At 40.2% G+C, this 55,545-nt stretch overlaps 2 protein-coding genes across 4 annotated transcripts in view; both read left to right on the plus strand.

Moving 5' to 3' along the window:
* The window catches only part of LOC132850733 (uncharacterized), a 6,545-nt gene extending 6,065 nt beyond the window's left edge, over positions 1 to 480 (plus strand). The window contains exon 5 of the mRNA XM_060877395.1: positions 1 to 480. This exon is cut by the window's left edge and continues 1,199 nt beyond it. The gene's annotated coding sequence lies outside the window, so the exon portion shown is untranslated.
* A 3,543-nt stretch (positions 481 to 4,023) lies between these two features.
* zgc:113337 (uncharacterized protein LOC503741 homolog) lies at positions 4,024 to 37,321 on the plus strand. Of its 3 annotated transcripts, none has more exons than XM_060877062.1 (8): positions 4,024 to 4,211; positions 5,032 to 5,102; positions 5,909 to 5,984; positions 6,072 to 6,392; positions 7,532 to 7,861; positions 19,833 to 20,117; positions 23,033 to 23,134; positions 35,311 to 37,321. In XM_060877062.1, the coding sequence occupies exons 2-8, from the start codon at positions 5,085 to 5,087 to the stop codon at positions 35,313 to 35,315; spliced, it is 1,137 nt and encodes a 378-aa protein (XP_060733045.1). In that variant the 5' UTR covers positions 4,024 to 4,211; positions 5,032 to 5,084; the 3' UTR covers positions 35,316 to 37,321. The 3 variants fall into 3 exon arrangements, with proteins under 3 accessions (XP_060733045.1, XP_060733044.1, XP_060733046.1); XM_060877061.1 differs by lacking the exon at positions 35,311 to 37,321 and adding an exon at positions 23,529 to 23,595; XM_060877063.1 differs by lacking the exons at positions 5,032 to 5,102; positions 35,311 to 37,321 and adding an exon at positions 23,529 to 23,595.
* The last annotated feature ends 18,224 nt before the right edge of the window (positions 37,322 to 55,545 follow it).

Here is a 55,545-nt window from a genome sequence, read left to right on the forward strand (position 1 = left end):
ATGAGGTGACTGATAACTTATAGATTATTTTTAGATCCACTGAAAATAATCTGTTCTTTCCTTAGAATTCCCTAAAGTATGCCAAATAAGGCAGATAGCATTTTGGAAAGGATTACTTTGAACTGAGAAAATAAGAATGCAATGACTAAATGATTAAAAGGTTTGTGTGGCAGTGCAAGGAACTACTGGGACAATTCACTGCCAGTTCACCAGAGGGGGAACTGGCAGGTATATTGCTAATCCTTGTTCAGGGTCATGTGATTCTGTCATGTGTTATGCCACCTGTTCGTAGTTATCGCTAATGTGTTGCCTTATATATACCTGTCCTTTTGTGTCTGTCTGTCTTTGTTGAGTTATTGTCTACTGTCGTGTTTGGTCTGCCAGGCTGTGTTTTGAGTATTCTTGCATCGCTTTGGTTGTCATGTTTCATGTAGGGTTTTGTTTGTTATGTTCTGTAATTAAACAAGGACATGGTTTCAATACTGTGCACGGGTCTAAGTTGCTGCAACTTCCTTAACCCTCTGAAGTCTGAGGGTATTTTTAGGGCCTGGAGAAGTTCTGTCATACCCTGACATTTGTGCTTTTTTCATTCATTCATTCATTCATCTTCTACCGCTTATCCGAACTACCTCGGGGTCATCTCAGGCGTCATCGGGCATCAAGGCAGGATACACCCTGGACGGAGCGCCAACCCATCGCAGGGCACACACACACCCATTCACTCACGCAATCACACACTAGGGACAATTTTCCAGAGATGCCAATCAACCTACCATGCATGTCTTTGGACCGGGGGAGGAAACCCCCGAGAACATGCAAACTCCACACACTCAAGGTGGAGGCGGGAATCGAACCCCCGACCCTGGAGGTGTGAGGCGAACGTGCTAACCACTAAGCCACCGTGCCCCCTGTGCTTTTTTTAGTTGCTTATAAAGTCTAATATCACTGTAATCAGCACAAACTGGACTACAATAATGTGAGCAGCATGTATGTACATGATTGTGTTTTTGAGAAAACAAGGTTTATGCGTGGTTAGTGAAAAATGAAATATTTTAAATCACTTGAATAAGGCCATAAAACACACACACAAACACATGGATCTTGTAGCCTAGAGTTTTTGGTTCAAAATTATGTGAAAATCATCTTGTTTACTTGTTCACAGAAAACAATATATTGATTTCAATTTTCTAAGACACTTTTTGTTTGTAAAGGGCATATGCGAGTAGGCATCAGCTATCATGAATATTAATGTAATTCACACCTTAGAAAACAAAGGCCCGCATAATGAGCTGCATAATGAGCTTTTCAGGCAGGTATGTGACAGAGAGGAGTTACAAGAAAGAATGTGAGGACAAAATAAATGTGTATATTTTTTAACACCGAAGACACAATCAGGGCAAAACTGTGCAACAACAAAAAAAAAAGTGTCAGCAGGAAGAGTGCAAGATAAAAAAGGGTTAAAGTGACATGCAGCCAGTGGCAAAGGGAAAAAAGGGAAGCCAAATTGCAAATTGCACAATCAGCAAAAAAAACCCTAAAATGAGCACAACTTCAGGAAACAAAAGCTGAAGCTTTGGGAATGGTGCACATGTTTTATGTAGTTTTAGACATATTAAGACCTTTTTCACAGACAGCCTGTTTTAGAAACTCTAGGGCCTAGAGTCTAGGCATTACAAAAACATTCCTGTGGTACTTAGGGGGAAACGATCATACCATTTACACCCACATTGACTGGTAACCAACACACCCACGCACAGAGAGGTGGAATTTCTCTTAACTGTTCTCAATTTCTCAAATGTGTACCAAAAAAACACCATGTGCACAACTTTCAACTCAAGATCAGTGGTTGTACTGGCTTATACTAAATCTATGGAACTTCCTTGATGAAAATATAAGTTAAAAGTTTGTTAGAAATATTTTACAAGATGCAAGTGAAAAGCTTTATGCTGAATTATATATTGCTTGAAAAAATAATAGTTACTGCTAAGGTTCAAATCATATGTTTGTAAGAATCTTTCTAATAAAATGTTTGCAAAAGTAGAATTCACTGTAAAGACTCATTAAACTAACCATTTCTGTGAGGGTTTTCATTCATCCAGGTCATGTTGGTGGAAAGTTTGTAGTGAATTGCCATACACTGTGTACTATGTTCTTACCTAATTCTACTGTATTACAATCTTAAAGCAATTTAGTCAGTTGTTTGAAGGCACTGCAGGTAATTTCCCAGCATGTATCTGTGTGTGATTCATAAAAAGGTTAAATAAAGCATACACTGCACCCACACATTGTCGTGAAGGTGGGTGTTTTATAAAAAAAAAAAAAAAGTGCGATACATGCATCCCTACCATGTCAGTACCTCCTACCTCTACCAGGGGGAAGTGTCATTCAACTGGATCATAGGGTGAGTGTTTTTTCTGGAATTAGGCACTGTTTTGTAAAATTTAGCTTGTACTAAATTCAATGTACTCAACATTTTCATTTTGAACAGCAATATACTCATGCAGCCATTTTTTTTATATTTGCAGAGCTCTCTCTCACACACATACAGTACACAACAATCATAACATTATGACCACTGACAGGTAAAGGATTTGTTGGGACTGAACACCTGCTGGGACTGATGGACCATACTGTACCCTGGAGCCTATCAGGAAATGGTTAAGGAATGGTTGTTGATTTTAAGAGAGCACAGAGCGACCACTCTCCAGTTAATCGATGGATCCTCTGTAGAGATCATCAAGAGCACCAAATTTCTTGGTGTTCATCTGGTGGAGAACTTCACCTGGGCACTCAACCCCAGCTCCATCACCAAGAAAGCCGATCAGCATCTCTACTTCCTACGAAGGCTGAGAAAAGCACATCTCTCTCCCCCATCCTGACTACATTTCAAGAGGGACCATTGAGAGCACCATGAGCAGCTGCATCACTGTCTGATTTGGGAACCGCATCGTCTTGGATCGCAAGACCCTGCAGATGATAGTGAGGACAGCTGAGACGATCATTGGCGTCACTCTCCCTCTATCACAGTCATTTACACCACATGTGAAAAAATTTATTTATTCTTGAGCTATTTTCATATATAATGCTACTCTTTTATCAGTATAATAATTTATTAACAAAATATTTAACATTTAGTTAGTGTGAAATAATTACATAATATATATATATATATATATATATATATATATATATATATATATATATATATATATATATATATATATAGGGGGCACGGTGGCTTAGTGGTTAGCACGTTCACCTCACACCTCCAGGGTTGGGGGTTTGATTCCCGCCTCCGCCTTGTGTGTGTGGAGTTTGCATGTTCTCCCCGTGCCTCGGGGGTTTCCTCCGGGTACTCCGGTTTCCTCCCCCGGTCCAAAGACATGCATGGTAGGTTGATTGGCATCTCTGGAAAAATTGTCCGTAGTGTGTGATTGCTTGAGTGAATGAGAGTGTGTGTGTGTGCCCTGCGATGGGTTGGCACTCTGTTCAGGGTGTATCCTGCCTTGATGCCCAATGGCGCCTCAGATAGGTACAGGCTCTCCGTGACCCGAGGTAGTTCGGATAAGCGGTAGAAAATGAATGAATAAATAAATGTATTCTGTGAAATATATATATATAATCATATAGTAGTCCTCAAACATATAATCACCACCAGGGGGCACTATTACACAATAGTAATCAGTGTTAATAGTTCTAGTGATGGATAAACATCAATTTATATGTTTTATTTTTGTTATATTATTATTAATAGCCTAAGTGAGGCGGTTGATAGTAGTATTAATAGTAGTAGCATCTGCAGGAGGCACACGATTTATTTTATCTCCACTTTATCCCTTACAATTCCATGTGATTTCAATCTCTAATTAATCTCTAATTATCTTATTTTATGATAGCTCCACCCCAGTAATTGTAACAACCTGTTACAAGCTTGCCTCGTATCCTTTATGGATTCTGTGAAATATTTCTATTCCAGTGTTTTTTCCCTCCAGCTCATGAATAAACAAAGCTTTGTTCTTGGTATAGGACAAAAAGGGGCTGTACCTGATGATACAGTAAAACAAGTTGTAATGGAGTGGAGTGACACTGGAATGATTTCTCTGCCTGATCTCTGACTGTGGTTTGGGACAGAACCAAACTACAGGGATTTTCTCCGGACTGAACGTTTTTCACACTGAGCAGATTTTCAACCTCGATGTAAAGAATTTCAGGTATTTATCTTCTATAATCTTCTAATATGTTTGTCTTTAGATTCACAGATTTATCAGATTCAAGACATTTTATGTTAAATATCTACTTAATATGGGTTGTGTTTATATAGATCCTGTGAAATCACAGTGATTTACATTAAACACTGCAAGAAGAATTCCCTTGAGATTATATTGCAATATCCACTAAAGATGTTTCTCTAATATGAACAAAATATTCTAGATAATATATGTAATCTATATATAATCCATGCAATCTCTTACATAAATATTTTATAATTAAAATTAAATGCATATCTCTACACCTACAAAATACTCATCACATATGTAGTGTTAGAAAGTCTAGACTTCCATTTTAGTTATTTAATTCATTTTGTCGTCTTTTATACGAAAATATTCTGTTATAATGTTCCACTTAGAACCTTTAGGGCTACTTTGAACAAAAAGTAGAATATTACTGTAAATATACTACTACTACTACTACTACTACTACTAATAATAATAATAATAATAATAATAATAATTGTTTTATTGATTTATTTCAAAGCATTTTGTTTGTTTGCTTATTTATAAATTCAAATGTACTTTTATAGCGATTTTAAAATAAAGCAATAAAATGAAGTTAATTCATTACTGACTTTTCGAAGGAAATTATTTCTGTATATTTTTGTTTGGTTATTCATATTTATCCAGTTTTTGTTTTTTCATTCATTTAACTAAAATCACTTAAAGTGATTCCCTCAGAAATCCTGAAACACACTGCTTATTTATTTTAAGTATTTTTTTTTTTTTTTCAAGTAAAACTTCATTCCATTCCTTACAGGGTCTTTGGCTCTGCAGTCATGAGGATCTCTTGAAATGAAGCTCAACTGATTCATGACCTCAGGCTGGAATGTTAGTGTGTGTCTCATCAAATTAAAATGACTATGACAATGAACGTAAAAATTGGGATTATAAAGCATTTTAACATTATCTGTACAATGGACATTAAAGTTCACAATAAAACAAACATTTTTTAGTATAGGTGTTCACTTAAGTTCAATGTTCAGTTTAAGTGTTTTACTCACATTGTTTTTTTAAAAACAAAATTTGTCAGAAGCAGTTTTTAAAGAGTTAAGATCAATCTATTCTTCTTCTTCTTATTATTATTATTATTATTATTATTATTATTATTATTATTAATAGTAGGTTTAGGTTTGGGTTTGCGACTGGGATTAGGATGAGGATTAGGATTGAGTTTGGGATTGGGATTAGGATGATGAGGAGGACAGGGATAAGGATGAGGATTAGGATTGTAATGAGGCTGAGGATAGGGATAAGGATGAGGATTGAGATTGGGATTAGGATGATGAGGAGGATATGGATAAGGATAAGCATTAGGAATAGGTTTGAGATTGGGATTAGGATTATGAGGAGGATAGGGATAAGGACGAGGATTAGGATTTGGTTTGAGATTGGGATTGGGATTAGGATGATGAGGAGAATAGCGATAAGGATGAGGATTAGGATTGGGTTTGAGATTGGGATTGGGATTAGGATTATGAGGAGGATAGGGACAAGGATGAGGATTAGGAATGGGTTTGAGATTGGGATTCGGATGATGAGGGTTACTTATTATAAAATACACTAAAATACATTTTGTGTGTAATCGAAAAGTAAATATCAGCAAATTTCCTTTTGTCCCTATATGATCATTTCAGGTTAAGATGTTTGAGGCAACACTGACAAGATGCTTGCAGCTCTGCATCTCCCTGGCCATCGTGTCCAGCATTAATGGTACATGATGGAGAAAAGAAACATGTATTTGCCATTTCAAGGATTATTGTGCATGCGTATGATTACCTGATTATGCCTGTCTCTCAGGCAGGGTGATGGCTCCTCCACGGGTCGAGGCAGGATTGGATAAACCATTCACCCTGAGCTGCATGCTATCCAAGTCTAGAGCTGAGCAGGTGAAACAGGTACGCTGGCTGGATATGAAGAACCAAACACTCATTTCATACGTGCCAGGACAGCCGGAGACTGTAAGTGGCCAGCACCATGTGGAGCTGGGTGAAGGCCCGAAGGACTACAGCAAGGTACTAATCAAACGTGTCAGCTCCCGAGATGAAGGCTGCTACACCTGCATCTTCGACGTTTATCCCACAGGGTCAAAGGAAGGACAGACATGTCTCACGGTCACTGGTGAGTTTGGAGTACCGCAAATTGTTCAAAATTATTCCCATAATATTCCAGGCTACAAACTCTTGCACTAATCCAGACATGAGATTTTGTTCTGTGTACACTGTAGATTTCAGAGAAATCTTGTCTTTTAAACAAAACTTAGACTCGTATCTTGAGGTGAATGAATGTTTTTGTGTAAGTATTTTAGAGTCATAATAGATTTCAGATTTTCTGAGGTTGTGGAATGTTGGCCATACTTTCTACAAGATGTAAACCTGAGAGCATTTTATTCCTTAGTAAAGAAATTTGTCTCTGTCCAGTTCAGATGTTTGATGTTGAAGGTAGAAGTGTGTGTGAGGCTTTATTTTCACCAGAGGTTTCAATTGATATTTTGGTTATTTTCGGACTTTGCTTGAATTGAAAAGTTGCTGAGGTTGTTGTTGTTTTGTTGTCATGTGTTATATAATCAAAGCATTTTCTAATTAAAGATGTCTGTCTTTAACATCGAACTGAGCAAACTATGGAGTCCATCCAAGAGATTTTACATGAAAAATATTTAGATCAGCCAAACTGTCATCAGTCCTCATCCTCTTTCACGTCCAACACGGTCAGTCACAGGACTCACATGCCTTGGAGTAAAGCCACAACATAACATCAGCTTGCCTCTCACCCGGACATACAGGTGGTGTGGAGGAGATCCACATATGGCTATGATGATGATGAGGATCAATCTCAACTCATCAAACTCATTTTCTGACTAATCATTTTCATTTAGCAAGCTACAGAAGCTCTAATGTTTTTCCCAGACTTTTGTAATTTGGAATTAAACTGCATTTTATAAAAGAACTTCATTCCTCAGAGCTTGGATGACTGTATCCTGCTCAGTGCTTTTATTCAAACACCTGAACTTTGTTTTTTGTTTTGTTTTATAATGAGATGTATTTGATTATAAACTGTAGAGTATCTGTGGGTGGGTTAATGAGGGTGTGTCTATGCAAATTATTGTGTGTTTTATGTAAATTAGATGTTAAAGATTGTAAACTCTGGACATGTTTGGTTGGTATCAGTTTCCTACAGTGAAATGTTCTGAAACATTGGAGTGTCCCACCTGAGTCTTTGTAAACATCTGCCCATCTGTCTGTCTGTCTGTCTGTTTCTAGCCTCAGTGGTCCCTGGTGGGAATAAGACAGTGGTCAGAGGTAAGCAGGTGTCTCTGTCCTGTCTCTATGGCCTGCCTGAGAAGGTGAAGCAGATTCTGTGGCAGAAAGTGGCAGAACGTGGCATGATTCAGGAAGTGGCATCTTTTGCCAAACGCAGCGATCCTTTGATAGAGGAGAAATATGCAGACCGTATAAGTCTCACTCACACTCTATCAGACTCCCAGCTCACCTTTTATCCTGTGAAGACAGAGGATGAGGGCTGCTACACCTGCCAGTTCCACACCTATCCAGAGGGCATCAAGACCGCCACCTCTTGCCTCACCGTGTTTGGTACGTCACTCGTTATCCTTGTAAGGTAAAATCTGATGGAGATTATCAGCTTCTGTGTGCTGGGTTGAAAACAAGAATAAATGAAGCTGATTCTTGCTTGGTCTTGAGTAAACTGTATAGTGGAACATCACTGTAAAATAATTTACATCTCATGTAGAATAATAAACCTTGGCTAAGTCTTGGCTAAGATATCCTAGCAATGTCTGCTAACTTTAACAGCATTTTAGAACTAGGATCACATTAGGAATACTCAGCTCCTGTACTTGGGAACTTTCATATTTATATAGCACTTTGATACCCTGCAATTCAGCTACATAAACTCTTTAGAAAATAAGACGGGGAAAAAACAGCATGAAGGAAAAATCACTAAGTAGAGAAATAGCAATGAGAGTTTAATTAAAATTAAATTAAATTAAATTAAAATTATTTTTTTTTTAATTAATTTAAAAATTAAAGAACAATAATCAAGTTTGGGAAGATGCAGATCAGACACAGTAGCAGAAAAATAAAAAAATCAACATACAAAATAATAATAATAATAATAATAATAATAATAATAATAATAATAATAATAATAATAATATAAAGTAATTGAAATGGCAAGAGAAAATAGATGTATAATAGAATAAATTCTAAACGTTATCATAATATAATAGTAATAATAATGAAAGGTAAATATATAATATCATTTGAATACATTTAAATAACTCAAAATAACTAAACACACAGCCATTAATGTATAAAAAGCTGGCCACAAAAGTGAGTACACCCCTAAGTGAAAATGTCCAAATTTGGACCAATTAGCCATTTTATCTCCCCGTTGTCATGTGACTTGTTAGTGTTACAAGGTCTCAGGTGTGATTCAGGAGCAAATGTTTTAAATTTGGTGTTATCACTCTCATCCTCTCATACTGGTCACTGGAAGTTCAACATGGCACCTCATGGAAAAGAACTCTCTGAGGAACTATAAAAAAGAATTGTTGCTCTATGTAAAGATGCTGTAGGCTATAAGAAGATTGCCAAGACGATGAAATAGAGCTGCAGGATGGTGGCCAAGACCATACAGCGGTCGACCAAAGAAATTGAGTGCATGTGGTCAGCATCATAGCCCAAGGTTTTGTTTGATAAATAGACGTATGAATGCTGCCAGCATTGCTGCAGAGGTTGAAGGGGTGGAGGGCCAGTCTGTTAGTGCTCAGACCATAAGACGCACACTGCATTAAATTGGTCTGCATGGTTGTCGTCCCAGAAGGAGGCCTCTTCTAAAGATGATGCACAAGAAAGCCCGCAAACAGTTGGCTGAAGACAAGCAGACTAAGGACATGGATTACTGGAACCATGTCCTGTGGTGTGATGAAACCAAGATAAACTTATTTGGTTCAGATGGTGTCAAGGGTGTCAAGGGTGTGTGGCTGCAACCAGATGAGGAATACAAAGACAAGTGTGTCTTGCCTACTGTCAAGCATGGTGGTGGGAGTGTCATGGTCTGGGGCTGCATGAGTGCTGCCGGCACTGGGGAGCTACAGTTTATTGAGGGAACCATGAATGCCAACATGTACTGTGACATGCTGAAGCAGAGTATGATCAGCTCCCTTTGGAGGGGCAGAATTCCAACATGATAACGACCCCAAACACCAAGACGACCACTGCCTAAAGAAGCTGAGGGTAAAGGTGATGGACTGGCCAACCATGTCTCCAGACCTTAAACCTATTGAGCATCTGTGGGGCATCCTCAAACAGAATGTGGAGGAGCGCAAGGTCTCTAAAATCTTCCAGCTTAGTGATGTTGTCATGGAGGAGTGAAGGAGGACTCCAGTGGCAACCTATGATGCTCTGGTGAACTCCATGCCCGAGGGTTAAGGCAGTGCTGGAAAATAATGGTGGCCACACAAAATATCGACACTTTAGGCCCAATTTGGACATTTTCACTTAGGGGTGTACTCACTTTTGTGGCCAGCGGTTTAGACATTAATGGCTGTGTTGAGTTATTTTCAGGGGACAGCAGTATATATATATATATATATATATACTATATATATATATATATATATATATATATATATATACACTGTATATATACTATATATATATATATATATATACTGAACAAAATTATAAACGCAACACTTTTGTTTTTGCCCCCATTTTTCATGAGCTGAACTCAAAAAGCCTATTTCTCTCAAATATTGTTAACAAATCTGTCTAAATCTGTGTTAGTGAGCACTTCTCCTTTGCTGAGATAATCCATCTACCTCACAGGTGTGGTGTATCATGATGCTGATTAGACAGCATGATTACTGCACAGGTGTGCCTTGGGCTGGCTACAATAAAAGGTGACTCTCAAATGTGTAGTTTTACTGTATTGGGCAGTCAGGGGTGGTCCGAAAAGCAGTCAGTCCTTCGCATAGAGTTGATCAGGTTGTTGATTGTGGTGTGAAGTATCCAGCAACTGTGAGAAGTTACTGGATAATGGCAGGAACCGGAACATGCTGTCGTATATACTGTATGCTGATTCAGAGCATCCCAAACATGCTCAATGGGTGACATGTCCGGTGAGTTTGCTGGCCTGGGATGTTTTCAGCTTCCAGGAATTGTGTACAGATCCTTGCAACATGGGGCCGTGCATTATAATTCTGCAACATGAGGTGATGGTTGTGGATGAATGGCACAACAATGGGCCTCAGGATCTCATCACGGTATTTCTGTGCATTCAAAATGCCATCAATAAAATGCACAGGTGTTCGTTGTCTATAACATACACCTGCCCATACCATAACCCCACTCGATCCACAACATTGACATCAGCAAACCGCTCACCCGCGTAATGGCATACAGGCCATCTGCCTTGTACAGTGAAAACCAGGATTCATCCATGATGAGAACACCTCTCCAAAGTGCCAGACACCATCGAATGTGAGCATTTGTCCACTCAAGTTGGTTACGAAGATGAACTGCAGTCAGGTCGAGACCCCGATGAGGACGACCAGCATGCAGATTTGACGAGCTTCCCTGAGGCGGTTTCTGATAGTTTGTGCAAAAATTCTTTGGTTATGCAAGCACCAGCTGTCCTGGTCTCAGATGATCTTGGAGGTGAAGATGCTGGATGAGGAGGTCCTGGGCTGGTGTGGGTACAAGGCACACCTGTGCAATAACCTTGCTGTCTAATCAGCATCATGATACACCACACCTGTGAGGTGGATGGATTATCTCAGCAAAGGAGAAGTGCTCACTAACACAGATTTGGACAGATTTGTGAACAATATTTGAGATAAATAGGTCTTTTTTGTACATAGAAAAAGTCTTAAATCTTTGAGTTCATCTCATGAAAAATGGGGGCAAAAACAAAAGTGTTGCTTTCATAATTTTGTCCAGTGTATGGATTTTATGGTGTTTCATTAAAATTGAAACAAAAAGAGCACAGAAAGTTTTTATTTCAGATGTTCCTCTCTTTCCTAACAGAATAACTTCACTGAATAATTTATGATATGCGTTAATATGAAAAAGTGTACAAAAAGAGGTTAATGTAAATCATTGACCTTTTAGATTTATTCAGGTTTATTAGGATATGAGATGAACAGAAACACAAATTCAGGGCATTGTGCAGCTGGACAAAGTCTGAGTTAGACAAAGAACTTGGACAACTTACTGAGATATGAGTGAGTGAGAGAGCAAGAGAGAGAGAGAGAGAGAAAGAGAGCGTTGTGAACGTGAGGAATTGTAAGGAAGCTAAGACTGAAATGCATGATTGTGTTCTACACTGCCTCTCTGTGCTCTCATACCTCCTCCCTAGCTTTCTCTTTCTTTCTATTCGATCTGTTGTTCTATGCCAACACTCATGCTTTTGTGCACCAAGAAATCTCATTCTCAGTCTCTCGCTCATATTCTGTCCCACTCCGTCCCAATCTTACGTCAATCAGCATTCCAGAAATAAAATTATTATTTAAAATTTAGAAAACTTTCTTTTAGGAAACGAAATGTTATAAACAACACACTGCACCATGTCTGTAGTGTTTATGAAACCAATCTGTTCATGGAAGTGATAAATAAATCTCTGTGTCATGCTGTTATGGGAAAATAATCAATATTAACACATTTATTTATGAGTTATTTTCCCAGAACTGCACATTTTGAAGTGTTTTATTTCTCTTATAATTACATATTTAATGTTTCTCTCATGTTCTTTCATTCCCTTACCAGCGTCTCTTTAATCTCTCTCATCAAATTTCACAGAATTATTTTTGTAGTATTGACATAATGGCTCCTACCCTTTATTTATTTGTTTGTTTATTTGTTTGTTCGTTTGCCTATGGAGCTCAGATTTGTGGAGTAATATACTGTTGAAAGAACAGATATTTTTAAAAAAGTTTGCCAAATAACTTGGAAAAGTTTATCTACTCACTGATTAATTATAAACTGATTAATTATATAATAATTTTCTAACATATAGAGCTAAAACATTCAGCTGTTTAAATAATAATAATACGAAGAGAAATACAAAAAGGTGCTTGGCCCCCCAAGACCAATGCTTGGCCCCCTAATATTATACCAGCTCTGGCTTTGTGGTAAGATGGTTGGTGCAGTGGCTATCTAGCAGCAAAAGAAATGGCAAAACTGCAGAAAAGTCCAAGGAAAATCATTTATTTAATTGAGCCACCATTTTCAAACAGGTGTGACAGAAGCCAAGGCAAAATCTTGATTGAAAATCAAAATCTAACAAAAAAGTAAATAAAAAAACTATTCAAAGTACAACACATAACAAAAAATACAAAACGGAATAAATAGATGGTTGGCTACTGTTCCAACAAACAACTTCCATGTGCACCTTCCATGTGACTGCTTCTAAAGTAAAAATACAGAACTTGCCAAACGGTCTTGTGTATTTATTTAGGATGAACCATGTGTGATACATCACATTTTCTCCCTTTCTCTACCGCTGGATGGTCTAAATTGGGCATACGGGATAAGTAATCAGCAACAAAATTTTTCTTACCTGGACAGTGCTCAATTATAAATACATAGGGCTGCAGAGCCAGACACCAGCACGGTTATTCTTGAATTGCTATTCTGCATTGTTTGCATTCATTTCAGGGCGCGATGATCTGTCCTTAACGTGAATTCACGACCAAGCAAGTAATACCGCAGGGAGTCCACAGCCCAATCAATGGCAAGGCCTTCCTTCTCAATTGTTGAGTATTTCCGCTCTCTTTCAAAAAGTTTTCTGCTCAGAAATAGGACTGGTCTCTCCTCTGAGCCTCTCCTTGGACTAGTACTGCTCCCAAGCCAACATCAGAAGCGTCCACCTGTACAATAGAGAAATTAGGGCTCTGTAACACTGTTTCATGGCATAACAAATCTTTAAATGCATTGAATGCTTCTTCACACTCATTTGGCCAACAAAATTTAGCAAACTTAGCAAGTTTAGCAAACTTTAGCAAAATTTAGCAAACTTAGCAAACTCTTTAGAATGTCTACAAGATGCCGTAGATGTTCTTGCCAGGACCCACTGTATATCACCACATCATCAAGGTATGCAGCTGCATACTGGTCACAACCTGCAAGTACACGAACCATCAATCTTTGGTAAGTGGCCAGTGCTCCATGTAATCCAAAAGGCATAACTGTATATTGATATAGCCCTGAAGGAGATCGAAAGGCAATGTCGGGCTTGCAAGAGGGATTAAGGGGCACCTGCCAGTAACCTTTACACAGATTTAATAGTCATAAAGGATGCATTACCCAGTCTCTCAATCAACTCGTCAATACGAGGCATCGGATTCGAATCAAAGCATGATACACTATTTAGTTTTCTGAAGTCAGTGCAAAACCTAATTCTGTCGGAACTTAGAGCCCGTCTCCAAGCCAACACATCGCAGGGTGACCTCCACACTTAGACTTTTAATTAATAAAGACTGTTTTAGTTAGACTTAAATGATAAACTATAATTACTACAAGCAAAACACTGATAAAACTCCTCAGACCTGGATGAGAATGAGCAAACTTCTTTATTGTGGTCAATCAGCCAACAATTCTCTAAGAGAAATTGTCAAGTTGAAAGTAACAAAAGAAATCCCAAAAACCCAAAAAGAGCATCTTCATGAAGAGCATCGGCATGCAAAAATAAAAACAAAAACTCTCAACAAATACACAACTCTATTGTTATTAAAAATGTGCTCAAAAGAGCTTTACTTCCTGGTCAATGTTACATTTGCCTCTCAGTTTTTTCATGCCAGACGTCTTGAGGATTAATCCTTCATTCAACTACAATGAGTAAGTTTCTCCTTTGCTATTTTCTTCTATACATGATTTTTAATGATTATAAGTCATGAGTCTATGAGTCTGGTTTATGTCAAAAGTTATTATATTAAAAGAAAGCTCTTATCTATTTGTCATCTTATATTGTCACTATTGCTAAACTATTGCTGCTATAATGTTGTCACTATTGCTAAGCTATTGCTGCTATAATGTTGCTTGTGTACAAAAAATGGAGTTCTTTGATGACTCCTCTAACCTGCTAAATGCTTGAATTTTGTTATGATCTCAGCCTGTCCTTGCCCAGGCTGGGCTTGCTTACACATATCTCAAGCTTCCGTTCCTCTATCTCCTCTAACTCCCCTTATCTCCCCTTAGATCCTTCGCCTCGAGGTCAGCCAATTCATCCTGGTCGCACCATCAGGTCCTTACCTCACCATTCTCGTCCTTCTCCCTACCCAAGGCCAGTGCCTGCTGACGTCATGGCGAGCTATCGCCGCTTCCAGCTGCTTCATATCACCCATGAGCTCATTACGTGTCTGGAACAGCTCTATTCTCCTGACCTTCCTGAGCATCCTCATCTGCTGTTCCATATTGTGAGGGGGCCTCCTACTAGCACTTCCTCCTCTTAAACCCCTCTGGCTAACCTCGTGGAACTCAAACTGATGGCTGTCCTCATGTTGAGCTTTGCTACCCTGAGCTCGGGACTCCCATCTCTCCTCCTTGTCCCCCAGTGCCTCCTCATGCCCATATTCGTCCTCTAACTCCTGTCTTGGCATCTCCTTCCCCTGATCCTGGCCCTGGATCTCCAGATTACATTCCTTCTTCTCCCTCTGATTATGGCCCTGGATCTCTAGATTACTCCCCTACTTCTCCCTCTGATTACTAAGTTTGTTTATAATAAACATATAAACATTCTCTCTGACTCCAGTGTGGTTATTTTATTCTCTAGTTATATATTACCTTAAAATTATTACAACATGTGTCTTATGACCCTGTTTACATTATTTCTTCTCCTGTCTGCTAAGTTACTGTAATAGACAGTTCCTCTTCCACCCTCTGACTTCTGGTTAACATTATATATATATATATATATATATATATATACAGTATATATATACAGTACAGTATATATACATATATATATATATATATATATATATATATATATATATATATATATATATATATATATTGCCTTGGTATTAATATAATAATACTATTATAATATACTCTCTTAAGGTTCAAGGATTTTTCACAACAATTCCTCCGTCATTTTTACGGACCAGTAGTATAGGACCACTCACTTTTCGATGCTTATGTAATCCCCATTTCCAACATGGTCTTGATCTCAGTCTTTAACTGTTCTACCATCTTCTCCAAGACTAGATAGGATTTCTGTTGTATAGGGGTAGTGTCTTTCAGGATGATATTGTGTGTGAGAATCTCAGTCTCAGTCTCTTTCCTGGAAGAGAGAGGGAAAAGATTGAAGTACCTCAGTTAGCTGCTGTTGTTTTTGGTTATTCAAATGTGAATAACATTCTGGGGCATCCTGTATTGACCAAACTGGTTCCATATCTGGTTCATCCTCTTCTTCCACTATGGCCCTCACCATCATCACTTGGTCTTTAACATTCTTGGGACCTTTGAGGTCATACACATTCTCCTTGAATTCTCTCAGAAGATTAACATTGTCCCGCATCTGTAATATATATGAAGCAATACTGCACTGGGCTGGTTTCTCTGCTATGCACCCTTCCTTGAACATGTCCACGGGGCCACAAACTTGCCTGCCAAACAAAAGTTCAAAAGGTGAGAAACCGGTTGAACACTGCGGGACCTCTCTATAGGCGAAAAGAAGAAAAGGAATCCATTTATCCCAATCCCTCCCAGACTCATCAACAAGCTTCTTAAGCATGTTTTTCAAGGTATATAAACAGTTCTACAAGACCATCTGTTTGAGGATGAAATGGTGTAGTTCTGATTCCCTTAATGCCTAGATGTTTATACAACAGCTTCATCACATTAGCCATAAAGTTTGTTCCCTGATCAGTGATAATTTCAGATGGAACTCCAACCCGTGAAATTAAGTCAACCAAACATCTCACAATATTTTAACTTGGACTGAACGCAAGGGGTAGACCTCTGGATATCGGGTAGCATAGTCACAGATCACCAATGCAAATTGGTGACTCGAACTACGCTTCACCAAAGGACCTATTATATCCATACCTATATGATCAAATGGAGTTTCAATAATGGGCAAAGGTTGCTGTGAACCGGTGCTACCATTTGACATTTAGAAGAGGTTTTACAGTATTATTGCACATCATGGTACATTTTTGGACAATAAAATCATTGACTGACTTGCTCTTATGTTTTCTGTTGTCCTAACTGCCCTGACCAAGGATGGTATGCCCCAAATGTAAAATCATTTGATGCAGTGCATTGGGTACCACTAATCTAGGACTCTCTGCCTGCCAGGTACAAAAGGTTGTTCTGTAAAATGTACCGCCCCCCCCAAACTTGGGTAACCCAACTGGCTTACCATCCACTTCACACACTTTTGCAAACAAGGGTTGTAAGCAACATCTCCATTTTGTAACTCCCTAAAATTGTCAGGAACCTGCCAATGGGAATTAATCAACTCAGACCCAGAGTAAGGAAAATTTGGTAAGCTCTGTTGTACTTTACCCTTCCCCCTATGCTTTTCTTGTCATCTCTGTCTTTTACTTTTTGTATCCTTCCCCACATTAGAAAATAATTCAGCATCAGCATTGGGAAGGGGTTGTAACCCTTTAGTCTGGGACCTTGTAACTACTGCACACATTTTGGATGCTGACCCCACCAAATCAGTTAAACAAGTAAAATCTTCCCCAACACCACATCATATGGTAGTTTCTCAACCACCCCCACCCTTAACAAGTATGCTTGTTCTTCTATAACAACAGAGACTTCAGCAGTTAGATAAGTTTTTTATCCCTATGTACACATCCCAAGCAGACGGTATCACCAAATTTCAACATTTCACAGTTTAGCAAGTCAGTTTGTGTACTACCTGTATCAACCAAAGCCTGGGCAGGCTGACCATTTACAGTTACCATTATAAGGTGGCTATGTTTCTTGGTAGATGATGATGATTCATCAAAGCACTCATTCCTGGGAACATTACACATTAGTCACTTTGGGTTTTTTAAGGGGACAAAGTGAAGCCTTATGTCCAGGTTGTTGACAATATAAACAAATCAAAGTTGCATTAGAATGTTTCCCCAACACTGCCATAGTCTTATCAATAGGCTCCTCAACTTTACCCTTGCCCACAGTCACAGTACCTTTGTTGGTTTGTGGTGGGTCTCGATGTGCAGCCATGTATCTCTCAGCCAACCTAGCAGCTTCCTCACCAGTCAGTGGTTGTTTTTTTTTTGACCCATACTCTCACGTCAGGACACAACACTCTTAGATACTGTTTCAATATGATGGTTTCTCCCAGCTGTTCCTTTTCCGGTCGCATCCACCTCTTATACAAGCCCTTGATGCGGTTGTAGGTCTCACTTACACAGTCTCCAGTTGGTACCGTCAGAATCCTGAAACACAGACGATATGTCTCCTCAGTCACATTGTACTTGGCCAGCACTGCAGCTTTGATGTCAGTATAAGATCCGGAACATTGTTCATCCATGCCCACATAGGCCTCCAGAGCTTTGCCTGTTAACAAAGTTACAGTACCACTCAGGCTGCCCACTCATTGGTTTGCCATCCCCACCTTCTAGCAATGCGTTTGAACCGCACAAAGAAGCTCTCCACGTCCTCACCTTCCGCAAAATCAGGAATTCGAGGTTCATGATAACATCTAAAAAGGTGCTACCGGTGGTGGAGACATACCTGGCAGATGGTCCTCAGGTTGAGTTGCATGAGGTTCTGAAAACATGGTTCTTCCTCCTGGTGCTTTCCGAAGTGGTCTGGGTGGGGTCACCACATGTTCAGTCTCAGGACATGGCACATTCCTCATATGAAACAATTCCATCACAGCCTCCTCCACTATCACAGCCTCCGACTCCAAATCACCCGCTTGAGCTTTGACAGTGTCCTCCTCCCCTTCAGAGAACAGGATTGGATGCGCTCAGGTAATCCTTTGAGGACATCCATGTCCTCTAACAGCCATCTTGCGGTTTCAGATTTTCCTCTTCTACTGTCAGTAATGCCACAAAGACTTCACATCCCACTTCTGACACCATTAGATGTGGTAAGATGGTCGGTGCAGTTGCTAAAGAAATGGCAAATCTCCAGAAAACCAAAAGAAATGCCAAAACTCCAGAAAAGTCCAAGGAAAAATATCTTATTTAATTGAGCCACCATTTTCAAACAGGTGTGACAGAAGCCAAGGCAAAATCTAGATTGAAAATCAAAATTTCACAAAAAAGTAAATTAAAAAAATAACAAAGTACAACTCAACACATAACAAAAAATACAAAACGGAATACATAGATGTTTGGCTACTGTTCCAACAAACCAAATACTGTTCCCCCTCCTTCAATGTTTCCTTTGTTCTTTTATAATCTTGGTCTCCTCCCTTCATATTCAAACGGACCAATCATAACACTCCATTTGTTACCAACAGTATATTTTACACTTCACAGATTTTTTTCCCGGGGGCACGGTGACTTAGTGGTTAGCATGTTCGCCTCACACCTCCAGGGTTAGGGGTTCAATTCCCGCCTCCGCCTTCCTCCGGGTTTCCTCCGGGTACTCCAGTTTCCTCCCCCGGTCCAAAATTGTCCATAGTGTGTGTGATTGTGTGAGTGAATGAGACCGTCCAGGGTGTATCCTGCCTTAATGTCTTATGACGCACATGAGATAGGCACACACTCCCCGTGACCCGAGGTAGTTCGGATAAGTGGTAGAAAATGTGAGTGAGTGAGTGAGAGTGAGAGATTTTTTTTCCACTTTACAAGTCACACCAAAATAATGTCTACCTGTAATCAAAGGCATTGTCCTTTAATAAATCACCAAGATATATACATACAAGACATTTCAATCCATGCATGCTTAATTAGGCAACTGCTCCCCTACAGGATGCTATAAAACTGGTTTCACGGGCCACTCCTTTTTAGGCTTTGCCAGAACTGGTAAGACACAAAAACCTTCAAATTAATATTCAAACATTTATTGATTTCTCCTTACATTGTATGCTTCACATTGCTAGCAGTCACCATGGAATGTGCACCTTCCATGTGACTGCTTCTAAAGTAAAACAAGCACAAAATAAAGAACTTACCAAACGGTCTTGTGTATTTATTTAACCTGAACCATGTGTGCTCCATCACAGGCTTTTTTCCAGGGTTTTTTCCTCTTCATTTTCAGTTTGTTTTTGACCCGAGCAAAACCGGATAATTATTACAAAAGCTGCAGTAAAATGTGCTGCTACTAAAGAATTTTAAACAACACACAACCAACACAAATATTCAGCATTTATAGTGTAGAAAGACACTTCCATGAAGCGGAGCAGGTCTTACGATCATCTGAGTGGATTGTTCTGTGTAATGCCAGATTCAACACACAGGATTTCTATCTAAATGGATTCCAGACATTATACACACACACACACACACACACACACACACACACTCCCAGTCTAACATTGTCTGATCTAATAGATGTTATGTTTTCTCCAGAAATAAAAATTCACATGCTCTACTCATGTGTTTCTGCTTTTTCTCTGCAGTTCTCCCCAAACCTCAAGTAAGCTACAAAACCACATCTCCAGGTGTGATAGAGGCGAACTGCACTGCTGTGGCTCGCCCCAAAGCTGAGATCGTGTGGAACGTGGAGGGGGATAACAGGACGCTGGGAGCCCCGGTGTCCACAGTCACGCAGCAGGATGACGGGACGACACTGGTCATCAGCACGCTGATGGTACAGGCCAGCCTGCTGAAGGACATATCCGTCAAATGTCTTGTCCACCACAAAGGCCTGGAGTCGGCCATCGCCGTGTCGATGAACACAAAGAGTGAGTGTAGCTTTAACCTGTAGGAAAATAAACATCTTAACACTGATATAAATAAGTACAAATTGTTAATGTATAAAGCAGTTAAAATAAAATAAAAATAATGAAGTTTGATAAAAACATGCTCTGAGGTAACCATGTATGAGCCAATAGGAGAAAGTCAGGGGTGGGGCCTGTTGAGTAAATGTTTTAACACATTTTACACACAAACCTACAGGAAGCTGTTATTCTTTAAAAGTGCTGAACGACATCAAGAGCTACTTTTAATCTCACTTTAAACACGGAGAAAGAGTGGGTTAAAACATGTCAGGATCCAGCCCGGACTTTGGCCACGTGCTTTTGTTTATGTTCGGTGTTCATGTGTCTGCCCTGCCCTTGTCTCTTCCTCCCCGCCTCTGCACACCTGTTCCTTATGTGTCTAATTGTTATTAATATTTAGTTGAGCCGTGTTGCCTTTATTAGCACGGAATCCTTGTTGTCATTTGCCTTCCTTTGTTGTCGTTTGTCTTCCTTTGTCATCTTGTCTCTAGTCTGTGTTCGTGTTTCGTGTTTTTTATTTAATAAATCCAGTTTATTTTTACGCTATCCTGCATTTGGGTCTGTTTTTATCCCCACATTGCTGACAGAAGGATTCCGCCACTTTAAGACCAAGCAGGATAGCGTCAGCCTGGACCGGCTCTGTGGGAATTTTTTTTTCTTTCTTTTTTTTTCCCGGATTATGTTTTTCCCCTGGACTGTTGGGTTTTTTTGTTCGGTCCACAGTTGTTCCGGTGAGGGACGCCGCCCCGCTTTCAGTTTCCTCGGGGGAAGCCACCTCACTTCCTACCTGTGGACGGTGTCACAGCCCGGTTTTGTTTTCTTTCTCAGTGTCCTGTGACATCGCCCCACACCTGTCCGCAGGGGGTGTTGCAGGCCCAAATTCTGTCCCAAGGATATTTTTTGTTTATTTTTTGCTCCGTGGCGGAGGATTTTTTTTCCCGCCCTCCCCCCTTTTCTGTTTTTCAAGACTTGGGTCTGGCCACGGTGTGTCGGGGGTTGTGCTCAGCCCTTCAGCTCGGCTGTGGACATCGCTCGGCCCTTCAGCTCGGCTCTGGACGTCGCTCGACTGTGGACGTTGCTCGGCCCTCTCTGGCTGTGCCGCCCTGTGCCTTGCTCCCCCCACCTGCCTCGCCTTGTGCCTTGCTACCCCCACCTGCCTCACCGTGTGCCTTGCTCCCCCCTCCTGGATCTCGCCGGGATCGTGGTCCCCTCAGATACGGGATTGGCGCATCGGGAGCCGCGCCTTGAGGGGGGTACTGTCAGGATCCAGCCCGGACTTTGGCTACGTGCTTTTGTTTATGTTTGGTGTTCACGTGTCTGTCCCGCCCTTGTCTCTTCCTCCCCTCCTCTGTAAACCTGTTCCTCATGTGTCTAATTGTTATTAGTATTTGGTCGAGCTGTGTTGCCTTTAGCAGCACGTAATCCTTGTTGTCATTTGTCTTCCTTTGTCATGTTGACTCTTGTCTGTGTTCCTGTTTCGTGTTTTTTATTTAATAAACCCTGTTTATTTTTACGCTATCCTGCATTTGAGTCTGTTTTATCCCCACGTTGCTGACACATGTGTTAGCTTAGTGAGAGAATATGAATGGAAAGGATTTCATTTCTCAACTTCTCTTGATTTTGATTTCATCTGTATTACTGACAGTACTGAATCTAACCTAGAGAACACACACTGAAAACTAGAAACATGTAATCAGTCAGATTTACGAATATTTTGAGCAAAGACATGATTTTGTTCTTTATAATAAACTGAAAACTTAATTTAAACCTGTTTCTAAAGACTAGATTGAAAGATGTAGAGCAAACATGCTAAATTTTCCACAGAATTCATGTAAACCAGTGTAATGTAGTTCGCTGATACAGGTACTAGCTAGATCTGGTAAAAGTGTCATCATGGTTACACTGGTGAGAAACTAGGCTAGTTAGTGTCCAGCATTCTGACCAGCTTTTTTCTGTGAACATAAAGTATTTTAGCAGATCTGATGATTATAAAATGGTCTACATAATACTTTATGCCCAGTTTTACTTTTGTTGTTCAGCTCATCTTTTGGTTTTTTTTCTGACCACATTCTCACACTTCAGCTCACACTAAAGCAGGAACGAATATCATCTGGTGCTTTAAAGCCAGGAAAACAGAAGAAAAGTTTCTCTCAAAGAGGAACATTTTGGAGAGAGGCCGACATTACACACACCACACACACCAGCCATAGATGATTATTATTCAATGTGCTCAAGTAAGTTGTATAAAGTTGTGTCAGATGAAAATGGCCGCTCAGAACGTCAACTGTAAAAAAAAAAAAAAAATTTAATGAGTTAAAGTGAATAGTTACTGTGAGTTTCCTCTTTAGAGCAACATACAGACTTGTTCTCTTGTTAAATCTATAACAGACTCTGAGGTCAACATACCTGTCAGCATATCGCTAACAAAAATCAAATCAATGTCCCCCCCACTCTGTAATCTATATCCATAGAATATCCATAGAATACATAATACGGCACCCCATATCAGTGCAGTAGAAAAAGAAAGAATGCACGTATTGGTTAATTAAACATCAATATTGCTCGAGTAGAAACAAGGGCTGTGATTAGACATGTATAAAATGTCAGTGGTGTTAGTGAGAGAATATGAAGAGATTCATAAATCTCCTTGTTTTAAGTTTTAAGTAACATGCAGTCAGTAAGATTAAAGAAAAAACCTTTCTCAACAAAATGTTTTTGTGTTTCTTAGTTTAATCTTAAACATGTTTCTAATGTGAATGTATTCATTTCTTAGCTCTGTCTTTGATATGTTTTGTACACATAAGCCTTCGGGCATGAGGAAGTGTTGTGTTTTAATTTTTTAATTAAAATGAGATGAATAACTGGATCATGTCTCTCAGTTGGAACAGCTCTGGCCATCCTGATCTCGGTGACTGCGGTGGCCTTCCTGCTGATCATCTGCATGTGTATCTGCCTGTGGAAGTGTGTTCTACGCAGTAATGGTAAGCCTGTGTGTGTTTGTGTGTGTGATTCCATTAGCAGCCTTATACTTGTGCACTATTAATCTCTTAACACAGTGAGATTAAGAATGGCATGAGGAAGTCCGCTCCACAGGGTCAACATCCTGTCGGATTTTTGGATCATTTCCTAAACCAGTAGCCCTCAGTTTTGAGTCCTCGGTTGTGGGACTGAGTATGTATAGTATAATGAGTTTGAATGGACCCCTGGTGTGTTCTAACCCTGACTCAAAAGAGAGAAACAGGAAGTGTTTCCTGTACTCACTCTACAGAAGGTCAGCACTTAAGCTAAAACGCTCACTGTGAGTATTTTATGTGTTTAAATGTCTTTCGTGAAGTGAAGCCACAACCTTCATGTGAAATTCTTTGTTAAATAAAGAGAGAAGAGACCCAAGAGACTGAAGTTCAGATACTGTACATCAGATGCATCTACGTACAGATTCCAGGTGAGAGCCACTGAAGCCAAAACGTAGACGCATCCAAAAAGCCCTAATTAAATATTACTATCTCATCATTTACACAAGTTTTTTTTGTACACACTCACACACACCACACACACATGTAGGGTCTCAGTAAGCACAGCCTGATGGTTCTTGTTTCCTGTATGGCTCTGTAATAGACTGCCCTTTAGTGCTCCGGGGAGATTTCAGTGACTCCTCACAGCTGGACTCATGTAGTCATGTCTTATTGACAGTCACTCAGAGCTTCTCTCTAAGTGTGAAATAAATGTGTGGCAGCTAGAAAAGTAGAAGTATATTTTTAACAGACTTCTGACACAGGAAGACTCTTTACACAAGTTATGTCATTCAGCTTTATGGTCAGATCTTCATCAGTGAACATCTGAAGACTTCAGCAGGAAGGAATTAGTGTTAAGTCTTTAATGATCTCAGAAATGACTCTGACCTGTTAGTTCCTCAGGAGCTCTTGGTTCCACAACTCCATTAGACTATAAACTGTAGAAATTACATTATTTAAAGTGACATTATTTCCTCTCAAGGTTTCTTCCTCATATCATCTCAGGGAGTTTTTCCTCATCACCATCACCACAGGCTTGATCATTATGGAGAGATGTTAGAGATAAATAGTAATTTAATTTGAAACTTTTATTTTTTTTTATTATGTTTAAATTCTGGTAGAAAAACATATTTAATTTTCTATCAGGTCAGAGGAGTTTCTCTGTACTGTGACAAGCTCTGTCTTTAAAGTAGAAGCCGCTGAGAGACTGGTCATTTATCGCTGCTCTAACGTAGTTATGAACAGGAGATTTCACAGACATTCCATGAATCAAACATTTGGTGCATTAATCAGCGTCAGGGTGTGAACAGTAACTTCGCCCCATCTCACTTCCCTGCTGTTCAGTATTTTACTACAGAATCATGAGTGTTTTTTTCTTGAACTATCTTTACTTTAAGCAGCATATTTCCATAAATTAGGAAACTGAACTCCACCAAGACCTCTTTAGGGAAGTGAGTGAGCTCATATCCTGTAACCATTATTTTATTTTTAATACAAACTTAATGACCTCTAATGCCCATTGTGTTTAAGTGTGTGTGTGTGTGAGAGAGAGAGAGAATCCGTTTTGGTTCTGGTCTTTTCTGAAACCTTAAGCATAAGCTGAGGGTATTTTATTTTAACGCTTCCACATTTAACATTAGAGCCTCCTCTCATGTTTCTTTTTATTAATAGCCTCCTCTCATGTTTCTCATGTATTTTTCATATTAACCTTAAATAAGCTTTTAAAAGTCCTTGAGAACAGAAAACAGCTTTGATTGAACTATTACATTACTGTACAAATGTAAAGATAATGAATTGAAACCTTTATGTGTTCAAAATTGTAAAGACGAGGAAACAGTAAGGAAGGAAAGCCAAAGTATTTGTCAGATATTGCAGGAATGTGCGAGAAACAAATTATCAGGATGTGGGATTTTTAATTCCTATCACTCAGCTCAAGTTTATAGACACACCATGTATACAGAGTGCAGTTTCAGACACATCCATAAACACCAGGGTCTGTATTCATAATGATCTCAGAGAGCTCCAAATTCAGCTTAAAAATCTCTAACTGTGAATCTTATCTTAAGAGTGATTCAGGAGAGGAGTTTAGAGTTAGAGAGGAGGGGGTGGAAGACTGTGATTGGTTGTACAATGATATAAAAATAGGAGAGCTTTAAAATCTGGTCTATTATAAACCTTCACTTTGTCTCTATGTTAAGATATTTGAGACTTTATCGTGTAGATATTACGTTCGTGACCGATCATATTAGAGATGTTCTAACATCTGTATATAATAAATGTATCCATCCATCCATCCATCTTCTACCGCTTATCCGGGGCCGGGTCGCGGGGGCAGCAGTCTGAGCAGGGACACCCAGACTTCCCTCTCCCCAGACACTCCCTCCAGCTCCTCCGGGGGAATACCGAGGCGTTCCCAGGCCAGCCGAGAGACATAGTCCCTCCAGCGTGTCCTAGGTCTTCCCCGAGGCCTCCTCCCGGTTGGACATGCCCGGAACACCTCCCCAGGGAGGCGTCCAAGAGGCATCCGGAACAGATGCCCGAGCCACCTCAGCTGACTCCTCTCGATGTGGAGGAGCAGTGGCTCTACTTTGAGTTCCTCCCGAGTGACCGAGCTCCTCACCCTATCTCTAAGGGAGCGCCTAGCCACCCTGCGGAGGAAACTCATTTCGGCCGCCTGTATCTGGGATCTTGTCCTTTCGGTCATGACCCAAAGCTCATGACCATAGGTGAGGGTAGGAACGTAGATCGACTGGTAAATAGAGAGCTTTGCCTTGTGGCTCAGCTCTTTCTTCACCACAACAGACCGGTATATCGACCTCATCACTGCAGAAGATACACCGATCCGCCTGTCGATCTCCCGCTCCATCCTTCCCTCACTCATGAACAAGACCCCAAGATACTTAAACTCCTCCACTTGAGGCATTGGCTTTCCACCAACCTGAAGGGGGTAAGCCACCCTTTTCCGGCTGAGAACCATGGCCTCGGACTTGGAGGTGCTGATTCTCATCCCTGCCGCTTCACACTCGGCTGCAAACCGTCCCAGTGCACACTGAAGGTAGTGATTTGAAGAAGCCAACAGGACAACATCATCTGCAAAAAACAGAGACGAAATCACGTGGTCCCCAAACCGGACTCCCTCCAGCCCCCGACTGCACCTAGAAATCCTGTCCATAAAAATAATGAACAGGACCGGTGACAAAGGGCAGCCCTGCCGGAGTCCAACATGCACCGGGAACAAGTCTGACTTACTGCCGGCAATGCGAACCAAAGTCCTGCTCCGGTCATATAGGGACCGGACAGCCCTTAGCAGAGGGCCCCGGACCCCATACTCCCAGAGCACCCCCCACAGATCACCATGAGGGACACAGTCAAATGCCTTCTCCAGATCCACAAAGCACATGTGGACTGGTTGGGCAAACTCCCATGAACCCTCCAGCAACCTGGTGGGGTATAGAGATGGTCCAGTGTTCCACGACCGGGACGAAACCCGCATTGTTCCTCCTGAATCCGAGGTTCGACTATCGGCCGGATTCTCCTCTCCAGTACCCTGGCATAGACTTTTCCGGGGAGGCTGAGGAGTGTGATCCCCCTGTAGTTGGAACACACCCTCCGGTCCCCCTTCTTAAACAGAGGGACCACAACCCCAGTCTGCCAGTCCAGAGGCACTGTCCCCAGCCGCCATGCGATGTTGCAGAGGCGTGTCAAAAAAGACAGCCCCACAACATCCAGAGACTTGAGGTACTCAGGGCGGATCTCATCCACCCCCGGTGCCTTGCCACTGAGGAGCTTCTCAACCACCTCATTGACCTCAGCTTGGGGGATCGACAAGTCCTCAACTGAGCCGTCTGCCTCTGCTTCCTCAGTGGAAGGCATGTCGGTGGGGTATTTTTCAATAACATGCATAATAAATGTAATGTAATGTAAACATCTCCGACACAGAGCAGAATTGTCATAGAGACAAATTATATAATTTCTGATGCTGTGGCATTTTGTATATGTGTGTGTGTGTACAGTGTCACTTGAAAGTTTGTGAACCATTTAGAAATGTCTATATTTCTGCATATATTTGACCCAAAATATCAAAAGATTTTCACACAAGTTTTTATTCTGGAAAATGTTCCAATATTATATATGCAAAAGTATGTAAACCTCTAGTTCAGTCAGGACCACTTTGTCAAAAGAAGGTTTATTAAGCGATATGCATACAGTTAGTGTTGGCGGTATGGTTCTGTTGTGGGCAAATTTTCCCGCGCGCCTTCCGTGCGCATGCATGGAGGGAGCGGGGAGAGCGGCGGCTGGAGAATCAAAGAGACCCCCCAGTGCAACAGGATCAGAACCATGGCATGAATGTTATTGAAAAGTTCACTTGCAGTTTGAAAAAGAAATAGATTGGTGAATAGAATAGGGGAGAGAGGGAGGAGAGGGGAAGGGAAGGGAGAAGAAGAAGGGAAAGAGACGCGAATACATGAAGGTGACATAATGGACCGGACGACGGGTTCTGGCTGGGAGGAGTCGGGGCTGGAGGAGGGATTAGAAATGCAGCAGCAGCAGTGCGCGAGAGCGTCTTGAGAGAAGGGAATTTAAAGGGTCAGAAATTTTTTTTTTTTTGCAGCCGATTAGGGATTGGGGGAAGCGTCGCCCGGGCAGGCGGACTATGCAAAAGCGCGTGTTTGCGACTGGCAGGTGGGGTCGAGCATACGGTCATGAAGAGAGGGGGGGGGTGAATTCGCTTGTGCAGCGCAATTAATGATCAGGGGAAGCGTCACCCTGGGCTGGGCTGATGTGCATATTTGCAACAAGCATGCTGCTTTTGAGGACGAGTGTGCTGTACATTCGCCGGATATTGAGGTGACGGGTAGGGGAAGCGTGCGCCCTGAAGGGACTCGGGTGCTCTTGTGCTGATATTACATACTTGTCCGGAGCTGTGCTGCGATCGGGGGAAGCATCACAACAAGCATGTTGCTGTGGTCGGGTAGGCTGAGTGCGGATCTTAGGGGGTAAGCTAAATACTCCCCTGCAACTGCAGCAACAGCAGTTGAATATCCACTAGCTGTAGTGGAAGCGGCTGGGGAAGCGTGCGCCCAGAGACTCGGCTGCATGAGAGGTTGATATTCAGGCATACGGGGTGAAATGCAAAGAACTAGGCAGGAATGGAGGAAGAAGGAGAAGAAGGGAGAGAGAGAGGGGGAGAGAGAGAGAGAGAGAGAGAGAAAGAGAGAGAAGGCACATCAGGATGACATATTGTGATCAGATGGAGTCCATGACTTTTTGCGCATCTAACGTGTCCTAGATTCCCAGACGCACGTAGCGTTTGAATGCTGCAGAAGACCATCGGCCCAGACGTTTTAATGTGGGGATTGTAGTGACCGAGGCTGTCGTTGTAGCTGCTCCGATGCGGAAGGAGTGAGATGTGTAGAGCTCTGGAGAGAGGCCGGTTCGTCGGGGCGTGCGTGAGGGCGAAAACCCAGATACCGGGACATGGAATAGAAAGGGCAAAAATCAGTATTAGTGCAAGCAATAATTACTGAAATGCTTTTAGAATCTCGGTCAGATTTTGAGTGCTTTAGAAAAATAGAAAAGTAATGTTCGTCAAGGGTGATATCAGACACTGTGAGGTCATAGGAGGCATCGAAATTATTGGTGCGTGTGGTGAATTCACCGACCCTGAGGAACCCATTGAAAGCGCAGAGAAAGACAGCTTCCAAGAGTGAATCCACCCTGCCTCAGTTTAGTGACCAGTTTTTTAACTAGTGCTAGAGTGAGAGGGAGTCGTTTGTCTTTGCCTTTTGGTGTTTCTTTTCTGATGCCATCGAGGAGCAGGCGGATGGATGGATGCCCCAGCAGACTGCAGACGGATGGGTCCAGGCATCTGAGGTGGAATTGGATGCCTGAAACTTGACTTTTAATGGAGGATGGTTGCATTTTTTTTGCTAAGAAACAACGCATGATAAAAGCGCTCACGATTGCGACGTTAACTGGCAAGACAGGGACTGTAAAATAAGCGCTGAAGCTAGAGAAGCGAGTCCACGCTGGAGTTGTACATTTTTAATGTGGATTTAGCTATACTTGATCTCATGTACTGTGAAGCTGCAGAAAGGTAAGACTGCAAAGTAGAGCTCAGTCAAGGACAGTCAGGCTGAATGCTGGGCAAGGCAGGCTCAAAGGAGAGGCATCTGGGCACAGTGTTTTGAACTCCTGAAATTTGAAACGAGACAGGCAGTCAGCTATAGTATTATCGAGGCCAGGTATGTGAGCTGCATGCAGCGTGAAGCTACTAGTAATGCATGTCACCGTAAGGCGCCTTAGAAACTTATTGATGAAGGGGACTGAGGAGCGCCCTTTGTTAATGATGTGGACGGTTGCTTCATTATCGCAATAGACGAGGATTTGTTTCCTGCACCACTGGCTACCCCAAAGGATGCACGCCACGACGATGGTGTATAATTCTAACAAAGCTGTGGACAGGACGTTAGGGGGGAGAGCTGACAATTCTTTTGGCCAAGTGCTGGTGAACCATTGGTTATTAAAAAACCCTCCAAATCCTCTCCAGGGAGTGGCGTCGGTAAAGAACTTGAGCGCAACGGAAGTTTCTACCGCGTCATTGTGAAAGAAAGAAATTCCGTTACATCCTTCACATAAGAGGGACCAGAAATGCAGTTCGGATTTGCAGCCTGCATCCAGCTTAATAGAATCGTGCAGATACTCAACTGTTTTAGAGATATCGAGGAGTCTAGAAATGAAAGAGCGACCTTGCGGGATGATCCGCATAGCGAAATTTAAATGTCCTAAAAAAGATAGCAGTTCTTTTTTTTGTAATACCGTCCCGTAGCAAGATGTCTTTTAAGGCTTTCCTAATGCGATCGAGTTTATCGGCGGGCAGCAAAGCTTGCATGAGGTTGCTGTCTAAATTAATCCCGAGGAATTCTAATATGTTTGATGGACCCACAGTTTTTTTTATCTGAGAGGGGGATACCTAGCTTTTTGAAAGTTTCTTTTATGATGTTAATGCATCACTCTGGTTGAGAGTTTGGGTAGTCTACGACGAGAAAATCGTCCAATAGGTGAAGGATGAATGGCAGCTTGCAATTATTTAAGAGAATCCAGCAGAGCGCTTCTGATAAACTATCAAAGACGCGAGGGCTGCTGCGGCAGCCGAATGTGAGTCTGACGGTGAAGTACATTTTGAGGTGCCATTGAACTCCGAACAGGCCATTGGGACGGATGGAGCGGCATAATTTTAAAAGCGTCTACGACGTCGGCTTTGCCCAGCCATGCACCTTTGCCGGCTATTTTGATGAATTGTATAGCGTTGTTGACCGAAGCGTAGAACAGGGAAAAGTTAGCTAGAGGGATCAAGCTGTTAATACTAGGAACATGAAGGTTGTTATGAGGAGCTGATGAGTCTATGATTAGATGTTTTTTCTCTGAATACTTCCTTGTCGCTACGCCTAGAGGGTTAATCCTAAAGACTGGAAATGGGGAATTGTCGAAGGGGCCGATCATGTATCCTTTATCTACCTCTCTAGCCAGAAGACTATCGACTACTTCGGGTTCTTTGAGGGCGGACTGAAGATTGTTTCAGATGTAAGAATGAAGGGGGAGCGTAGTCAAACTGGCCGTAAAACCGTGAACGAGTCTGGTAGTCAAAAAACGTATAAAACAGCGATTAGGATGCTTCATCAAAGCTTTGTTAAGTTCGGGAACGTTGACAGGCGTTGGCTTTCTTTTCTCTTTTTGGAGGGAGCACGCATCCTCCTGGGACATACGGACTTTGGATGCCCGTCTCCGCAATAGCTGCAAGCGTGGATAAATTTACAATTGGGAAACCTGCACACATTTTCATTGAAATTATAACACATGGGAGTATGAATCATGGGTTTGACCTTTTCTTCATCGTTGGCTTTAAGTAAGCGCTCTGCCGAGGTAGTAGGTTTAGCGGATCTCGGGCATAGAGAAGGGGTGTGCGTGAAAGCGCCGCATAGGGAGGAAGACAGCACGCAATGACCGGTAAAGTGTCTACTGATGAGAGCTAGGTCCACTGCCGACCAGTCCAGTCTTTGGTTGAACCTATGGATGAACGTGGCTGACTTGGCTGAGAAAGATTTGTGGTATTCGTAAAAAAGGTTCCCGCCGTAGGTCATAGCGAGGTCTGAAAGGGCAACAGGTGCTGGGAGGGCCGTTGCTAGGGTCCCGCGCGGAAGGAGGTTGAGACCCGTGTTTGCTGGTGTAGAAGAAGCCGGAGCATCAGGGACCAGAGGAGTGGGATTTAACGACGCAGAGGCCACGTTGGGGATGGACGAGGGTTGGTTTTCCAGGGCTTGGATCCTGGAGTCTAGATTAGAGATGGACAGAAGAATGTTCTGGAGGGCTGACATCATGGAATCGTCTTGGATTGGTGAGGTGAGGTCGGGACGATCGGTTCTTTTCTTTGTGGCTTGCGGGTTGTTAGCATGTGAGCAGTGTTTCCTTTTTGCAGTGGCCTTTTTCGGGCCGGAAGGAGGAGTGGATTGAGTCGGGGTCAGTTCGGGGATGTTTTCCAGGAAAAAATGGAAAAGTTGGTTGTGGTTAATTCCGAGCGGCGCCTGAATATTTCGGCCGTACAAGGTTGCAAGGATTTTCTCGATGGGCCATTCAGTAATCGGAGGATATGTTTGAATGGCCAGCCGTGTGCTTCTGTGAACCGTAGGGCCCTGGGAATGTTCTGCGAGGCGTGGATCTTCGTCAGAGCTTGGATCAGACATGGTGAGTAGTGAGAGCGATGCTAGTAGTAGTAGTACGAGCATGCGAGTTGGGAGCGGCGTTGCTGATTAGAAATGCAGCAGCAGTGGTGCGCGAGAGCGGCTTGAGAAAAGGGAATTTAAAGGGTCAGAAATTACGGAAGTCATAGCGGATTGGGCGCGCCGGAAAGGGCTGATTAGCAGCTGATGCACTTGACTCCGAGGCCTGCCTGAACTAACGCAAAGCATAATATCTGTGGATACTAAGATCTTCTCAAAATGTCTTGCTGTTATTGTTGTTGTTTTTGTTGGTGTTGTTGGAAAAGTAATGTTTCTGAATCTGAACAGTTTTGTTCATTTAGCCAGATTAAAGTCCACCTTTTTAATAAAATCTAATATCAAAATAAAGCCCAGCTCACATCACAGTACATAAAAAAACAGTTTTATAGAAGCTATGTGCTGTATTACCATCTATTGTTCTGATTTACTTAATTTTTTTATTTTTAAAAATGATATTCCATCTAGATTAGTGGAAAATGCCTTATGTTTAAAAAAATAAAGTTCATTAACTCTGTTTTTTTTCTCACTAATTTAATTTTTATATTCGTACAGTACAGCATGTAAACTAACAGTAATTAAACTCACCACTTTCCTAAGAGATTCCTCTCGTCACAGTTTCCATCAGATTTGCCATAAATACGTCACCTCTTATCAGAAGAGTGTGATGAAGGACCTGCCTAGGAAGCCACCTCATGATTCAGACACATTGTCATTGACTTCCCTGTTCCTGATACAGAGAACGGCATTTTCCATTTTTCCTCTGATAACAACAATCCTGAATCTCCTGCAAAAAAAGGATTTTTTTTAAATTATTATTCTTTGTAGTGCTTTCATGACTGTTTTCATGTGTTTCATACTAGTCTTTGTTCACACACACACACACACACACACACACATACACACACATAGCATGACGAAATCAGGACCTTGAATATGTTTTCCATTCCTGTTCATATCAAACACTCAGATATGAGTTGTACTGTTCCATGCGCTGAACTGGTGAGGAGGAGGAGGAGTGGCGGTGGTGGTGATGATGATGATGATGATGAAGTGCTAGCTCACTGGTCGTGAGTGTGAATCACAGGTCCACTAGGCTTCTACTGCTGGGCCCCTGAGCAAGGCCCTTAACCCTCAATAGCTAATCTGTATAAATGAGATAAAATGTAAATCTCTCTGGATAAGAGCGTCGGCCAAATGCTGTAAATGCAATGATGATGATGATGATGATGATGCAGGAAACTGAGTGAATGGTGTATATATACAGGCAAAGCTCATTGATCTCCTAGATATCGAGTGGTATAACTGAAATGTGCTGTATGTAGTGTTAATTTCACCTATTTTTAATGTAGTCTTAGTCTTAGTCTTGTGCCAAATGTCCTTGTTAGTTTTAGTCATATTTAGTCATTCACATATCTTTTTTGTTAGTCAAGTTTTAGTCAACTAAAAGTCTCGTCATTTTAGTCTAGTTTTAGTCAAAAGAAAACTCAAGGTATCTTAGTCAAGTTTTAGTTGACTAAAAGTCTTTTAATTTTAGTCTAGTTTTAGCCAAAAAATTGTAGTCTTTTTTAAAATAACACATTATTACTGAGATTATTACTGACAAACATTTCAGTAAAAAAATTGTTTCACTTATCTCAAACATTGGTTAAATGTCATAATTACTTGACAAAATACACTTGTTGAATGATTTTTGTTAAATGCAAATGTTAAACGTGTCTGGTTTTCAATTTCTGATTTACTGTAGGAGACACATTCACAAATGATTAACCTGTTCTGAGGAGTATTTTATTTTAACCAACACAATTCAAAAGCTGGGGCCCAACAGACTCCGACTGACAACTTAAGTCACAAAGGTTTTTAAAACTGTTTTGGTTGCCTTGTGTGTCATGTTTCTGTTCAAATCAGAAATAAAATAAATATACTCAGAAAAACTGAAAAGAATAGGCCTACTTTACTGTGGGCCTAAAATACAACCTATTTATTTATTTATTTAAGATATATATATAATTCACTGTATGTATGTATGTATGTATGTATGTATGTACTGTATGTATGTACGTATGTATGTGTATTTATCCCCAATGAGCAAGTCTGAGGTGACTCAGGAGCAGTGGCAAGGAAAAACTCCCTTAAATTGGTAAGGAAGAAACCTTGAGAGGAACCAGACTCAAAGGGGAAAGCATTCTCATATGGGTGACACTAGATGGTGTGATTACAAATATACAGTCAGATGTACAAATGTTGTATTGGTGTAGGGATCACATGGAGTTCAGATCTCCTCTTAGTATCACAGAGTCCAACTGGAGCTGGTAGATCTGTAGATGTCTCAGGATTCTCACAGAGTCTGCCTCATCTCAGTGGAGGTTCGAGATCTTCATCGCACGGAAGACGATCGGAGCTGGTACAATGTCTGGATGTTTTGGGATGGGTAGAAAGAGAGAAGCAGTGGACAGGGATTAATATATCTGCTGTTCATAAAAATGTGCAAGTCTAATTTAACAGTGCACAAGATGCCGGGATGTGTTATGTGTATGCCTGACTAAAGAGATGAGTTTTTAATCTGCTTTTGAACTGGGAAAGTGTGTCTGAGCCCTGAACACTATCAGGAAGACTATTCCAGAGTTTGGGAGCTAAATAAGAAAACGCTCTACCACCTTTAGTGGACTTAGATATTCTGGGAACTACCAGAAGTCCTGAGTTTTGTGATGTCAGAGGATTGTAACGTGCAACCTCAGGATTATTTTTTTTTTTTTGAGCGGCGTGTGGACGAATTCTTTCTTGAGCAACAGCGCGAAGCCGCGAACTCGTTCTGAATATTTTAAAGGCGTAACAGCTGATGAAAAAGCAGAGACAATTGTAGACGAAAATGAAGAGAGATTTTATCTTAGTTTTTATTTTATACAAAACATTTTCGCCTCGTCTTTTTTCGTCAACAATCATGCATGTTAATTTAGTCTTATTCAGCGTTTTTGGACAGTGGTGCAGTCTTGTCATCGTCTCGTCTTAGTCATGAAAAAAAGATTGTTGACGAACATATTTCGTCTTGTCTTGTCTAACGAAATTAACACTAGCTGTGTATGTATATGTGTGGTTGTGGTGTGATGGTGCTCTACAATAAAAAGCAACACTGCACATTTTTAAACTTCCTTCAACCACTTCTGAAGTTTTTTATATGATACTGTAATGCTTTATTATTTATAAAAAGCTGCACAAACACCTGCATGAGCTCTGATCCAGAATAAACATAGAGTTCTAAACATTTATAAAGATCTGTTAGAACAAACATCGTGACAACTGAGTTTATAAAGCCTTAACTAACGAAGCCTTGTGTTTTACAGATGAAATTTTAAAACCTGTTTGTTTTTACAGAATAAAGCACCTCAGAACCACTAAAGGAGAAAGATGATGGGTTTCAGCTCTAAATCAGGATATGGATCATTAATCCTGATGGTGGACTGGACAGACACAGGCCTGCGCTCACCTGGAGGGGCATGACCACAGGGGTGAAGCCGGGTGGGCAGCAGTGCCATCCCTAAATCACACATCTGACAGGTTAATTACTCACATAAATTATCAACCTCGCAGTTATAAAGTTTTCATATCCATATTGTGAAGTTTCCCATGTGATGTTTCCATTTAATTTCAGCTGTTTTAAAACTTGTGCTGGTTTTTCCACCATGCACTGAGGAACATCACGTTACACTAACAAATCTGTCTTTCCACATTTTTTGTATAATTTCCACATCATACTGTTACTTTGGAAATAACTCTGATCTCCACCGCTGGTTAAAAAAAAAAGTTGCCAGGTGAAACCCATTACTGATCATAACGGACTGCATTGGGGAATAAAAATATTTCAGTTTATAATAAATTCCAACCTGCTTTATGCTAATGCTAGCTAATATTCAGTAAAACTAATTCTACACAATTTTTATCTAATAAGCGAAATTGCAATACAAACATTTTAAGAACAAATGTCTCTCAAGACATGAACACACATGCAATCAAACTTTGTTTGATTTTATTTGATCAGGGCTGAAGACAGAACCAAAACAAGGTGTGTTTGTGTGGGCGGAGCTAAAACGGGGCAGCTCATTGATTGGTCAAGCACAACGATGACTCATCATCATGATAACATCTGTGTAGTGTAGTGAACATCTGCTGAAACATTTCTGAAGGCTTTAATAGAAAACAAGACAATTGTGTCTTAAGATTCAGGTTTATTTATTTACACTCCTCTCTAATAAAATCCACCTTTTTAAAGTAATATATTGTTTATTATGTAATATAAAAGCAGATCCCTGCTCACTACATACAGTAGCACATAACGGTGTAGTCTATTATTCTGTTTTGTTTTTAATCCATTCAACTTTTTGGAAAATGCTTAATGTGTCCTAAATATAACAGAAATAGACCATGCAGGCTGACAAAGTAAGTGGTAATGTTGTCTTCTTTGTCAAATAAAATTTGATGCAATATAAAAAACGTCAGCAGTGGAGCATTGAAATAAATCTAAAAGTATTAGAAGGTCTATTTTATCACCATTGTACGGCTGCATGTTTACAGTTAGTTGTATTCATTATAATTATTGTTTTAATTTAACAAAAGTTTTTACACACAACGTCTAGCAGCACGTCCAGTAGAATAGCACTTGATCCAGCATAGTGTGTTTATATTACATTGATTTGGAGTCATGCGTATTGAAGCTACTATTTATATTACTACTTATATATTAAATCGGGGTCATGAAATCGGAAGGTGTGGAGGATGTAATAACTTTATCAAACTTATTTACTTAAATAAAATTTACTCCACAAAAATAAGCCATGTCTCTTATATAGACACATCTCCTTCAATGTCTTATTGTTAGATAGACTCCACCCACATCCGTTTGACCCTCGGGTAACTCCTAAACAGCGACGTCTGAAGTTTAAATTCTTATTAGAGTTAAGGGCCTTGCTCAGGGGCCCTGCAGTAGCAGCTTGATGGTCCTGGGATTTGAACTCACAACTTTCTGATCACTCAACAATTTAATGATGAACCTTTTTTTAGTACTGAAAAAAAAAAACATAAAATATATATATTTAATATCACACATTTTTATCACCTCAAACGTTACACAAATCCTTCATTAAAATCTAATACTTTTATATCATGTGTATGTATTTGTAGGTACTTTATTTAAAAAGAGTTACAGAATATTCTTAACGTTTTTCTGCGTTTTATTTTGATCTCGTCATCAGAGTTCATCTGAAGCTCTAGATGAAGATGTGATTATTCCAAATTTCTGCGACAGACATTTTCAAATTAAGCTGCTTTTAATTTGTAGATACACCAAGACTAAATGTTTGATGGATATGGAGTGGAAATATTTAATAAGATAATTAATTGTCTGATTTCTGATGGAATGAAAGATGATGGTTACTGTATGTTTTACTACATCAAATATTAAAGTTACATATTCAGTCTACTGTGTGTTTTATTCAATGTAATATATATTTTTTATAATCTTGGAGCACAATCTTGGAAATAACATCAGTGTTGAAAATTATGGGTTGTGGGGCAATAAGGGCAAAAGGATGAGGGTGTGGCTGAGGATGAGGGAAAATTATCACTAAATAATTTAAGCATAAAATATATTTCTCACTCCGTCCAGGGTGTATCCTGCCTTGATGCCCGATGACGCCTGAGATAGGCACAGGCTCCCCGTGACCCGAGGTAGTTCGGATAAGCGGTAGAAAATGAATGAGAGAGTGAGTGAGAATATATTTCTCCAACTATGTGAAAAAGATGATGCTTTCAGCCACCCCTACAATGGAACATACCATTTCTAAGTATACTTTCTCAGCTCGTTACATATCTTTACTGTCAAAATAAATTAAAGTATTTTCAAAGTCAATAAATAAATACATGGGGCAAAAAAAGAAGTAAATTAGAGGAACTTAGACAGTATAAAAATGTAAAGATTTAAACTGAAATTACAATTTCCCCTACAACGGACTGTACCATAAAATAATCTAGGTTGGACTGTACCATTAGGTGAAGATAAATATAGTTTTCTTATAACAGCACATCCCCAAGTGTGTTATTCTTCGTAAACCCCAGCAATTTTCCAAAACTACAAAGACTATGGAATATGGAAACGAGCTCTCTGTTCTCTCGATTGTTATGGCATCTATAAACAGTCCTCTCCTCACCAGATTATCTTTATTGCGCTTTCTTAAAATCATAAAGATGCAAAATATCAGCTTGTCATGTTATAAAACCGTCCTCTCATCTGTCCTGAAGATGTTGAATACCCAGAAGTTACAGCTTTACCCCGGTCTATTCAAGCACTGAAACTGGAGACTCCTTCCATAACTAACATACGGTTGAACGAACAGGATTCAGACGTAAAGTAAGGACCAATGAGAGAAGGGTTTAATGGACACATCATACAGTCAGGGGTTAATTACAAATCAAATCAAAACACAAATATTAAAAAATACAGAATACAATCTGGAGATGAGTCAAATGATCTGAGCAAAGAAGTGTCCTATAAACTAATCCTGAAACTTTTAACAACTGTATGCGCGAATATCTTTTATCCTCTAGCCTTTTTTCAAGTCTTTCACTTTCCCATCTAGATCGGTGAGATTAATAATACACTTCCTGCATAACCCTCATATCACTTTCATGGACTTTGTTCTGGAAGGAATACACAGTGATGTGTATAACAGTGAGCTTTAGACTGACACAGTGATTTAACACTTTGTTTTTTTAAATACAAAATAATTTACAGAAACAAAATACTACATTATACCTGGAATATAGCAGGATGCAACACAAATGTGGGGGGCGGGGGGTGGGGGGTACATCTGCACATCTGACTAATTCTCCCTCTATGTTCAAGTTACACAACCCATGATATACTCTTTTCTACAGATTTTCTATAATGTATACAAGATGGAATTACATCAGTCTCAGTGAAACGGCTTCAATTAAAATGGAAACAAAAATGACAACCATTCACCTCAACAGTGAAATCGCTACTGAAGAGAAACAAACATGACATACAGTGTAATCAACCATTTTCATGAGATTCATAACATTCACGCTAACCTAAAAGTCCATGTGCTTTACATAGCAATGGAGCAGGAGAATGTTCAGACAGGAAGCAGCAGTTCCAAACAGGAGTGAGGGTTCCCTCTGCTGATCTGGAGTGGTACAGTCCGTGTTAGACGTTAAAGCGTGAAATTCTTTTTATCTATAAAAACACTGTCTATTTCTCAGAACTGATCTTCCTTTCCATGAAGCATTGCTGTTGAGTTGTCTACATTCTTCCTCCACCTGGTGTGGTTTATCATTCCTCCTGGTTGTTATTGTTCTCAGACACTCAGGCGTCGTGCCCACAGCTTCATGCCCTGTTTGATCTGTGCTGAAGATCTCAACCCACTGCTGTGTTAAAGCCAAGAAGGCTGCTGAAGCTGGACTTAGACTAAAATTAGATTTTTCTTTGAATATATCCTGATGTACTGCATTTGAGTTAACATGTTGTCTTTAATTAGAAATCATATAAAATAAAGAAAGATAAGAAAAACAAGAGATAAAAGGACTAAAGAAATAGCAATAATAAATAATAAAAAGAGAGATGTGCACACAATAAACAATATAAAGTACAATAAAATAAATAATGCAAAAATCCATTAAGATGTGACCAATGGATGTTATAATTCAATAAGAATATTGCTATTTTTATTGCTCTGTATCCTGTACAGTGCAATAGCTGTTAAGAAGTGTGAGGGAAAAAAATAGATAAAGTGTCTCTGTTTAACATATAAACACTAGACAAAACAGAACAACAGACAGTCAATCAATCAAAATTGCCAAACAGTGATGCAGCTGCATTCTGGATCGATTTGTGTAAGATCCCCACAGATTTGAACAGTTGCACCATGAGATCTTCATGACCAGACTGTAGTGATCAGAGGCTCACAAACTCTTCTGAGATCTATGAGCAGCTGAGAGAGAGAGAGAGAGAGAGAGAGAGAGAGAGAGAGAGAGAGAGAGAGAGAGAGAGAGAGATAGATGGATAGATAGGCAGGCAGATAGACAGACAGACAGACAGACAGACAGACAGACAGACATGGATGGATGGATGGTTGGATGGATGGATGGATGGATGGATGGATGGATATCCAGAAAAGTTGTTTGTTCTCATGTGACTGCTGAAGTTCTGTGTTCTTCATTGCTGTTCTCTGGTTCTCTGTGGTGTTCACCATTGTGATGCCTGGTAGAAGACTGCTCTCTTGTGGTCAGAGGTTTTGTAAGAGGAGCCTAAATTGTACCTAAAAGTATTGCCACCCTGTACCAAGACCAGATCCATTGAAGTTCTGATAAGGTTTCTTCTCATCCTCTCTGTCCTTAGACTGACTGTCCACTGTTTGCTTTTAGTGATTTCCGAAATCTTCAGGACATAAGAGTTTACTTTTTTTGTGATCCAGGCAATTTTTTTTAAAAACATGAAGCTGCAAAAAACATGTGACCGTAACCTGTGATGCTTCTCAGTGAGGTTAATAATGTGGGACTGGTTTCTACGTTTCCTCATTACCCTCCTCATCCTCCCCACATGTTAGCTGCAGTGTTATAATATAGTGTTGTAGGTTGTACTAGTCATTGAAAGATGGAAAATCTAATCTAATCTATCACTGTAAATGATTTTGCTCTTAGTGCCATGGTGTATAAGCACAAAGAGACCAGACTTTTCTGAAACTTGTCTGTACTTCCCGCCTGTCTAGAAATAAACTCTGACTTTTCTTTTTTATTTTGAGACTCTGTTTGCCTCATTGACAAGCTGTGATTTGTTTTCTTATGAACATTAAAATAGACAACTAAAAGGCTGGAGAGGGCTTTATATTTGGGAAAGCAGAAATTCATGGATAAAACTGTCATTTTATGTCATTGCAGATTAATAATTATTCACAATGATAAATTGCTGTGGTGTGAGAGGAATAAAACACTGTTATAGGACAATAATCAACTTCAGCAAGGTACAATATTAAGCCATAATGTTTTGTGGATATTTAAAGATTTTTGTGTATAGCTTTCATCAGTTGTGTTAAATTTAATTTTACCAAATTTGTTGCTATGGTGATTCATTTTAATTGTGTTTCATTTTCATCAGTTCTGTTTAATTAGTTTGATTGTGTTAAAAAAAACATCTGACAGCAAATTTAATTCTAAAGCTTTTAGAATTTTAATTCTTCTTCTCCTTTATTTTTAATTCGCTCTTCTCTTTTACTTATTATTATTATTATTACTATTATTATTATTATTATTATTATTATTATTATTGTTATTATTATGTTGTTGCTGCTGTTGTTGTTGATGATGACGGTGACTATGATGATGTTCATTTATTGGAAAAAAGATTAGTTAATACAGCATGAAATGGTGATTTTGGGCTCCAGCTGCTGATAAACCAACACATTTACACACTTACAAATAAAGAATTGAGGACGATTCAGAGTCTAAACACGTCATGAAACAACAGTTTGAGTATAAAATCTGAACCTTACCCCTAATCACACCTGTTAAATAAATTCTAGTAATGTTCCACTTTCTTTAAAAACCTGTTGATTTGTTCTGATGACTCTTAACACCAAGAAGTTACCACACTCATTGAGCCACCACTACATCTTTAACATACAAATAAAGACAATAGGACACCAGTTACTGATTTTTATATAATAACTCATCTATTTTTAACAACACTCAGAAGTGTGTTAAAGAACATTAGTGAACAAACAGCATCATGAAGAACAAAGAACACACCAGACAGGTCAGGGATAAAGTTGTGGAGAAGTTGAAAGCAGGGTTAGGTTATAAATTAATATCCCAAGCCTTGAACATCTCATGGAGCACTGTACAATCCATTATCCGGAAATGGAAAGAGTATGGCACAACTGCAAACCTACCAAGACATGGCCGTCCACCTAAACTGACAGAGAGCATTAATCAGAGAAGCAGCCAAGTGGTCCATGGTAACTCTGAAGGGGCTGCAGAGATCCACAGCTCAGGTGGGAGAATCTGTCCACAAGACAACTATTAGTCATGCACTCCCCAAATCTGGTCTTTATGGAAGTGTGGCAAGAAGAAAGCCATTGTTGAAAGTAAGCCATAAGAAATCCCGTTTGCAGTTTGCGACAAGCCATGTGGGGGACACAGCAAGCATGTGGAAGAAGGTGCTCTGGTCAGATGAAACTTTTTGGCCAAAATATAAAACATTATTTTACATAATTTTACTTTGTAAAATTTGAATGAAATGTATCAAATTACACGATTTTATTGTGTAAGTTATAGTTGTTACAATAAACTGTATTTAAATGGATTGTGTGTTGTGGATGGAGATAATTGAATTTCTAGTATTTAAGTCAGAGAAGCATACGAAAGCCACATGAAACACAGTCATACGACTAATGCCAATTACAAATGCTAAATTGAGAATTAATCTTTCTTTTTGTATAAATCTTTGCTTGATTTGTGTTTGAGGAAGACTTTAGGACCCGGCAGAATCCTCTACCAGCTGGTCAGTTTCATTTCACCATCCGCGTTTTGCTTTGTTTAAATCAGTTTTGGCTAACATTAATGTTAAACACGTGATTATTGATCATCCAGCTATGCCATGAAACAGAGCACTACTTACAAGAAAAATGTGATCTATCTGAGTGAATACCGTTACACGATCAACAAGGAAAGGAACATTTATTGTACAATAGTAATACAATTATTATTAGTAGTAGTAGAAGTAGGGTTAGTAGTAGTAGTGGTGTGCACAACATATATTATGAAACAATTAAGTTAGCCGAGAAAAAGTTTTACTGTGTAATTTCATTAACAACAGGAGTGGGCGCCAATGATCTCATCTCACTTGTTTGCATAATATCCTACAGACAAAACAGAACACGATTAGCGTGTGTGGATTATTAATTTTTATTAACTGAATTGTTCGATTTAAATAAAATATACATTAAAAATAATATATCAGCATTTTCTCTCGTGCTAAACCACGCCCTCAGTACGTGACCATTGCGCAATCTTGCTGTGCATCAACGTATGTTTTTTTTTTGTGCATATAACTTCTGTTGCTTTGTTATCTAACGTTAAGTTGGATGACCAGGCACTCCGTCTGTTACTGTATGTTGATATAGCTGAGAATTCCGACTAATTGCCCTAACAGTAGTAGATTGATTTATGGAAATATCTGAGGAGGAAATTATTATTGAAAGGGGTGTGTCATAGCTGTGCAGCTGTTGACATTCACTAAAAAAAGTATAAGAATAAAATTCATTGTCTGTTCCATTGTTCGTTTATCAATTTGCCTTTTATGACCATAATCATTCACTTTGTGTTTTTTCTAGGGATGAGCGAGTACAGCATTATCTGTATCTCTATCTGTATCTGTTAACCATATGAATTATCTGTATCTGTATCTGTACTCGGAGTGGTTGGGGCCTAACCCGGAAGTAGGCGAGGCTTGCCTTGAAATGGGCGGGGCTTTAACCGGTATGTTATTTTAAGCATGCAATTGATATGGGTTGATCAGAAATTGTTATATTTATTGCTGATTAGAAAAATATTTACAGGACAGCATCAGGATTGAGCTTCAGATCAATGGTTTTGATCACGATAGCAAACGAACTATATTACAGAACAGGTTTTGCAACAATGAAAACAAAACAAGGCAGTGCAATTATGAAGTAAAATGTAATGAACAACATAACTTTCTTTATTAACTTTTCATTTTTTTATGATCAGTGTGATTTTTTAATTTTTTTGGTTCTTTTTTATTTTTTTATTTCCACAGCAGGTGTGTGTGTGAGTGTGTGTGTGTGTGTGTGTGTGTGTGTGTGTGTGTGAGAGAGAGAGTGTGTGTGAGTGTGTGTGTGTGTGTAGCTTAATAATTAATTTGTAATATTTATAACACTAGCTTACTACCTTTATGTTTTTATGAAATACAGCAAAAACGTGTCAGACACTCAGTGTCTGGTTACTGGTTAGAGACAGCTGAAGGTTTAAAAAAGAAAAAAATTCTCCGACAGGCAGAGACGCAATACGAGTCGCATTCTACCAAGCAAGCACCACATCTGAACGAACCCACGTTTACCAGAACTCTACTGGTTAGTAAGTACGTATTATTAACGTTACAAGCTGAAGTAAAAAGCTGAAGAAACCCTAAAGGTTAACGGAAAAGGCCCGCGAACCCGAGTGACTGAGGGAGAGACAGAGAGCTGTTCTGTGTGTAACTGTGAGTGAGCAGAGCGAGACACAGCAACACAATACATCTGTATGTGTGTAGGGGAGGGGCGCTGTGACTAGCCTATCACAGAACGCTGACACAATCAGCTACCCAATGATGATTTTCATTCAATCCGAGCACAGATATTGACTCGTATAATACTCGTTCTCGGCAGAAGTATCAGAGTATCCGGCTCATCTCTAGTTTTTTCTTAAACAGATCTACCTTGAGAGCACACTTCATGCAGTGCAGATACTGTAAATACACCTGCACCAGTCAAAATCTGCTGCTGAGACACTACAGGCTCAAGCACTGGCACCCAGGCCAATGTGTATCATTGTTGTGTCTTTACGCTGAGTGTGTCTGCACTTTCAATACACCAGGTGCGTTGAAAAGTCCTCTATATAGGGTCCACACAAATTCTGATAAAAGGACAGTGCAAGCTACATTTAACTGTGACCTATGTAATTATAACAATGTTTGTACTGAAAAAAATCTTTATCAGACATCTGGGTACACATCTGAAAAGGCATGAGACTGTGCAATGCCCATTTTTGCCCTGTGATTTTAAAACTAATGTCTATTTAACATTTCATAGCCACAAGTCCCAACATCACCCAAAATGCAAAATAAGTGATTGACACTGAAGTGACACAGACACTGAAAATTGGTCGGATTCTGCTTCAGAATGCTTTGAGGATAGTTCAGATATACATGCAGAAACTGCTGGTGTTGAGGATATTGACAAAATTCTTGAGAAGAAGTTGGCTTCTTTGTTCCTTTCTATGCAGACAGAACTAGGTGTATCTAGAAGTGCTACACAGCAAATTTTTCAAAGTCTTAATGAAATACTATCTCTGTCTAAACCATCTACAGAAAAGGTGATTGCAGATATTTTATGCCACTACAACTGTCAAGCTGACCAATCTTTAATCACAGAAATCACTGAAGCTGTTCATAGAACAAATCCTCTTTACGCTACCACTGATAAAGGAACCTTATCTACTGATCATAAACGCAAAGTATATTACAAACAAAACTTTGATGTTGTTGAACCTGTTGAATTTGTATTCAGTAGACCAAAAAAACAAACATTTGTTTATGTTCCTATTCTTGAAGTTTTAAAAAGATTTCTATGTCATAGTGAGACTGCTCAAAAGACTTTTTCTAATGCTACCACAGATGACTTCTATGCATCTTGTTTTGATGGCCAGCATTTCAAAGAGCACCCTCTGCTTTCTAATGAGAATGTAGCTATTGCAATTGGTCTATATATTGATGACTTCGAAGTCGCCAATCCTTTGGGAACGTCACGTAAAAAGCACAAGATTACAGCAGTCTACTGGGTGATCTTGAACTGGCCCTCCCAATTCAGAGCAAATTTGCACACGATTCAACTAGCCTTGTTGGGGAAGAGTAGTGACGTACGAGAATTTGGCTATGACATGTTTTTTGAGCCATTACTGAGGGATGTGCAGACACTTGAAAGAGAGGGTTTGTATGTAGATCACTTTGGAGAAAATATCAAAGGAACTCTTGTTACCGTCTCTGCAGACAATCTAGGTGCACATGGCCTTGCAGGATTCCAGGAAAGTTTTCATGTTGACAAGTTCTGTAGGTTTTGTCTTGCTTCTATCAAGGACATACAGACCACTGATGTGAGCAAGGGACTTTTTCCCTTAAGAAGCATAGAACAATACAATCAATTTATTGAGGAGCTGAAAGCAAACCAAACTCTAACAAATGTGCAGGGTGTAAAAGGAGAATGTGTCCTACAAACCCATCTTGCTTGCTTTCACCCAGTAACTGGATTTCCACCAGATGCGTTGCATGATTTGTTTGAAGGAATTGTACCATATGAGTTGTCTTTGTTCTCCAGAAGCTAATAGCTAATAAGGTCTTTACCCTTAACGAGTTGAATACCGGTTATGAAGCAGGTGAAAACCTATCCAGTAGGAGCCACCTCTGCTCTTCAGGACTGCTTTGAGTGCACTGACTGGAATATCTTCAGGGAGGCTGCAACCAACGGTGACTCTGTCAATTTGGAGGAGTACGCGTCATCAGTGACCAGTTACATCGGCAAGTGCATTGATGACGTGACCATCTCCAAGACCATCACTACACGCTCCAACCAGAAGCCGTAGATGACTGCTAACGTGCGTGCTCTGCTGAGGATTAGAGACCTACTGTAGCCTTCAGAACAGGGGACAGAGCGGCCCTAAGAACAGCAATGGCCAAACTGTCCCGAGCCATCAGAGAGGCAAAGCGCGCACACGCTCAGACAATCCATAGCCACTTCCAGGACAGCGGAGACACCCGGCGCATGTGGCAGGGCATACAGGCGATCACAAACTACAAGACAGCTTCACCTGCTTGTGATAGCGACGCCTCCCTCCCAGACGCGTTGAACGATTTCTACGCACGGTTCGAGGTACAGAAAAACGTAACACCAAGGAAGACCATCCCTCCCCCCGACGACCAGGTACTCTGTCTATCCACGGCCGACGTGAGGAGATCTCTATGCAGAGTTAACCCACGGAAGGCTGCTGGACCAGACAACATTCCTGGCAGGGTGCTCAGAGAATGTTCAGAACAGCTAGCGGATGTCTTTACGAACATCTTCAACATTTCCCTGAGCAGTGCTGTTGTTCCTACATGCCTCAAAACTACCACCATCATTCCTGTCCCAAAGAAGTCTACAGTGTCCTGCCTCAATGACTATCGTCCCGTTGCACTCACACCCATAGTTATGAAGTGCTTCGAGAAGCTCGTCATGAGGCACATCAAGACCCAGCTACCACCCTCACTGGACCCCCTACAGTTCGTGTATCGTCCAAACCGCTCCACAGACGATGCCATTGCCACAGCCCTCCACTTAGCCCTCACCCACCTGGACAATAAAGACACTTATGTACGAATGCTGTTCATAGACTTTAGTTCAGCATTCAATACAATGATCCCTCAGCACCTGATTGGGAAGCTGAGCCTGCTGGGACTAAACACCTCCCTCTAATAATCATATTATCAAGTTCGCCGATGACACGACCGTGGTGGGTCTCATCAACAAGAGCGACGAGTCAGCATACAGGGAGGAGGTGCAACAACTAACTGCCTGATGTAGAGCCAACAACCTCTCTCTGAATGTGGATAAAACTAAAGAGATGGTTGTGGACTTCAGGAGAGCACAGAGTGACCACTCTCCGCTGAACATCGACGGATCATCTGTAGAGATCGTCAAGAGCACCAAATTTCTTGGTGTTCATCTAGCGGAGAACCTCACCTGGTCACTCAACACCAGCGCCATCACCAAGAAAGCCCAGCAGCGTCTCTACTTCCTACGAAGACTGAGAAAGGCACATCTCCCTCCCCCCATCCTGACCATGTTCCACAGAGGGACCATTGAGAACATCCTGAACAGCTGCATCACTGTCTGGTTCGGGAACTGTACGATCTCGGATCGCAAATCCCAGCAGCGGGTAGTGAGGACAGCGGAGAAGATCATTGGAGTCTCTCTTCCCTCTATCATAGACACTTACACCACACGCTGCATCCGCAAAGCCAAAGCATTGCGGATGACCCCACACACCCCTCACACACACTCTTCACCCTCCTGCCATCTGGAAAGAGGTACCGGAGCATTCGGGCCCTCACGACCAGACTGTGTAACAGTTTCTTCCCACAAGCCATCAGACTTCTCAATAACTGAACTGTACTGTACTGAGCACAAAATACACACACATCATCTGTATGGACTGCATAGACCCTCACAAAACACACACACTGACACATCATACTGTTTACATGCTGCTTACAATCCAGCAAACTGTTTACATGCTGTTTTGCACACTTTTTCTGCTGTTTTTGCATAAACTGTCCCAACATTTCAGCCATTTGTGCACATATTGTACAATATCTCAGTCATTTTGCAAATACTATACAATATTTCAGTCATTTGCTGTTTTTTGCACAATTCTATATATATCCCAAGGACCTGCTGCTAAGAAACTGTGTTCATTCTAATGTTACTGCACGAAATATTGTTTGAACATTCAGTATTCACATACAGTATATCAGAGATGGGGGACTCGAGTCATCAGACTTAAGTCGCAAATTTGAGACTTGAGACTTGCTTGACAAATATTTAAAAAAGACTCGACTTGACTTTGACTTGACAGTCATGACTTGAGACTTGACTCGGACTTGGGTTAAATGACTCGAAATTTTTATTTATTTTTTTTTTTTTTAATAAATCTGTTTTTGAACGCTCGTGACCCGAGAATAGTTCGGATAAGTGGTAGAAAATGAATGAATAAATGTTTTTGAACGCACGCAAGAGTGTAATCTAACCACGTGACGCAGCAGGCAAGCAGAGGGAGCGCGCGCACTAACTAATAAACCTTAACAGTCGTGACGAAACATGGAAGGCGCGACCCCAAAAATAATTAAGTTTGGGTACCGGGATTTTGTACAAGACGCGAAGAGAAGAACAGCAGTATGCAAGGCCTGCAAGACGAAGATATCCGATACAACCAGCACCACATCGAATTTCATTCGACACTACAAATCCCACAAAAAACTGTAAGTAACAAAGTCTGTCCCCTTGTTTTCAGATAACGTCTTAGCCATGTTAGAAGTTGATAAAAATCAATAATTCAAGGCACTCAAATGTTATTGAGAAAAAAGTATGAGAGGTATGCTGGTGGTGAAAGAGTTTAGCATTACACTTTAGCATTACATTTTAATGTCTTAAAAGTAAGCACACTCAGCCTGCCCCCTTTCAAACATATCACAGGCTACACTAAACAAACGTCACATTCTCTACAGCAAGCCAACTGATTCACCTAGTATACCAGTTAAATGAACACAATGCGTTAATTCAAATTACAGCTTTTAATGTAATGATAAACTATGTAATGAATAAATTAAATATGCCTGTCATGTTTCTTTCTCTTTCTTCTGTTTAGATATGAAGAATACCTCCACACCAAGGCCACATTTGACCCAGATCAGTGTCCAATTTCCCAATTCATTGAATCAAGGATACCACACTACAGCACCAACCATCCCCAGCAGAGAGCCATTACAAACTCAATACTGTCAGACCTAATTATAAACTGCAAAATGCCTTTATCCATCATTGAGCATGAAAGTTTTCTTCACTTTTTATCAGTAATGGACAACAAATACTCCCCTGTTAGTCGAAGAACTATTACTGCAAAGCTAGATGATCTAGTGGCAGAAAAACAGCTGAAGTTGAAAAATGATCTAGCAAAGGCAGATAATGTTTCAGTGACAGTAGATATATGGTTAAAGTCTGCAGTTAAAATCACAGTTGCTTGTATGTAACCGCTTCAAAGGTTCTCATACTGGAGAGAGAATTTGTGAAGAATTTCAGCAAATATGTGAAGAGTACCAGATCAGGAGAAAGATTGAACACATAATCTGTGATAACGCTGCAAACATGAAAAAGGCATTCAGCACGTGTTTCCCAGTACAGGGAGATATAGAAGACGACCTTGAAGATTCTGACATTTGGAATGACCTCGCAGTTGAGGACCAAGAGATGGTTGAAAAATCTTTTAGCACCAAATCTTAGACACGGTTCCAGTGTTTTGCACACACTCTTCAGTTGGTCATAGGAGATGGCCTTAAAGAGACAAAATTAATCAATTCATCCCTTGCCAAAACCTCCAGGATGAGTTCCTTACTCCACACAAGTATCTCTTTCAAGGACAACTTTGAGAAGGACTTTGGACAGCGTGGAATCCCAGCCTCTGTTGTCACACGCTGGAATTCCACACTGAGGCAACTGAAAGCAGTGCTCAGCTGTGAACACCTAAGACTATGTACATTTCTTGAAAATGAAGGACACAAAGAGACAATATTCACAGCTAGAGAGTGGAATCAGATGCAGGAACTTGTACAAGTCCTTCAACCCTTTGCAGAAGCCACAGATCTTACACAAGGTGAAAAACATGTGACCATAAGTGCTGTGGTTCCCTGTGTCCTTTCTCTTATCACCACCTGGAAAATCAAAAGGAGAGCGTGTGCTATTTGGGCAGTTTGATCTTTAGCCTGCAAACATCTCTCAAAAGAAGATTGAGAGGGATCTTTGTTAATGTGAAGATGGCAGATGGAGAGAGTGATGGGCCATTATTGCCGTTCTCTGACCCTCTATACCTAAAAGCTGCTCTGCTGGATCCTTCATTTGCCTCAATGTGGATGTCTTGGTCCCTGAAAATAGCAAGGGGGTTGTGTTTGCCATGATTAAAGGTATGTTATACAATATTACATCAACTTGTCTGAACTAGACTAAAATAAAAAAATAGCATATGGTATATTTTCATTACTGTACATAGGTGCTTATTTTAAATTATCCATAACCTGTTGGCACTGTTTGTTCACAGTATTCAACACATGTACATTTTGTGATTCATATTCTTGCTTTTGCTTATTCAGACTTGATTATCAAGGAAGCATGCATAGCTACCACAGTCTCTTCCCACAGCCATGAGCAGGAGGATCCAATAACAGTGCCAAAACATCAGACTGTACTGTTCACAGCTTACCGCAAGCAGCAGAAGAGAGATTCAAGTTCCAGTCCCCTTATTCAGTTTAACCACTATTTGGACATTTGTGATGGACAGGACTCCCTGCAGTTTTGGGCTGTGAACAGACACACCCTCCCCTCTTTGTTCAAGGTAGCGGAAAGAGTTATGGCCATCCCTGCATCAAAGTGCACCTGTTGAGCGGGTATTCAGCCATGGTGGGGTGATAATGCGACGACATCGCTCACAATTGAGTGACAAAGTTTTATCCAATTTAATTTTTTGCAAGTGCAATGCATTGTAAATATTTTTCATTTTCTCACCCTCATGATGTTACAAACCTGTATAAATTTCTTTGTTTTGATGAACACGGAGGAAGATATTTTAAGCAATGTTTGTAACCAAACCATTCATGAGCCCCATTCACTTCCATAGTATTCTTTTTTCCCCACTGTGGAAGTGAATGGGGCTCATGAATGGATTGGTTACAAACCATTCCTCAAAATATCTACATGTGTGTTCATCAAAAGAAAGAAATTTATACAGGTTTGTAACATCATGAGGGTGAGAAAATGACAGAATTTTTATTTTTGGGTGAACTATCCTTTAATATTAATAAATTACACTCACTCATACAATCATCTCTCTCTCTCTCTCTCTCTCTCTCTCTCTCTCTCTCTCGAATAGTTAATTCACACAAGGTTTGTGTTATTCAATAATTTAAGTTTTTTGATTGACGTGATTTGTTGTTGTTGTTATTCTGTTGATAGAAAGGAAGGATCTATTGAAAATTGTCCCATTAAAAGCCTGCCTGTTCAATAAATGCCATTTGGTTGCATAGAATATTATGATTGGCCACATCATTCCAGAAACCAATAGAGCATTTTTACTGTTGATGGACCTTAAAGATATAGTAGAGCTTGTTGTTTCACCCAAGTTTTCAGAGGACAGTCTTTGCTATTTGAAGACTAAAATATCTGACCATCGCAGCCTTTTTATTGATGTGTTTCCAAATGAAAAATTGAAACCAAAACACCACTTCTTGGAACACTACCCAAGCCTCATACGCCATTTTGTTCCTTGGGTGGAGTTCTGGACAATGCGCTTTGAGGCAAAGCACAGTTTCTTCAAACAGGTTCTCCATAACATGCACAATTTCAAAAACATATTGCAGACATTGTCTACCCAGCACCAACTTATGGTTGCACATGTCTTGCAGTCTCCCAGCTTTTTCAAACAATCCATTCATGTTGACAGAGTAAAAGTTGTGAAGGTGTCTTCTCTAGAAAGAAGGGTGAAAACAGCTGTTGAGAAAAAATATTCTCACCTCAACACTGTATCACTTGCATCAAATGCTGAATTGCATGGGACCTCATACTCCAAAGGTATGATGGTGTCTGTTGGACACTGTGGTGGCTTGCCAGAATTTGCAAAGATTCAATGCATTTTGTTAGTTGACAGTGAGGCTTCTTTTGTGATGGAGAGATTTTCTTCTTGGTATGTTGAACATCTTCGGGCCTTTAAGGTTGAAGAACTTTCATACGAAGAGCTGATTGTTACTGAGCTGAAGGATTTAAATGACTTCTACCCACTAGCAGCCTACAGTGTTGGTAGAAATCTCATGGTGTCACCTAAACATTATTTGTTACATTAAAGCGTGTTCCCCTCTCCCGCCAGATTTCTAGCAGCATTAACATGAGTACACAGGTCAGCTAGATCATTTTGAACTTAATCACTAAATGGTATATTTTGTTTCAGAAAACCATAATGTTGCTGCGAGTGATTGTGACTCCAGAGTGCATAAAAAAGCTGACACTCCCCAAAGTGCCATCATCAGTAGATGAGCTCAAAGAAATTCTTTGTGACAAACTGAAAATTGATCAAAACTTTGTGATCCAGTACGAGGACCCTGATTTTGGTGGTCAGCTTTGCAATTTGAGTAACATAGAAGAACTTCCATCGGATAAGGTCACACTGAAGATTATCTGGGAAATGTTCAAAATAGCATTAGTAACAGAACCCCCAAGAAACGAAAGCACTGGGTCTGACACTGATTTTACACTAGACACAGCAAGCATCCCATCCAATCTGTCCAGTCCATCTTCCACAGTCAGGGAAGAGCGTTGGCCACCCGTTTTCCAAATTCCAAATTTCTCTTATGATGTAGAGTTCAGACTGAGGAAAGCTAATGAAGTCTATGAAAAACAGAACACTACCATGGATGTTACAAGAGATGTCAAGTCAGAAATACTGGAGAAGTTGGCAGAAACAATGTACTCCTTTAAATCTTACCCAAATGACTCTGAAATTGAGCAAGTAGCAGCTGCGTTAGTTTTCAGACATCCATGATTAAGGGAACTTGGCTGTGACACAGGATGCAAGGGCTGGATGATATATATATATATATATGTGAAGTATACATTTTTATATTTATACTTAAGCACAACCATTGAACCATTCATGAAATTTATGTAATTCTTAGGACACGGATTTAGAGGAGACTTACACAAGAGGAGTGAAACTGGCCATTCTCGCAGTCATGGAGGATGATCACTCACAGGCAACAAAGAGATGTCTAAACTTCAGCATCATCCTGGAGGAAACCGTGGTCATGGAGGACCTACCTGACTTTCCCACTGCTTTCATGGTACTCTTTGGACTTCTCTATGCGCTGAATATTGAATATCCAAAAGGACTAAAATACACATTTGAGGCAGTGCAGAACATCTTTGTGGGATTGGGAGAAAAGTGCACCAACAGAGTTCAGTCCCTGAAGAATAAGCTTTTTACTGTATAGGGAGTTTGAGTTTTTTCAGATGCTCTTATTGTTGGTGGGTACCTTTTGGTACAGTAATGTTGTTTGTTTAGATGTTACTGTGTATTGTGTAATGGTGAATTTTGAGTTTTAAATTTTAAGACTTACAGAGTTAAATTATCTTAAAAGTGAAATGTTTATTATTTAATTGATATTCCTTGATATGGGCCTGCTGTTCAGTCATAATAATGTTTCATATTTAGGTGAGTCAGTGTAGATGGATGGACTATTTTATAGATCCTTAAAAGTTTGACCGTTTGTGTTCCTCATATGCTGCTGTTTAGTCACATGTTTCATATTCAGTGGCAGTGTTTTGTACAACTCTTTTAACTTATTCATTCATTCATCTTCTACCGCTTAGCCGAACTACCTCGGGTCACGGGGAGCCTGTGCCTATCTCAGGCGTCATCGGGCATCAAGGCAGGATACACCCTGGACGGAGTGCCATCCCATCGCAGGGCGCACACACACACTCTCATTCACTCACGCAATCACACACTACGGACAATTTTCCAGAGATGCCAATCAACCTACCATGCATGTCTTTGGACCAGGGGAGGAAACCGGAGTACCCAGAGGAAAGCCCCGAGGCACAGGGAGAACATGCAAACTCCACACACACAAGGTGGAGGTGGGAATCGAACCCCGACCCTGGAGGTGTGAGGCGAACGTGCTAACCACTAAGCCACCGTGCCCCCCAACTCTTTTAACTGCAGTGTTTAATTTTAGTTGAAGAGTTGCAGTATTTTAATTTGCTTTGTTGAATCATTTTGGCCTAAATATTTCTGAATTTAAATATGGTGGTGGTAGCAATACTATTATTACTGATGCATTTTTTTGGCCAGTTAGTGAAATTATGCCAAACTCAAATTACTTCCTTTCTTCTCTAAAACACAAGAGACTAATATAAATGTAAACCTTATATATTAAATAAATGTAACCCATTTGACTCCAGTAATTTAATCCGTGTTTTCTGAAGCAATACAATCGGATGTCAAAATTTATAATAAATTAGGAGTAATGTTTTGATCTGTTTATCACCAAAAACTGATTTTGTTTTGTGTATGTTCCACAGAAGAAAGGAAATTATAAGAGAACTATCCCTTAAAGAGAAATTGTAATTGTCATGGTGATGGCTAATTGAAATGACATTTATTTGCATTTAATAGGCTTGTGAAAAGGGTTTGAAAACAAATTGCTGTTCGGAATAAATGTTTTGTTGCATTGACACACAGTTTTCAGTTTTTGACTTGGGCGATGTTATTCTACTTTCCAGTCATAACGTATTATTACTTAGTACTAATTTCCAATAGCATTTTTTGTTCACTCAACTTCAAACTGTTTGTTTGTTTCTTTATTTATTTATCCATTCATCTTTAATGGGGATGTGGGAGCCTAGTGGTTAAGGTGTTGGACTACTGATCAGAAGGTCATGAGTTTGAATCCCAGGTCTACCAAGCTGCCACTGCTGGGCCCGTGAGTAAGGCCCTTAACCCTCAACTGCTCAGTTGTATAAATTAAAAGAAACTGTAAGTCACTCTGGATAAGGGAACCACTCTGGTAAATGTAATAAGGGCTTTATCCTGGATATGGAGTCTCTCCAGTCAACACTTGGAATAAAGCAGGAATACACCCAGGACAGGGCATCATTTCATCATGTGTGTGTGTGTGTGTGTGTGTGTGTGTGAGAGAGAGAGAGAGAGTGTACAGTAGTGTGTGAGAGTATGTGTATGTATATGTGTGTGTGTGTGTGTGTGTGTGTATGATCCCACCCAGTGTGTTTTGTGCCCTTGAGATAGACTGCAGGTGTGACCCTGGATTATCTCGTTTGTTATAAAATCTAACTTTTAAACTACCACAGACTACTTATTGATCCACCACTACACCTTTAACACACAAATAAAGACAATACGAGACCAGTTACTGATGACTTATATAATAACTCATCTATTTTTAACAACACA

Source organism: Tachysurus vachellii, chromosome 8 (genome assembly GCF_030014155.1).
Source record: "Tachysurus vachellii isolate PV-2020 chromosome 8, HZAU_Pvac_v1, whole genome shotgun sequence".
In the NCBI taxonomy this organism is placed as follows: Eukaryota; Metazoa; Chordata; class Actinopteri; order Siluriformes; family Bagridae; genus Tachysurus; species Tachysurus vachellii.

Coding starts and splice junctions, on each gene's coding strand:
- zgc:113337 (XM_060877061.1), top strand. Junction 5,985..6,071: donor CATCGTGTCCAGCATTAATG/GTACATGATGGA, acceptor CCTGTCTCTCAG/GCAGGGTGATGGCTCCTCCA. Junction 7,862..19,832: donor CTCTTGCCTCACCGTGTTTG/GTACGTCACTCG, acceptor TTTTCTCTGCAG/TTCTCCCCAAACCTCAAGTA.